Genomic DNA, 72,089 nt, shown 5'->3' on the forward strand with positions numbered 1-72,089 from the left:
AATTCAATAACCAGTATCAGTGTATCTTGTCTGAGATATTTCTGGTTAGCCTAAAAGGGAAAAGATTATTTTGCCTTGTCTGCATCCCGGCAAAAGTCCGAGGGACCGTGTTAGGCCTACCTTTGGCCTAAAAAATTTTTTTTCAAAAATCACTCGCCGCTACTGAAGCTTGGTCCAACATATCCGATGAACAAGATTTTTTTCCTCTGGCCTTAAAACATAATTTACATCATTCGTCATAATTATCATTCGTCATAATTCACGCCCATCATTTTAATATAGAAAAGAAGTTTCATGTAAATTACAAAGGACATTTTAGCACACGAAAGAATAAATTGTACAAAAATTATGTTTTTCTAGATAAAGTTTGTAGGAAATGGTTAGCTGTAAATACAGAATGCCACATTATTACGGTCTGAGCTCGACGTCTCTCTCTCTCTCTCTCAGTAACACAAATCTCAATACTGGCTAAAGTATAGGTCTTTACATGTGGAAGAAGGTGATCAGACTTAAGACATGCAAAGTTGCAAGTGTTCGACTTAATTTTCCTTGAGATGACGGAATATATGTAAAACTTTTTTCACAATATTTCATGCAAAGTGTAGGCTACATTATAATGTTTGTTCCCGAAATCAAGACTTTGTTCGCCCGAAAAAGTCATGTGCCGTATTGCTTTACGCTCGCGAACATACCAACCTTTCCCACTACAGATTGTTTAGCGTGTCGGTTAATCTTTTTGTCATCGCACTTTTAATTACATGACTTATCAAATTGGCCGGAAAAATTACTGTAAATTGCTGGTTGTCAAATGCCCACTAACGCCCCGCGAAGAGGTGTAAAAGCTGTTTCTATACCAGGACATGAGAGTGATAACTCGGCACACCTAAATGTCGGCCAATGCAGCGAATTACCCGTAATCAAATCCCAAGATCACGCTTAATTCTGAAAGACAGCAGGAAAAACGTTCTCAGCACCATTGTTCCATCCGATGATTTTTTTTTTCAGTTTTTCATGAGTTGTCAGAGTTCCATGATACACTGGCCTTTTTTCTTCCTACTATCCTAAAAGACATGTGGTGCCGCATCAAAACCCTAAAGCAGCCTGTAGAAAAAAATTCATAAAGTACGATTTATTCCCCCAAAATGGTTTAGATTTACTTTTGTTTGTTTCATTAACGTATATCCCTACCTTCGATTCACAAGAATATTTCAGGAGCCACCATACAAAATTTAGTCAGAGGAACAAATAACCAAATATTTAGCGGCACTCGAAATTCAAAATGGTCGCTATCTCCGTACGTGTTAACTCAAAGGGAAAAATTTAGGCCTAATTAATTTTCGATTTTATACAAAATTAGCCGATGAAAACTTTACTTCTTCATGAGCTTTAAAATGAGCCCCGACGAGATGTAGATCAAAACAGTATTGTAATAAATTCAGTGTCCGAATATCTGTCCCTGAGGGAGCTATGTTCGTCATACAGTAGACACAAACGTCATAACACATGTTTCGTCATCGACAAGGCTAATTTCGCTCACTCCTAGCCTCCCGGCATATCCTACTGACTAGCCGATAAACTAAACTGGCAATCAGCATTAGTGCCAGCCGAAAATCCAAGATAAAGAAGTGTTTTCTCTTTAGAACGATTATCTGCGTCTTAAAAAAAACAGGCTCATCGCATAAAAGTGATTTCAAAACGCTTACCTGAAGGACTGTGTCAGCACCAGAGTAATCACCGTAGTAACAGTCATTAGAATAAGAGTAGCACCAGCTCTGTTGGCACGTATTGATAAATAGACAGAAATAGGTCATGTAACATTTAGCTTCTCAAACTCTATATCTATCTTCAACACTCAATCGTTGTTCGCACTATCCATACTCAAAGAGATTTGTAATTCCAGTGTCTATTTTATCGGCAGTGGTTCACATGTAAAATCTGTCTACATTTATAATATTTAGCTTACAGTTTTGTCCGGCAGTATCTGTCAGTTATTAGTATGCCTTGGATTCTATAATATAGTGACATTGATTAGCTAACAAAATTTCTTATTTTTTCACAAACCTGCGGGGACGTTCAGGAATACGGTCTCGGTTATACTGTTTACGTTATCAGACTGGATAACTTCACATGTCAGCGAGACGTTACCACTGTAGCGACTATGGTCCACTTCACAGAGGGTACTGCTCGAAAATATTCCGTCGGCCGTTGCGATGGACCATGGCTCAGCAGAAGACACGTTCACTCCATTTATGTACCATGCCATACGAATCGCAGCAGGTTTACCACCGTGTGCATCGCATGAATATTCAGAACCATTTGATGCAATCTCAACAGAATGGAATGGAACTGAAAAATATATTGGGGCAAGAATTTGTTGCTCAGAGAAAGAAAGACACATCGCCGACAGTCTCGCAGAATTTGCCGCTTCAGTTATGTATGGTATGTCACACAGTACCAGAGATTTCCCATAATGCATCATGATTTGTACCCAGTCTACCATATCAAAAATATGTAGACAAATTCCTGGACTAGTTGTAAAATTCTGAAAACGTACTTTTAAAGGACACCTTTCTTCTCATTCCCCATTTTTAAGGATTAAGAAATTTTGCTTGATTGAGAGAGGAATATAGCATTTTCCACTGATTGTGTCCTCAGCCATACAGAATAAAGTGATGGAAAGTAGGGAGACTAGTTGCACCTGTTTTATGAAACAAAAGGATATTGATTTTTTCCAAATAGAAAAGACAAAAGAAATTTACATGCTAATCTTTTTCAGAGAATGACCCCTTCAGTTGGTCATAACTTGCTTCCCAAAACTGTGACATTTGTAGTACCTGCAGAATGTGACTTTTTAGTTAATTGACAGTTTCTTTGAAATTTATACTACAATATGTCAAGGTACTTTTAATAAATATAATTAATCAATTATCTTGAGACTTCACATAATTGCTTTTATGCACAACTGAAAAAGTTATAAGTAAACTAATGTCGTTGGTACAAATCAAACAGCATTGTGGGTAATTTATTGTACTGTGAACTGAGCATGGAGGAAGAACACGATGTGCTAACTCCAAGGTCAGAGCATTCCTACCTCAGTGCTGCCGCCTATCTAACACAGTAAAAGCTTCCGACTAAGTCGAACGAAATATTCATACGGAGAATAAGCACCACACAATCATTATCCACTGAAATCATGAGTTTTTCCTGTGACGACAGTTTTCTAAGTGCAAGGCTGAGCACACTCATTCATCAGTACATAGATAATCATGTATGGATTTATGGTGGGTTTAGAATGTCACAAGTCTGATAGAAACATAGGTTCCAACGCGAATGGAGCCTTAGAAAACGTTCTTCACCTGATAGCCAAGCCAATTAAGCAGTTGTATTCATATCATGCCTTTTAGGTTTAATGTTGCGTTTGCAAATGATGTCTCGCCATTGTTTTATGGAGTAACTCAGAAACTGATGTACTACTAATGGTCCAGATCTTTATCTTGAAAGTAGCCTGAGATAATACATTTCATCTTTTGATACATTTCCGAAACAATAACTAAAAACTTCTACAATGATCAGAAATGATACTCACTGATCACGTGGATATATGCCGTCTTACTGTGGGGGCTCGCAGCAATGTTTCTACATGTGAAAGTGGTGTTGTCGACCATAGAAGCATTCTTGATCTGAAGATTGAATTCTCCATCGTCTTTGCCCACAACAGCGTATTGTTGAGGATCAATAGTCCAATAGTTCTCTGAAACCTGCGTCTTACGCCCATTCCGAAACCAGTTCGTTTTTGCACCATTACTATTGCCTATTCGGCATCTGAGCATTATGGAACCCCCACTCAACACAGACGAGTTCTGCGGCGATGTTTTTCAGCTCCCTGTAGAAAGGGACAAAAGACACCCTACTTTTATTCTTCAGAAGCGAGCGGTCATTCCAGGGGCTGAGCTCAAAATGTACCATAGAATGACTTCAGTATTCGTGAACTTCTTTTCAATTGCTGTCATCTTTTTATGTGGATCTCCTGACGAGATTGGAACCTCGTGCCATTAAAATCAATTGTTCATGACAAAATCTGGGACTTTCTTGTCCCGAATTTTTACTCATGCATTGCTGTCATTTAGCAACAGTGGTGTGCATTATCATCAAAAACCAATGGTCATCCAGTTTGTGTCAGCAGCATTTTGAATCACACACACACACACACACACACACACACACACACACACACAAAATTACTTCAAGTACAAAATATAATATCTGTTACTTAAGTTTCATGCATCCTGCAATCATCAGACAGAACTAAAAGTATTCATAGCTCTACAATCTAATTCATATAGTTTGGACGTACCATTTTATTTCTAGGTGCTGTTAAAATTTGATAAATAATATTTGTTTTGGTTGCGACATTTTTAAACAATCTCAGAGCGCTTATATATATATATATATATATATATATATATATATATATATATATATATATATGTGTGTGTGTGTGTGTGTGTGTGTGTGTGTGTGTGTGTGTGTGTAAAGAAACACATTACTTCAAGTACATTGAAGCATTGAGCACTGTAATTTCCCACGAGGACATCTATCTATCTATCTATCTATCTATCTATCTATCTATCTATATATATATATATATATATATATATATCTATATATAATATATATATATATATATATATATATATATATATAAACAAGAGCTCTTAGTTGGTTATATATATGAATGTTTGTATGTACATCCCTTGCGCATATTCAAAATTCTAAAATAGCGGCTGTACCGAAACTGGTGACCACAGCCAACGAAGGGAGGCAACCAAAGTTTAGAAAGCTACAAAACTGGTGAACTATGTACATACATTCTGATTGCCAATGTCTCGAAAGAGGCGATGTTTATCGACAAGAAAGTCGAGCAGCCGAAGGCGAGACCACTCCATCCCTTTAACATTTTTCTTCTTATACAGCCTGCTTATTCCTGTAACTACATGGTTCTAAAGGATTTGATTTTACTTCACTACATGGTTCAATCATAGCAGTATGACTGCAGTGAGGAAGTATTTTGTTGCCATGTAAAGGTCATGGCTTTGCTTGGCGACTGAATACTGTCAACAATTGAAAATTCTACGAGAAGATTTTTCTTGCAAAACTTCGAAAACCTTCGCTAATGAGGACACAAAACAAAGAATTTACTTACTCTGGCATAAATCATCAAATGTTGCTTACCTTGACTACAAACCGCTGTGATGCTGGCAATGAACAACATCTTCAAAGCCCAGAAAATCTTTGATCTAAAATGGTAGCTCATGTCTCGATGTTCCGTTTTAGTTGCAGAGGGACCTGGTAAAGCGATATAATTGGAAGCATTTCAGTATTTCAACATCCCTAACAATTGCAATAAACGCGCCATTCCGCGTCCACATTAATATTTCGATGTACTTCGCCACCTGCCATGACAGGCTAGTCAAGATAGTACCACCACTTCAGTGATCGATGGACAAACTCCAAAACCCAGACATGGTCTCGCCTAAACCCTCTAAGTTAACGATTAAAAACGAACTCATTTTCGCCTCACGCAACAATCCCTTAATAACCCCTCATATCGTTAAAACATGGTAATGACGGGCGCATATTAAAAACATATACTACAGGCGAACTCTGAATTCCCCTACTCTGCTGTGTCATTCGTATGTCTAGCTACCGACCAGGAATGTCCGAAAAACGTTGCCCGATCGTATCAGCGTATCACGCTTGGCTTCGCACCTTGATTCATTTGTCAAGGACATCACATCATATACATCATAAGCCTACAGCGTTCGTATACTGCACTGTACCTGCCATGTCGCACCATTCATATACACACGGTGTGCAGTACATGCCTAACTTTTGAATCATCGTCAAAACGGTTGTGTTTCATAGAGTGTGTCTAACCGACACTCTGACGCAATATGCATAGATGGGTCCGCAAAAGGACACTCGAGTCCCAGAATAGTTCATTAGCCGCAAACTAGCTCTTGAATGTGACCGTAAAATACTGTTTTCGCTCTTTTGTAGAAAGTTCTCTTTACATGTACCAAATCACCATAGATCGATATTCCCTTGAAAATGTCCCCCAGAAGGAAAGTGTTTCTTTTGGAATAACAGATCATGGTTGGGTACCAACTCTCGATTGTCGTCGCTGTACCCGATCTGGCCAGCAAAACACTCAACAGGTGGTTTCGTGCAGTCTATACGTTTATCGAACGAGCGCGATTTTACAGGATAAGAAAGTTCCTTGCAATAAAGAGCTTCTAAATATCAAGTAATAGTACAAAATTTGTAAAGCGCGCAAGATATGAGTGCCGGGTAAAACCCGCCTTCACCTGGCTGTACCGATTTTGACGTTTGCAATTTCTCAGTCTTTTTCATTTTCTTTTCCGTCTTTTAACAGAGTGACCGAGACCCCAGAATACAATAACGAATACTGCGGATTTAACGACGTTGTTGCCAATTCATAAAAAAAAATTACACAGGATTTTTGAGATCAGTGAGATGAAAAATGTTACTAAATATTCCACAAGTACTGTTGACAAAACTACAGGACAAACAAACATACCAGGTTGATTGCGAGCGCAATTGATGGTTTCATTGGCGATATGATCGATAAACCGATGTCACTACTTAACCCCACTATCACGACATATCACATTCCACCTGCCATGACAGGCCACAGTCCCCTACCGTTATACTCCACATGCCATGACAGATCACAATCCCCATGCTGTTACACTCATGGCGTGACAGGCCATAGTCCCCCCGCCGTTACACTCCACATGCCGTGACAGGCCACAGGCCCACGCCGTTACACTCCACCTGCCATGACAGACCACAGAACAATGCCTACACTCCACATGCCCGTGACAGGCCAGACACCATATGCCATGACAGACTGTCGGTCATAGACAAAGAATCGCCACACATGGAAGGGTTTATTTTCACAGCTCATTGACGTCCTGGTAATAACTTAAGTCGCTTCGATCCCATAACACATACGGCCTTGTGGATTGATGTTCGAATTCAATGCACCATGGATCAGCCAGATCCTCTCTATCCAGTACACCACTGATCCTCAATGCAGGATTCACGTTTAAATTTACCTCCGTACCCACAGTCTTTGACTATATATCCTAACACGACGATCCTGAAAATGGGGCTTCTATTATCCTATAAAGAGTCTTGCTTCCTTCTCAGTCCTGGTGTGGCCACTGCCTGAACGAAATGATGTATGTGAGTGGAAAGTTCCGAGATCTTTTGAGTGGTCCAATGAAAATCGGGAGATGAATACTTGCTTCCAATATGGTTTTCACATTTCCGTATTGCCGTGTTTATTACCACATAAGGTGTCCCAGCTACACACGGCATTCCTGGGATGATTAAACAAAAAGCAAACTTCAGGGAACTAAAATTTATCAGAAATTGATAATTGGCAAGTGGATAAGTAGAACATTAACAATATTAGGTGGACCAAACCAAAAATGCCCCTTAAGTAATTAATCTGCAGCATGATTTTCATGAATTCAATGATATTTATAATAACCGGTCTTTTTTATTTCATCGTCGTTTGGTTTGAGCGTACCTGTAAAATAACTTTTCCTCAAGGCAGTTCAACTAATGATATAAGTGACGTTGGAAAGTGATATAATCGACTGCCAGTAAATTAGAAAAGTTGTGTAAGCAAACCGTCTGATTGGTTACTCAAAATCAAAATCAAATGAGCAGGGCAATATAGCCTAATCTGTATTAGTAAAATGCAAGGCCACCTTATTAATAAATTTCTGTAGCGTCTCCAATATAATACAATAATCCATAGAAGTCACTTTCCTTCGTGCAGGATCACATGTTGGACCGTGAACGCAACACAGCCAATAAAAAGACCGAGACCGGATGTGAAGCATGATAGAGTACCTGGCACATCAGGCCAGGACGATGCACATACACGTTAAACACTTGACTTTTTGAGTTCATCGTTTTATGAAACGCGTGCATGAATACACAAACAGTGGCTAAACGCATTTTGCGTACATGACACTGTTAGTTCACTAGACCTGCCCCAAGTCTGTGGAGGGACCGTGCTTGAAGGAACCTCAGCAAACTGTCAGGGCAGGCAAGCAACCAATTTCAAGAAATTTCAACAAAAGGTGTTTTCAGAAGTTTAGTATTTATAAAATTTGAGGCAACAAAATTTCGGGAAAAGTGAAAGCCGTTCGCAAGTACCCTCCCGCCACGATTTTAAAGGATTTCTTCCCACCAAATATTTCTTCTCCCCCCAACATGACTAAAACTTTCAGTGACCCTCTCCCCACCGCAAGAACTCCAAACTACCCTCCCCTCATAACAAAAGTTCCCATTGTCCCTCTCATCATTATCATTCCTAATAAGAGAACTATCTTTCACGTGGATACTTCGTAATCTTTTAATTTGGACCGAAAAATCTCATTCAAATTAAACTTTGACTGGCGACTGTCGCTCACTGAGAAATTAAAACAAAATTTGCAAACCTACTAACAGGAAGGCTTCCTCCTTCCCCGAACACTGACAAAAACAGATGCCCTCTTCCCTGCCCAATAATATATAAATATCTGCCCTCCGCCTACGAACCGCTTGCGAATACATCATTTCGCGAACAGCTGCATTAGCTACCCTTGAAACTGTCGCGGTGATGATGAGGTGATCGCAAATTGCATTGAGATTACACTTTGGCAGACTGTCGCGTACAAAGTACTGGGTTAGTCGTACGCACGAGAACTAACATGACATTGTCCTATCATGACCTTGCCATGGAATGGTAGCTTCGGTGATATCAGTCACCTCAGAATTTTTTGTCTGATGAGATCCTTATCTTGTATCCAATACTCATGTGTTGCTCGGATCAGTGAAGCTAGGGTATTGGGTCTTTAAGCAAACCAGTTGTTGGTATCAAAATAGACATATTTTATCGGAATGTCTGGTTCAATAGATCTTTCTGTAATCAAATATATTTATAAGGAATAATCATGATAAGAATGGACGTGGATCCGGCGCCTTGCAAGAAGTCATTAAGACCTGTGTTTGAACTCGTAATCCCCGATAACCTGAGACGCAGACGTGGTACACAGTCTATGTTTACCCTTTGTTGAATTTGTCTGTGAGTGGCAGAGTACGGTTGGCCAGCAAACACCGTATAAATATGACTTACCTGCCATAACAGGTAAGTCATAACAAAATACAAAGTCTTTGTGTATGAAGTGGGAAAGGTTATCTTAGGACAATGTCCTAGTTAAAATGCTCCCATTCATAGTTACAATCATTGACCCTTCAGCGAGAAATATTTGATACTTGCCCATTTTAAATGCTGCTTTTCACCTATCCGGAAAACGTTTATATTTACAGATTCGGAGTTTTATGAGTTTACATTTATTTATTACATTTATTGATGGTTTTTGAACCTCAGGTAGAGTTGCAGGAGACCCCATTGGAGCATGCGCAGAATGTATATGAATAAACAGCGTATGCAGTGTCAGCAACTTTTGACAATTTCCACATACTCCAGCTGTTTTGTGGCTTAGATTTACTGACATGGTATGTTCGGAATGAAATTTAACCTCTGAACTATAAAGACCGTTTGCGAAATCCTAATGCTATATTCACAAGTCAAAACATCTATATTCAATGATCCTCACAGATAAATTACCTTATAGCCAGCGTCATTGCGAGTGCTGTATTTGTGCGTTCCGTCATTCCATAAAAGTGACGAGGGGGCGTTATTTACAAAGGCAAAGGGTTTCGTAAAAATATTGCAGTACTTATACGCTATCAGCTGCGCAAGGCATTCGGTAACTACAGCGGAATGGAGCGTCTGACTTCCCGCATTCTCTACGAACTGTACATTTTGTAGTGAATTGGGCAAGTGAGATTTTAGGAAAAGGGACTTAGGGTTGTATTTTCACACGCCAAGGATGTCCATTATTATGACGTTTCATTCCGTTGCTGTTACCTAAGCCTTGCGCAATTGATAGCGTAAGTTAACAGTCTTATAAGATAAATTTCCACAGCGAGAAATATGAGTACAAGCGGATTCGTGGGTTTCTTCTTCCGCAATAATCATTCAGTAATTTGCAATTTTCTAATTGTTACAAAACTGCTTATCGATTGCATTATGCTGTTACTTACCCTTGTTAAATAATCAACAGTGGTATTGTGGACACAAAACAGTCTTGCTACGTTCAGACAGGTAAAAATTGAAACGCTTCTGCAACACTATTTGTGATTTGTAAACACAGGGGATTAATAGTTTGAGTCCGCTTGTGTCCATACTTACAAAAGTAAGCCATTGTTTTGGTGTTTAAGACGTCTTAATGCGCCCTCTCGAGTTCAAAAGGTGTGTATGACCAAGCATAGGGCATTGTAACAAGATGGCTGAAATGAAAGACGTCGTACTGATTGTCTTCTGTTTTTTCTACCTGCTGCATATGCGGTCCAGACCGAGTCATCGTCGCTTTAATGATCTGAACGCAGACCAAATGCAATCGTTAACCGATTTAGCCCTTGCGTTTGATATGTTCAGAACTGTAATAAAGGGAAAACGGCTTCACCTTTCACCTACACTATTTTTTCGTTCTCTGTGTTCATGTTTTATTTTGTGCGTTTGGCTATTGGTGTAGATATAAGCCATTGCGAGACGTAGCCGTAATCTGGCTGTCGAATGACAGCGTGATCCTTTGACGCAACATTTCGAATCCAGTGTGGTTTGTTCCTCAGTCGCTTTTTTGATATTTTCTCCCCTTGGATTTGTGTTTCACTGTTTGTGGCTTAATCATTGTCAGTGTTTTGTTCGTCCAGTTAGGAGGCTAGGATATTTATATTCAAGTCAGTTGATTGTGTTTCATTTTGTTCGGTCTTTTCTGTAAGATTGTGTACTTGTGCATTTATGAGCGTGTCGCCAATGTTGGATTTCTTTTGTAAGCGATGATCGGTTTCATCGTGAATAAATTATTTAGAGTTTGGTCTTTTACTATTTCTTCCTAGTTCTTCAGGAGTGCTTGTTTGATGTCTTTTGTTTTGATATGTGGACTATATGTGGTAGAAAATATCACTTTATTAGTGTGGTTGTTGTGTGTTTGTTTGTGATTTAAATGTGTTCTTCGTGTTGCGTAATTTGTTTCCGCATTGATGTTCGATATTTTTTGTTATGAATATCCTCGTTGTAGCAATTTTTCATTAAATGTTTTGCCTTTGTTTTTAAAGTCCTTTTCGTTGTTACATGTCCTCATGTACCTTAGTATTTCGCCTTTGATCAGGCCCTTGAAGGTTGATTTTGGATGACATGATTTTCTGTGTAAGAACTGGAATGTATCTGCTGGTTTTGTGTGAGTTCTAGTGTCCAGTATGTTTTCGTTGTTGTATCGTTGACCTTTGTAAATGACTAGGTCAAGATATGTTATTTCGTGTGTAGAACTTTAATATGAAAATTTTAAAGTAGGATGCATTTTTTTAATTACTGTCATAAATTTGTGGAGTTCGTGTTCTGTTCCAATGAAGATTAGGAAAATTTCGTCTCTGAATCTACACCATAGTGATATTTTTGTTGTGTGTTCACATATGATTACCAGTTCTAATTCGTGAAACGTGATGTCGATTGGCAATCTCGGGTGACGCTATCGATCCCATTGCGCACCAACATGTTTGTTTGTAGAATTCGTTGTTAAATTCGAATGTGCTGTCTGAGAATAATGTTTAGCATAGCTAACAGGTATTCTGTTGGCGTTTCTACTGGGATTGACAGATGGCCGATTACCGAGGATCTGAGACAGTTATTCGAAGAAAGGCATCGATATTCTGCCTCTGCCGCTCCGTCTGTTGGGGGACACCGCGACATTGCACTTTTATATGACATCCGATATTTACGGCTACTAGACTATACAATATCGAAGTTAGAGTGGCTTAGCTAGATCTATAAAGGGCTGATGATCTCCGATAAATATCGGATATTTAGCGCGATTTGACAGAATCTAGTATCGTCTAGTATAAAAGCAAGAGTCAGTCCTTGGAAGTCGGGTTTGATCAGAACTTTTAAGGTGGTGAAATCTCTGATATATATCGGATATTTACGCGCGATTTGACAGAATTTAGTATCGTCTAGTATCGTAGCTGGAGTCAGTCCTTGGAAGTCGGGTTTGACCAGAACTGCAAGGTGGTGAAATCTCCGATATATCGGATATTTACGCGCGATTAGAATGAATCCAGTATCGTCCAGTATCGCAGCTAGAGTCCGTACTTGGTAGTCGGGTTTGACAAGAACTGTAAGGTGGTGAAATCTCCGATATATATCGGATATTTACGCGCGATTTGACAGAATCTAGTATCGTCTAGTATCGAAGCTAGAGTCCGTCCTTGGTAGTCGGGTTTGACAAGAACTGTAAGGTGGTGAAATCTCCGATATATATCGAATATTTACGCGCAATTTGACAGAATCTAGTATCGCTACTATCGAAGCTAGAGTCAGTCCTTGTGAGTCGGGTTTGGCCAGCACTGTAAGGTGTGAAATCTCCGATATATATCGGATATTTACGCGCGATTTGACAGAATCTAGTATCGCTAGTATCGAAGCTAGAGTCAGTCCTTGGAAGTCGGGTTTGGTTAGAACTGTAAGGTGGTGAAATCTCCGATATATATCGGATATTTACGTGCGATTTGACAGAATCTAGTATCGCTAGTATCGAAGCTAGATTCAGTCCTTGTAAGTCGGGTTTGGCCAGAACTGTAAGACGGTGAGATCTCCGATATATATCGGATATTAAGCGCGATTTGAATGAATCTAGTATCGTCCATGGGGTTCTGTCATAGTATCGATAAATAGAGTCCGCAAATCGCCGGTAAATATCGGCAATTTCATAGACGCGGCTTCCCATGGAACCACAGTTCATTCTGGTATTGTCTGGTATCGATATTAGTCCCGAAATCGTCGATACGTCAAACTGGGATACTAGATTGTAAATATCCGATACTAAAAAATTGTGCAAAGTCGCGCCTTCTTGGTCTGTTGCTGTCGACAACTTCTTTGTATATTAGCTTCAGTGCCTTGAGCTTGCAGTGGCACTGATCTGCTGTCCGGTTTTACACCTCTCTGTAGAGCCTTTTCTGCAATTTTTTTGTACACGAGGCTGTCGCGACACTCTCTTTAGCATTCTTTGAATGCTTTCGTCTGCCCAGACTCAGATCAGCAAATCTAATTCGCCGTCTGACCAGCTATTTCCACGAGATGTAGAGCTGTGTTCGGCAGACATGACCAACGTGAATATTGTATGTTGTTGGTTGTTGTTTGTTTATGTTATCAATACCTGTCGCGTGAGGGCGTTTAAAACGCCTCTGAAGCGGCTCGGTCCGTCCACACAGCGATTTGCAGATAGAGCTAATCCCTACAACGGCTCAGGTCGGGCCGACTAAACCATCTCAAATCTGAAACGCTTCAGAACCACTTCAGACTGTCCACACATAACTTTCTGTGCCAGTATTGGCCCAGAACCGTTTCAGAGGCGTTTTAATGGCCTGTGTATGAACGGCACATCTGTGCTTATAACTCAATAAACCAAACATAGACAAGCTTCATCGGTCGAGTCAATCGGGCGACGGAATCGTTGAATAGTGTTTGCCTAGATCAGGCTTATGGTAGTACTGTTTTAGAAACTCGCCAATGGTCAGTTCGTCGACAATATGTGTTGCGAGAGATAGATACTCATCCATGAGGAAAACAAACATTCTTTGCTCGTTTGATACTCGTACGGTCAAGAAATTCATGACAGTACCAAACATGATGAACCTTCGTCACTATTTTTAACGGTTGCGATAAACGGAATATATTTTACCTTGACAGATTACTACGTCATAATGAGTAACCCGACAAAAGTGATGTGGACGAGCAATTGTTGAAACGTAGTATGTGCCCTAGGACACAGAAGGCATTACTGACTACGAATACGACATTACAACTACATTAATAAGGATTTACAATGGAAATGAAAGCCACAAGCAGCGTTGGCGGGGCCTTAGCAATAGTCATAGCTACAGTTTTTGAGAACTGCAATTTGTGGTTGTTTACAAATCCAATTTGGTCGCTGGGCCATGTTATCAGTCGAAATTTAAAGGATCAGGTGCACAAGTACTATAACATGACACTCTAAGCTGTGCATGCGTGTGAAGTTTGCGTCATGCCGTTTTGAGTTGACAAAAATGTTATAGAAGGAAGGAAGAAGAAGCAAAAGTAGAACTCGAGCAATACGGATAGAGGCCAAGCCCGGTCGGCTTGGACCCCTACTGTCAGGTGTAAGGCTTAACACGGCATCGAAAAGCGCTGACGATGGTCTTCATCTTTTATGATACACAAAGTATTATCACGATAAGTGTTATATACCTCTGGAGTGGTAGTAATACACTTTTGTACACCTAATCAGTAACCTGAAAAATTACTAAAATATTACAACTACTAAAGTAGTACACATTCGAGCAACATGGAACAAGACAAAGTGACTCTGTACTTATATCGAACAGCACGCATTCAACATTTTGCCCACTTCACGATATATTGTCAGGGGAACAAATTATTTTGTTCAATATTAACACTTTTGAGAAGGGTGGTCAAGCTTACAATATCTACGTGTTTTATAGGCTGCTTGTATAATGTTGAGCCGAACCAAGTGAACTGATTTGAGAATAAATTCGTGTATAACATAACGCTCGTACAGACTGTAAGGAAACGCTACGTCTCTGTTCGATGCACTTCGGATTCCCCTGGAAAGACTTGAATCGCTCGTAAAGGATTGACATTCCTGATTGTTCCAGGAATGTTGTTTCATTCTCGTTTTTGATCGGTTAGAGTGAAAGATAACTTGACCTTGATCTCTTAATTTGTGGTTTTCAATTAAGAATGAATATCAGTCAGGATGATACAGAATTTCTGAGAACCTTACATTGACTTATCGCAAACCAGCTATCAAGGTAAAAAATAGCGAGTATTGTTATTTGAATGTCTCTCGCAATAATTTCAAAAAGATCTTGCGGTACACAAAGATATGTTGAGGAGTAACTATGATACGAACCGACTGTGAGTCCAATGCCTTGCAACTCGAGTGTCATTGGCACGTTGGGAAATCCCAATTTGTCAGCACTTCGGCGTGTGGCATAGCCCAGATTTATACATTTATTCAATGAACAGAAATGGTCCGGATATTAAAATGATATTTGAACCTTATTGGAAACTCCACTGGAGCATGTGCAGAATGTATGCGCAAACACAGCCGCAAGGCACTTTCTACCTACTCAGGCAATTTATATACATAATTTATATATAGTATGGTTAGAGAGAAATTCATCTTCGAAACAGAAAGGCCGTTAATGTTCTCGTCACAATTTAAGAAAATACTTCATGGAATGTGATCAGCATTTTATCTGTGACGATACAAAATGTGATGCTATCAAAATGCTTGGAACAATTCGCATCAAAATAAAAAGAAACTTTAAATGTGGGTAGTGCGAATGCACGACTCCAGCTAACAAAACAAAATTGGCGCACGTTTCCATAATCTGATTTTAGTTGCACTGGTGGGTCAAGATGGTAAAGTTTAAAAGAAATTGCCATGTGAAATTGCCATGTTAGACCGGTATTATGCAAACAATGACAGTACAAAGGTAGCATAATTAGAAACGATTAAGGGTATAGGTCACATGCCACAGCAGGGCACCTATTCTGCCCCACCTATAAATGCTTGACTTATTTATTGATTCTTGCAATAAGTCATGTAGATGACTCTCTTCAGGCTTATAACGGGTCACTGTGTGCTTCATTGTACTGTTATATAAACCGAACGTTACAAAGTCCAATTCATTTCCCCCACATTACCGCTGAAACCGCAGGAAGAGTCGACTCTCTGTAAAGTTTGATGGTTGCTTGTTCCCTCGACCTTATCGTGACAGCCGTTCCTCAAGAGTCAGTATCTTTCTTCACATCTAGCCAGAGAAGTATCTACGCAAACTGTACAACAGACTGCTCATTCAAGACCAAGCGCAGACGAACTTGATGTGTTGACTGAACAAGGTAAGGACAGGTAAATGATGTAAGCTTCTCTTCAGGATTTACGAGCTATTTATATATTTGTAGGGTTGGTAAAATTGACGATAAATTTGGAGGATACTATATATTATCTAGTCTCCTAACAATGACACATTTTATTTGATTCATGGGCGAACCGTGTTCGAACGAAATTTCAATTCCGAAAAACGACTCTCATTCAACAGAGAGGGCGGGACATACCAAACAAATATTTCTCTGATATACTGAGATATGCGACTAACATATACTGACATACTAAAGAGACATATCATGTATTTGGGACGGGAAGAGTGTTGCCCTAATATTCTGCTGGCCGACGTTCACTGTACTCATCATGTTAGAAAATTTTGATTCATACTTTGTCATACTTATCGTAATAGTGCGATTAACCCCGCCGGTTGGGGCAAAGCATGGCTTATTTAACATTTACGTGTAACGCATATAGTTCCGTAAATCTTTTGTATACCTTACATGTACACTTCCCCAACTCTTGAAAGCTTTCAAGCGGAGGCTATCGAAAGTTACGCTCCAATATAGTTTCAACAGAACCAGCCTGTCTCTAGAATGGTGACGAGATATCGGTTGCGAATCGCTGTATTCGAAAATCATTTCATCTTCCTACAGAATACAGCCAAATGTAAACAAAGCAGTCGACCGAAATTGGTGGCTAGGATTAATAGCACTATTCCGGGAGGGATCCGTATAACTGTATTTCTTATCGTTTGAAAATAGTGTAGATCTTGCGCACATCATACACTTTTCTCCTCGTTACACACGAAACGAAATTAGAGAGATCGTAACATTTAACCAGGTTGCCATTTTACAATGATTATCATTGTTTACCTCAGGACAGGTTCAGCTTTACATCCAGCGTATCGGTTGCTTGGCAATAAATGACGTCGTAATGTCAAAGTTCTTATTTCCGCCGATTCTATTTCAGTTCAAAAAGTATCCGCATCTGTTATTGTTCGTAATAAGAGGCGAAAACGCGTATAAATCAGGCCCATGTTCACCGATGTCGCGGGGCGAATTTTGGCCAGCTAATTTTAAATGACCATATTTGCAAAACTGTGTCTCCAAATTCTTTAATTCTTTTAAGAATTTAAGTCGTTCATGACTTGGTTTACAGATTCACCTGTCTTTGGTTTATTCAATAGGTACGTGGGTGTGAATGACTTTTGCACCTGATAATTCCAAAGGGTTATACGTTTTTGTTCTGCTACTGTTCAGCAGTCTGTGTTGGTCAAGAGAGCGTTGGTGAATCATAGCTATACCATTCGGAGATCTATCGGAATGGAACGAAGATATTTCAAAGTTTTGGTCATTTTCTTGGGTAAGCAGTTACATAAAGTGTTAAGTAGTCTTGAACTTTTGTGAAACTAAATAATTTATGCATATCCAATCAAACAAACAAACAAACAATCAAATGATTCTCAATTGAACTTATAGGAGTCAGTGACATGCTACAGCAAATTATTTTCAAGCACTTTTATCATGGTGAATCACATTTCTGCATCTATTAGGTTCAACCTACCATACAAGAATTTCAAATAGCAAAATAAAACGAATTAAGAAGAACGCAATGAAGAACATTTAGAACAGCAGAATTGAAAATACTAGTTTTGGTATGGATTTGCCACATTACCTTATTAGGAGATTACATCGTTCTGTCATCATCATACGAACCTTCAACAGAGGCTTTGGGCCAACCACAAATAATGAAATTTCCAAGGTGAAACTGTCAGAATTATGTCTTATAGGACGATCCGTAAACGAGTGACTCGCTATGTCGCTATGTCAAATGGGAATCCTAATGATAAGTGCCACTGGGAATCGATCCGGTGTCAAAAAGAATTCAACAAATAACAATATTCTGTTTTGAAGTTTCGGTTTTAGATCTAGGCCTAAAAAAAAAATTGTGTGTTTCCGGTAACCCGACCTACCCTAGTTCAAACCCCCCGACCCTAAACTTTTTTTGGACGTTGAAAACAAATCCCGCGAGATTGGCTGGGAAAAGTTTTAAATCACGCGTGATTTCATGACGTCATTAAACAACAATAGCGACTGCTTGTGCAAGCGTGTTTTCCGTAACATGTGAGAAATGCGATCACGTTCAAGAAAAAATGTAAAAAGTGTGAGAGGCTCCCCACCTAACTATCCAAAATGTTTTTGTGTCGAGTTTGTGTTTAATTCGTTTCAAAAATGTGTTCCTATATTCTTATCCGATTTTTTTGTGTTAATGAAAATGTTTGTTTCACCTCGGATATTTGTAGGGAAGTTTGGATTAGGCCCCTAGTGTGTACGGTAATGTTTTGTTTGTGTGGGGAAAGCTTATGGCGATTGTAAAAAGTGTGAAAGAGGCTCCCACCTAACTATCCAAAATGTTTTTGTGTCGAGTTTGTGTTTGATTCGTTTCAAAAATGTGTTCCTACATTTTTATCCGATTTTTTGTGTTAATGAAAATGTTTGTTTCGCCTCGGATATTTGTAGGGAAGTTTGGATTAGTGTGTACGGTAATGTTTTGTTTGTGTGGGGAAAGCTTATGGCGAGACGCAGCCGGACCTATGGTGTTACAAAGTTGATGAGTGGCCCTTTGACGCTTGCGTTTCGAAACCCGAGTGTGGTTTCTCATCAGTCGCAATGTAGATTCTTTCGTTAGTTTGTGTTTGTTTTTAATGTATTTTAGTGGTCTTGCTCTTCGAATAGCGAGGCAAGAATATCAATGTTTGGGTCTCATTGTGAGTCCGTTTGGTGGTCTGGTTTGTTTGTTTTTTGTTTCTTTACTTCTGTAAATTTTGTTTGACTAGTGTGTCTTTTAGGTTTTGTTTCTCTTGTAAGCAATGATTGGTGATTCTGGGAATAGATTCCTTATAGTGTTGAGTCCTTCTCCAGTTCAGCCCAATGTTTCAAAAGACTTCCCTTAAGATCTTTTGTTTTTATGTAAGGGCTGTATGTTGTACTGAAGATGAGTTTGTTTGTTGCTTCTTTACGTGTACTTGTACAGTTTGTTAGTGTATTACGAATACTGTGGTTTATTTTTTCTGTTATATTCGTGATTTCATTGTTTTTGTATTCTCTGTCGAGTAGTTTGTTTCTAAAGAAAGCGACTTTTTTAGTAAAGTCGTCATTGTTGTTTCAAGTGCGAGCGTATCTAAGGATTTCACCTTTGATAAAGCCATTAAATATTGCTGTCGGGTGACACGATTCTCTATGTAGAAATTGGAATGTGTCTGTTGGTTTAATATGTGTTTTGATGTCGAGGATATTTTCTTTGTGGTATCTTGCACCTTTGAAAACTACTACATCTAGGAATGTAATTTCTTGTGTTGAGTTTTCGTATAAAAACTTAAACGTTGGGTGCATTGTGTGGATTTTTTGAGTGAAGTTAGTGAGTTCGGTTTGTGTTCCCAGAAAGATTGCAAAGACACCATCTCTGAATCTTTTCCAGAAGTGAATGTTGTTGTGGTTGTTTACGATTATTGTCTTTTCAAATTAATGAAAAGCAATGCCTGCTATCTCTGGCGAGGCATTCGATCCCATGCTGCAGCCCGGGTTTGGCGGAAATATTGCTTGTTAAATTCAAAACTGTTGTGTTTTAGAATTAGTGAAAGCATTCTATTAAGTCTTCCGTGGGTGGTTTTTTGATGCCGTAATTTGTTTGAAGCGAGGTTTGTGAGTTTAATGTTTCACGACTAGCCGAATCGCTTCGTCGTGAATTGTGTTTGTGTCCATCGACACCACGTCGAGTGTTACAAGAAATGCATGTTGGGGGAAATTTGTTTTTTCTATTTCTTGTATGAAGTTTGTTGTGTCTTTATATTTGACGGTTGTTGCTGGACCAGTGGTTTTATGAAATAATCCAGGAATTCTAAAATTTTGTTAGTGGGACCGGAGCAGCCACTAAATATTGGTCTCCCTGCAAACGTTGAGTTTTCAGGCGGCGATTTGTGAATTTTAGGCAATAAGTACCAATGCGGGGTACGGATTTTTATGTTTTGGGATCGAGATACTTATAAGTATCATGGTCGATTTGTTTGTTCTCGTACATTTTGTTTAATAGTTCGTGTACTTTGTTTACTGTTTGTTCTGTGTCGTCACTGTCTAGTTGTGTATAATACTGAGTGTTGCGTAATTGTCTTTTGCATTCGTGTATGTAATCTTTTGTGTTGACAATGACGATGCCTTGACCCTTGTCGAAGGGTATTAAAACTTTCACATTTTCTTTTTTGTAGAGAAAAAAAAATTACAAAAAAAAAATTTTTTCCTACCTACCTACCCTATTTCTGAAGAGCATGTTACAGGAAACACACAATTTTTTTTTTTTGGCCCTATGCCAAATGAACCAGTTCATTATGTTTCCTCAGAACATTAGGTAGAGGGTTCACTGCTCTACATTTTGTGCATTACTTTGCAGCACATTTTGTTCCAATAACCATCAGTTCTAAAGGAGATGAGCAAATCACACAAACACTTGTCGTCCCCGTCAAAGAGCATGAAGAAGTCGTACTCCGAGTTGAGGTCAAGTCTTCGTTCCCGTTTACAGATGAACACTACATCCACACCAGGGCATATGCAGGAAAGAATGACAATCTCAACATGCTTACGAACCCAAAGATATCCCTGAACACAAGTGAAATACTAGAAACAACCTTTGGTGGATACAGTATGACTTATAAGCAGGGAATCTATGAACATGCCATAACAGTTGTAATTAACACGGTATCGAAAAAACGCGACGAAGGCGACTGGCGCATTCACACCGTCATATTTAAGAAAGATAGCAAGAAGCTTTTAACAGAAAGCACGCACAGATTTGCATTGGCTGTCCAACGTAAAGGTATGTTATATCATGTCTTAAATAGTTTAATCCTTTCCTTACTTCGAAATATCATGGGCTATTTTTTCGGCATGTGATTGTCTATTCGTCTGGCTTTCCCATGTACAAGTTCACAATAATTTGTTGTTTCTCACCCAACTAACGATTGCTTTCCATGCCAGAAGTTGAATCCAACGAAACTGTTTATCTTGGGTTAACATATTAATGAAAATTGAATGAATCTTTGCAAAACAGTAATTTTTGAGCAAAAGATGCATTATGTGGAACGCCACCTTAAACTGCGCTTACATTAACGTTTTATACTTTAACAACCCTGTACTTTGACGACCGTCTTATTGCAGCTTGGAATTCTTGCTTATTAACAATCTTATGCTTTAATATGTCTTCTCTTCATGTAGATTCTGAGACAAAATGTAAAAGAAAAGGTAGGAAGAGATGTAAAGGAAGCGGAATATCAAAATCAAGGAAACAAAGGAAAGGATTATTACTAAGAATGCAAGAAAAGAAATAGTAACAGACTGGTGCTAGGCTGTTGGGGATCGAGCTAATTAGACGGAATTATCTACTAATTATCGACTGACATGATGTCCATCGGACAATAGCACATACTTTTTATGTGGCTTTTATGAGGCTAGTGGTTGACTGGTTGAATTGTCGTATTTTCCGTCCATGATGCTACGCGATAGCCAATCATCTCGACAAATCACCGTCCAAAGGAGGCTAGTGGTTGACGAGGATTGAGTTGTCGTATTTTCCGTCCTTGATGCTACGCGATAGCCGATCATCTTGACAGTACACCGTCCAAAGGAGGCTCGTGGTTGACGAGGATTGAGTTGTCGTATTTTCCGTCCATGACGCTACGCGATAGCCGATCATCTTGACAGTACACCGTCGTACGGAAGCTGGTGGTCGACGAGGATTGAGTTGTCGTATTTTCCGTCCATGATGCTACGCGATAGCCGATCATCTTGACAGTACACCGTCGTACGGAAGCTGTGGTCGACGAGGATTGAGTTGTCGTATTTTCCGTCCATGATGCTACGCGATAGCCGATCATCTCGACAGTACACCGTCCAAAGGAGGATAGTGGTTGACGAGGATTGAGTTGTCGTATTTTCCGTCCATGACGCTACGCGATAGCCGATCATCTCTACAGTACACCGCCCAAAGGAGGCTAGTGGTTGACGAGGATTGAGTTGTCGTATTTTCCGTCCATGATGCTACGCGACTGCCGATCATCTTGACAGTACACCGTCGTACGGAAGCTGGTGGTCGACGAGGATTGAGTTGTCGTATTTTCCGTCCATGATGCTACGCGATAGCTGATCATCTTGACAGTACATGTTTCAAAGCAGGCTAGTGGTTGATGAGGATTGAGTTGTCGTATTTTCCGTCCATGATGCTACGCGATAGCTGGTCATCTTGAGAGTACACCAAATGAGGCTGGTGGTTGACGAGGGTTGAATTTGTCCGTGCAGAAGTAATGGATTGATAAAGTGATAAACAAATTTAATGATGCTGTAAATGTGCAAATGATGATGGTAATTATGGTAAATGTACATATCCTTATAAGAAATATTTTTCACGATGTAGGACATGGCTTAGTCTGAAACTTGACAGTAGAACCAGAATATTGCATACATTTCTCAATATCACCGCTGCCTATAGTACATGTGAGTGAAATGATCTTTACATGAAAAATCTTCATGGAAGCAAATCATGAAGAATATGTCGAATAAAACGTTGCTTGATTATTTACAAGTTACCAGTTTGTGAGATCACCTGTTAGATCATTCATGCACATATCTGGTGTATTTACGTTGACATTCCCACCCACTTTGGAGTGGACAGAAAGTGACAAGTGAGCATCCGAAATAGTGAAATTTCTCGTTGCTTACAGAATGGATTCCCTGAATTATAATTAGTTTTGCCAGCGACGTTGATCGAAATACGATATTGGTATGTTAGGACATTTTGCAGTTTAGTGTCACATAATTTGCGAATTTAGGAAGTAAAAAGCCCCCCCCCCCCCCCACAAAAAAAAAAAATAAATAAATAAATTGTGGTGTTCCGATGACATGGTTTTCAAAAATAGGGTAGGTAGGTCGGCAGGATTTTTTTCCAAAATATTTTTATTTTTAAATATGCATTTTTCAGGGGTTTAGGTAGGTCAAATACTGGCCACAACATTTCCAGAAAAATGTATCATACGTATAAAAGTAAAAAACATAAAAGACATGCTCGTTCAAGCAAAAATTAAATGCCAAGTAATGAAAGCCTGATTTTACGGGATTTTCATCGTTTTATTTACTTCCTTGTTTTCGTAGCTTTAAAAAGTTTAGGGTCGGAAGGTAAAAATTAGGGTAGGTCGGGTTATCGGAACAGCACAACTTTTTTGTTCGGCCTAGGACTGTGGTTAAAATGAAATTGCACATTTATAAAACATGCATATACAAGACACAATCAAATATGTATATCACTAGTGCTAAAGGTAATTTTACAATGAGACAGCGTGGTTTCACTTAAAATGGCACACTTTTGTTATTTGTAGAGTGAAAAGTCCGCTAGTTTACTAATCAAATGCTTACTGTATCACTTTTCATGAATTACATTGATATGTTTTGTATATAATTTTTTTTAAAAGACATGTGCTTTCTATAAGTTATTCTTAGTACTAAGCCGCTGTTAGTCACAGCTGTGTCGTTGTACGATAGTAAATGGCCTCATACTTGTGTACACAATCATTCATCGATCAATTGTCTAAAACTTGCGCCGCGTGGTCTTCATTGCAATTGCGTCGATAAAACTTGCTTCGTCGCGTAGCTTGTGGCAATGAAGCTGAAGGTTCTGGCTCCTCTACGTTCGCGTAAATAACTTGTGACTGAAAAGTTGAATTGTTGAAAACAAGGTCACTTTGTTGTGTCTCTACCGACAAAGGACTGTTGTGTTACTTGTTATTTTCCGACCTTTTTTTTGTGAGTGGTATCTGTCAAATGGTAAACTCCTCAGTGTTCATTTGTCGAGTGTTAGACAGGGGCTTGAGCCGATATACGAGGTCAAAGGCCCCAACCTTAACCCACGAGCGCCCTGTAAGGGACTGAAGGATACCTGAGTGCCAATCGGAGCAAATAGCTCTAAATAGTTATCGCCCGGAGTTATTTTATTTATTACGAAGAGATTATATTTTCTTTGTTTCTGAATAATAGTGCGATCTTTGCACCGAATCTCCCTTACTCATACAATATTATATCAATCGTATTTCTTGTGGCAAAGTACAAGTAGGACAACTTTTTACGGACTCAATGTGACGATTGTGTCAATCATTTAGGCCACTATATGCTGTTATTTTGTTTGCTGTACATCGTGCAGCATGCAGCCGACATTAAAATGAATGCGGTTACTGTTGATGAAAGTTTTCAGCTGACGTCGACATTTCGCCTTTCCAAATCTGAAATAGCCTATAAATAGATAATAAACGGGGGTTACTCAATTTGTATCATGAAAGGCAACCAGAAAACGTGTATGTCTCGACACTTTATCACTCCTGGTCCTGCTTGCAGATGACCTGCATTGAACTCGATTATTGATGTGTAATAAAGCGAGGAAGGGTTAAACATAGACAGTAGAAGCAAATCTCGCTTTTACTGCCTATGGGTTAACATTTCCTGTAAACTGACTGTCACAACAGCAACGTGAAATTGTCTCAAATCATACTTCCACCACGCATCGCACATAGACCAACAACTTGTTTTAATAAACCTATACAAATAAAGATGCATGTACTCGGTACTGCTATTTACTCTCGCTGTAGCCCACACACAATAAGACGCCACAGCAAATGTACTCGAACAAGCCTTAAAGCTTCACATATTTCATTATTTGTATTCAATATTCCTCAAGCCTGCCCATAAACAATATCACGGCATTCTAATGGTACATGTCCCTAAAATTTTAATATTTTTGTTCAACATCAATAAAAATGAAATCCTGTGCAAAATCTAAGCTCTGTCATCTTTTTCCTTTCACTGGTATGGTATCGCTCGGTTCAGTTGCGATTTCCACTTTCTAGTCTGTTGTCTACATAGTTTTATACATATTTTTCAATCTATCGCCTCATTTCGTAAAAAATGTCACTCACTTCTTAAGATGTAATTAAAGAATTTGATTATCATTTGCCAATAAAACTAAATATGTGGAGTGAAATCTGTACAAGAGAGGCATGTAATGAAAACATTATAACCCAAACAAGGGACCAAGTACTCTCGGGCAAGAGATCATTTGCCCGACGTAAGGAGGGTATATAGTCCCATGTTTTGGCTACAATATATAAAAAATTGCCGGTTTGATATTGGAAAAAATTGTCATTGTTTTCTCATTGGCTTACTCTCATAGTGTGTCAACGTTTTTGGTGAAATTCCAAAGTCACATTTCTTGTATCCATATGAACTTGTAACCACACGATTCTTACCAATTATCAAACATCTATAAATGCACAGTTATTGCTAGTTTTATATTGAAAAATATAATCTTCCTAGTTTTTCTCATACTCTACCATGTATAGTGAACCAACATTTTTGATGGCATCCAAAATAATCAAATTTCTTGTACACACACGTTATGTACTTTTTACCTCCCACTTCAAGCAAGAGACATTTACATAAATGATCAAACAAATATAGATGTGCAGATATAGCTTATTTTGTAATTGAAAATTGTGGATAATTGCGATAGTTGCGCAAAAAGCAATGACCCCCAAACAAAGGCAAGCATGAAATTTCATGACCTTTCAAAATAGCAACCCAACCCCCAAAAATACGGCCCTACCCTCAAGTACTGTATACGTCACTTGTGTACGGTTTGAGCATTGTAGCTCAGCCGAGGTACGAGCAAAGATGCACGTCGACTATCGATTCAACTAAGGGAATCCCCGCGGCCAATGACGCACTTCACCTCGTGCTAGTCACATGCAATTTTCCATAATGCAAAACAGCGAGTATGTGATCATTACAAAAGCTGGTGTCAACCAGTCTTCCCACAGGGGCCAGTCCCCTGCGATGAGGAGTTTTGGGGGGTCTATGTGCAACTGTTTATTTCTTTTTACTGTGATATTACGTAGGAAAATAAGATTCCGCATTGGACAGCCGTGGTGTTGACTTAATCAATTAATTCGCTGATACGCACAGCCGATTAGGCAGTTGGCAATGTTTGCAGAGTAATTTAACCACAGTCCCTCTACAAGTGGTATGTACATGTATACGGGTTGGAAAGGTAATAGGAACTTGTAGCTGGGTAATAAAGAAAGCAGTCATACGGTTTGGAGTCGAAATCTTTATTTGAAATATCACAGTGAAAATTAATAAATAAAACGTTGCACAAAGAATCCCACCCCAGGGGGACTGACCCCTGTCCCCTGGTGGTAAGACCAGTCGGCGCCAGCTTTTGTAATGATCGCTTACTGGTACCATAGAAAAAGATGGATAGAGTCGCAACGGGTATTGTTTAAGGCGTGAAGCGGTTACGTAACTCATCCATGTTCGCCTCGCCTCAGGTTGCTCTCGCCTCTCTTTTCCGAAGAGTGCCGACCATGCATCCTTCGGTAATTTTCGGATTTTCGCCAATTGTTAAGCGAAAGTATGTTCGGCAAAGTTTGTGTTGTTGTTGTCGTGTAGTGCTAAGCAGCATTGACGTGCTGGCGACAACGGGAGTGTTTTGAGCTTCAGGAAAGTAAGTTTTACCGTTTTAAAAATTCCTCTCATATTTTTATGAATATATAATGAGTGTGTTTGAACCAAATTTGAAAGTCTTTTATCGATACTGTCTGGTTTTACTCAATGGTTTACGGTCAGTCATACCCTCTTTTACACGTGCGTCAAGGAAAGACATGTTTATGAAACTGCTGGCGTGTTATGTTTTGATTGGCGTGAAGCAGTGTTTCTGGCCTGAGAGCTCACAAAGTAACTATGGTTGCTACGCGACTGGCAGTACGATGCCATCTCGTCGTATTTTTCGCATAATCTCGTGTAATTATCAACCACAAACAAAGCCTCCAAAAAGTTTAACACCTTTGAAGCTCATTTTAATATGAAAAGCCAATAGTCTACCGAGACGACCATGGAACAAAAGGCATGCAAGTGTTGCCACTCTGTCTATGTTCCTCTGTGATGGTACTCACAGTTACGCATATGAACCAGCAAACGGAGGGACTGTGACCAGCATAACGTACACTGCGTCACGCATGTGACCAGCATGAGCTACACTGTCTGCGTAGGACGGGGATTCCCCAGCTGAATCAATACTGTAGTTGGCATACACCCAACAACTTCACTGTGCCGAAGGTCATGAATGCCTTCAAAGGTTTTATTGTCCAGCGAAGTGCCTGAGATGGCGAACGTAGGATAGACAAGCGATAGACATGCTCAAGGAAAATTTACAAATTTTATATGCGTCGAAATATTGCCTTCCAACTTTTATCTCCATGCTTCCACACAGCCGGTAGCAACATACGAGAAGCTAGCTAGGTGCGATGACCTTTGCGACGCACTTTGAGCAGTGTAACATGACACGAAAAGGGATTGTTGCAGTTGTAGTTCGATGACTTAAAAAACGAATATAAATCTCAACATGTAAAGGAAAGAAGGCGATGGACTTTTCCAGACAAATCGCGAAAAAGAACAACCAAAGCAAAGGAAATTGATATCGGTCGAATGCGGTTTATTTACGCTGTGATGTAAGTTGGCTTCAAGATCACAACTAGGACTGCATGATTTTGTACGAAAATGTCGAGGAGGCGTGGAACTATGTCATCTAGATTCATACCAATTGTGAAGTCTCAACAAAACGTGAAATATGTTTGTGCACTTCAGAAATGATGACCTGCATTGGCACGTACCCTTTCAAGTTCTTTTCATGTTGCTGGTTGGCTCTATTAAAGCAAAAAAACAACAAAACACCTTCTGTCTTAACACTACACTTGTTAGCTATCTACCAATGTGCTGCTGAACGAGAACCTCAAGATCAAACAACGAAAGCGTCGCAAATTTAAGCTCCAAGTATATTGGAAAAATGAATAGGCATATTTTATTAACCTGTGAACTTTATTCTATGACGTATTTCAAGCAAGATCTAGTTGGCACCGGTCAAGTTCTGGATTGCACAATGAAGCGATTGCAACACGGCATGTATAAATGCGTACACTGTTACGCCAGTCCATCGATTGCTCGAAACCTGTCAAGGCGAGGGAAAGTTCTCACGTAAATTGCAGACGAATCTCAGCTTAGTGAGTAAATCTGTTTTACCAGCAGTCACCCGTTTCCTAAAATTCCGCTCTGCGCCTCGGCGCCCAAAAGACGTGTGTATGTACGCCGCCTGTACACACGTCATGGGCCACGTAGGCGCAAAGCGAAATCATAGAACGCAGTTATAGCGTTGAATGCCTGCCAAAATTACGGTATGCCATTTATAATTATGACATACCTTTCGTAATTACGACATGACATGATGAGATGAGATGCAAAATGTGATCATTTGGACATGGAGACTTGACATTCGTAATTATGACGTAGCATAATTCAAAGCTTCGACTCCTCATCCTGCATCGCATAACCCTCATGATGTACGCATTCTGCACCGTATAATGGCATGTCAGCATGTTGTGTCGCGTGTCTTCATGGCGCATGATCAAACAGATGCGCTCTTATCGTGCAACCTCAAGCGACTTGCCGTCTATAAAGGTGCGACTGAATGTAACGAACGATGAAGACCGTCGAGAGAATAGCTCGATCGACCTTCATTTCTTGATCACGTGTTCACATACGTGAGATAATGTCGCAGTGATGCCTGTCTGTCATGTATTTGTCTGTCTGTCTACGTGCGCTATATCTCAAGAACGGCTTATCGGATCACAATCAAATTTGGTACATAGATTTCGTTTGAGAATGGCAAAAGCTGCTTAGTTTTAGGTGGGTATGGCTTTCATATTTCATGCTTATTTGCATAATTAATGGTTTAAAAAAATAGACATACTATGAGAACTGGTGCACAGATAGATTGCTATAAATGTTGATCACACAGGGATTTAACTGTCATGAAAGACATAAAGGTGTGACAAGAAAGCTAATTGCTAATTTGCATATTTGATGACTTTCCTAATTAGGGACATAACACGATTGGAACTAATTTGGGAAAATTGGATGATGAATTAAGGTCGTTTTAACATGCAAATGTAAGCTCATCTGCTTTGCTTTTTAAGTTACACACTTGTTTTTATGAGTAATTTGTAATATTACAGCATCCAGCTATATGGCATCTTACACTTTTGAGAAATTTGAAAAATATGTTAATCCAATTATCCCAAATTAGTTCCAATCGCATTATATATACCTTTATTGACTCAATCCAAATAAGATGAAACTTTGTATGTATATTGAAGATACTATGATTTAACGTTACTGAAAGCCATTCAGTATTTTTACTTCAGCCATTTCCAAATTTGCATTTTGAATGAACTTTCATGATTAGATTGCCTCAACCACAGTTGACGAAACTTGCGATGTACATTGAAGCTACTATGATACAACATTATTGAAACTCATTCAGCATTTTTACTACTGCCTATTCCTAATTTGATATTTAACGAACTCTCCTAATTGGGGTTATATATCTTGATTGACTTGACCAAAGTTGACAAAACTTGCTCTATACATTGAAGATACTATGATACAACATTCTAAAGTCATTAAACATTTTTACTTCAGACAATTCCTTATTTACATATTTAATGAACTTTCCTAATTAGGGATATATACTTGGATTAAATTGATCAAAGTTGGCGAAACATGCTATGTATATTGAAGGTACTTGGTTACAACAATATTGAAAGTCATCTAGCATTTTTACTTCAGCCAATGCCCAATTTGCATATTGAACGGACATTCAAAATTAGGAATGCATCTGGATTGGCATGATCTAAGGTGACGAAACTTGCTATGTATACTTGACATACACTAATATAACAACCATGGAAGTTGTTTTAGTAGTTTTAGATAAACTTATTACTAATCTGCATATTTAATGAACATTCCTTGTTCGGGATGTTTATCTGGATTGACTTGCCAAGGTTGATAAAACTTGCAATTTGCATATTTAAGTAACATTTTCAATTAGGGCTATAATACTGTAAAAGACCTGCAAAAAAAGTCTATGAAACTTGCTCTGTATATGGATGAGACAATTATGTTGTATAAGTGAAAGATAGTTTGCGTTTTATGTAAGCTAATTTATGATTTGTATATCTAATGACCTTTCACAGTATGGCATACATAGCTTGAATTGAAGGACTTGACCAAAGGCAATTACACTTGCTTTATAAGGTGGTAATACAATGACAGCAGTCAAAGAAATTTAGTTTTTTTATTTTAGCTCATGACATATTTATGTACTTAATGACCTTGGAATTAATCTGTGGTGAATATTGTTCATGGTCTCGATCATAAAACTTTAAATGAAGTTGCAAACGTGAGGCAAAAGTTTAAATTCAGAGACTACTGCAATATATACTGAAACACGTGAGCATTTTCAGTTCATAGCTGGTTTAATACGGCTGGGCAGATATGTGTTTAGATATACGTTAACTTTTTCTCGAGGCCAAGCAGAGTACAATGTAAAATGTGCATCGAACTTCAAAGATATGGACGTTGGGTGAGGTCAAGTGCAAGCAGTGGGAAAAATATTGACAGATTTCATGTGGAGTTACTGCACTCGTCCGACTCTTAGAAGGTACACGTAGGTCTAGTATAAGCTAACTGAGATAAGCTTGCAAATGACAGGCGCTATAGATGTGTTTGCCATAGTAAATAAACCATATTCCATTAACCGTGAAGCCTATCACTGCGTGCTTGCTTAATTTACCATACTGATTCGTAGACTGGTAACACACACGTATTTCTTTCTATTTTGTCGCAGTTTTTGTACGCATGCCTGGGTATCCCCGAAACATATTCGTTCATCAACCTGCCCTAAAGTTTCTCTGCATTCTCTGCTCAGAGGTGTTGAGGGATCCCACACAGACTGTTTGCGGACATCGATATTGCCGTAAATGCCTGCAGGACAGTGTTGAAAGGCAAGAAAATATTCTGCAATAATTTCCCTGACTATGCCCACAGTTGAAATAAACAACTCCACCAATTAAATTTTAAATTGCATTACCCGCTTAAAAATAAGGTAACAGTTTCTTCCAACACAAAATAATTCATGTGGTAGTTGCATCCAGCGAGATCAAAGCTGTAAACACAATCCTATTATCTCGCAAACATGTTTATTTTGGATATTGTCAAAATTCGTAATTCAGAAATTTGATCCCGATGATGTCAAGAATTATTGCATGCTTTATAGCCTCAGTAATCCTGATATGAAGACGTATTGTAGCTTTAAGAGAAACAGTGACATCATAGACAACTAGCTAGAATCTATGTTTAAATGGACTGAATCTGAAAGTCACAGAAGAAAGAAAACTTCGTGCTAAATTTTCATTGTCTCGCGCCAGGAAATTGAAAATGACGCATCATGTAAGGAGTCGACGACGACCAGGACACAAGAATCACTTAATTTCGAGACTCTTGCGGATTCGTTGTTGTTGTTGTTGTTGTTGTTGTTGTTGTTGTTGTTTGAGATGAGGTTGAATTAATGGTATTTTAAGTTACAACCTCAAAATTAATTGTACAATGGAACGGCTATATTATAATATCTTGCAGCGCTACCAAATTGAACATGCTGCACCACCAGTAGTCTTGAGTTCATTATTTTACATTTCCTGTCAGCGGACGGTTTCTATTTTTAGATGAACACCTCTGGTTGTAATCATGAGAAAAGTCGCTTAATCCCAAGAAATGTGTGGAACAAACCTATGATATAATCTAAGGTGATCGTGGGCTTACTGGCTTTGTAGTCACAAACATCAATTAATTTGTACAAAAAAAAAAATATAACAAAATGACTAATATCCATAATGGAAAAATATTTCAAATAAAAGGGAATTATAATTGTAACACTGAGAATGTTATATACTGTATCTACTGTGATAAATGCATGTGTCAATATGTTGGACAAACCAAGAATAAAATCAGATATAGAATGGCTGGACACAGGAGTATGATTAAATCTAATAAGTCTGACCCTAATAACCCTGCAATGTTCGTGAGCCAACATTTCAATTCATCTAACCACTCCGTCAAAAATATGAAAGTTGTAATTCTTGAAAAGGTACACAAAGATAACAAATTCTCCAGAGATTTCACAGAGTCCAAGTGGATATTTCAATTCAACACTATGTATCCTCAGGGTTTGAACAGAGAGACACCACAAAAATTCTAGATGTGTAAGCAGATTTTACAGCTCTTTCTTCATTTCATTTTGACGATTTTTAGTAGGCATCACCTCTTTCAGCAGTATTCTTTTTTAGTTTTCTTTGTAACTGTTCTAGTTTGATGTATTGTAGAATTTCAGTTGTTACATAAGTGTCCTTGGATGTACGCTATTGTCCACGGTTCATAATTTCACCTGTTTGAGCTGTATTTTTAGAGTCGGATATTTTTAGTACGTCATTTCTGTGTGGTTTGCACTGCCACCTTTCCTACACTTTAATATGCAAATGTCTTTCAAGTATAAATGAGCCTTGACGTTGTTTTGAAACAATACCCACACTTTGACCATTCGACTCCTGGGTTTGAAGGAAAGCGGAGCAGTTTTCTGCTCGGCTTTTTTGTAAGTTGGCGCCAATTTTTATTTTTAACTTTTACACGTTTTCCAGTCTCTGTATGATTCAATCTTTTTTAGCATGTGTATTTTACTTTAAGTTTGTCGTTGTTATTTTATTTCAGATTGTTTTAACCTTGATAAAGTGGGATTACTCCCACGAAACGTCGGTGTAATAAATTTATAAATGAAGAGCTTGGTGTCCTGAGTTGGTGCGTCTTGACCTGCTTTGTTTTACATTATATATATATATATATATATATATATATATATATATATATATATATATATGTATATATGTATATATGTATATATATATATATACACATACTGCTTTGAAAATGGCACAAGATCATGTCTGTCATGTTTACTGATTCACATTCACAAGCGTTATTATGTATCCGTTTTTATTTTCAACAAACAAGTTTCAGAAGAGAGTAACTTGGTAATTTATAGTAACATTTCTTTTGATTTTATCAATCGCTGGATTTCTTTTAATGTTATCATATAACATCAGATCCCCCTTCTCTTCAGTAGTGGGACGATCAAGTGTAAAGGGTGCGAAGTTGAAGATAACTATGAGTCGATTTTGACAATTGAAGATGTGAGTATCTGCTTCTGTGGAGTTTTATTTCAATGAAAACTTTGATCACACATTTTACACACAAAAAAAACGTTATTTCTGTCAATATAACAATCAAATAACGTCTTTGACTCCCCAACACAAATTTTGCTCGATATGTGAGGGACAGACAGACATCCAAACAGACAGACTGAGACTATAGGCATTATTGGACTACTGATTTAAAAAGACCGATTTATATCCTGCAGATAAACAGTGATAGGGCGATACTGAGAGAACTCAATGAGATCGAAGTACGTTGCCAAAATGATGGATGTTTATGGAAGGGGCTCTATAAGGAATATTGCGAGGTAAGATCTGTTTATACTTTTGCGAAGATACGATGCGCCTCAGAGACCGTCTTTCAGACGCAAATACTTTTCTGGTCTCTGTTTTGGAAGAACAATTAAAAAGTATGAGGACTATATGAAGTTTTTACCACCTTGTATTTGTCAAACTAAAACAAAATTGTGCAGTGAATTTTCATCTTTACTTTTGAGTATGGAAGATGTCCCCAAGCTAATCATGGAAAAATTATGAGCGCCTACTACCTTTAGACTTTATGCCAGAAGAAAGCGTAAAACACGTTCACTATACAATCAATGGGCGTCATTGGTATTGGTAACTTGCTGTTTCAGGGACATGAATCGCTTTGTCCATTTGCTACTGTCCGATGTATTCACGAAAGATGCAGGGCTCAAATGCGAAGGAAGGACCTCACAGAACACCTGGAGAGAAACTGTATCAGGAGACCAGTCACGTGCCAGTTCTGCAATGATGAAGTGACGTATGAAGAATCTAAGGTGAGAACAGATTTTAAATTAAGCTTGGTCTTGCCTAGCGATATTTTTTGTCCGACACATAAAGACGATATTTAATTTTCTTAAACGAGTTCGATGATTATATGTATTAGACGAAAACAATGTGATAGACATACACTCAGGAACAGAAAGAGGCCTTTACACAGACAGTAGAGATTGAATGATTGAGTGACCTAGTACTACACAACTGTGAGTCCAGTGAATTGCTGTTTTAGGAGACGTGACATATTGCAAACATTACTAATTTGATTTCCACCAACAATGCTATAACCATCTTCATATCTTACAGAGTCACCAGAAGCAGTGTCCAAAATACCCGGTTATCTGTCAATATTGCGGAAGGAAGGATATTCTTCGTGAAAAAGTAAGGATACTTATTGATGACAGACAATGGGAAAAATCATCCATTTTCATGCTGCCTTTACGCCATATTACACAGACCAAATAAGAGTTTGTAAATAGAGTCTCAGTGTACAGATAGTAATTACTATTAAGACGAGGCATGAGTGTGTTTTGTATTTTTATAAACCTTTGTTGAAACTGGGAACAGGGTACATCCATTTCAATAAAATGATTTTGCATAGCTGAAAGTCATAAATTGTGGTTCATGTAGGTCACACAGGATAGCTCTGCATGATAGGACAGCCTTTTTGCCAATAAAGAGTTCTTCAATGTGTCTTCCATATACAGATTGCAATTCATCAGGACCTTGTAAAAGGAGACTGTAAAAAGAAACCGATTCCTTGTCATTTCAAAGATGTTGGCTGTGACGAGATGGTAAGCATAAGACGTTTATGTAGAAGTGTAACCTGACATTGTAATCAGATATTGTGTCAGAATAATGATTTTAAATTAAGAATTATCATGTTAAAACAAGGAAAATCAAAAAATCAACAGAAAAGAAAAGGCAGATATTGAACAATTTAAAACATTGTCAAAAAGGCTCTGTTGTGTCTACTACTTTGTGAACGAAAATGCCAAGTACGTGATAATATGATTGTTTCAAGATATCCATTCGTGCACACGTTGATCTCTTGTGTCACTTTGATTTAGACATTAAAACTTGTGAAGTATAGTAATATCATTCCTTCCCATGTACCTTAGGTTGACAAAAACAGGATTCAAGACCATAACACAGAGTTCATTGGAAAACACATATTGATGGTCCTCAATGTGGTTACAACATTATTAGCACAAGTGAAAGTCATGAAGGATGACAGTATAGTTGAAAGATTGAAGAGAACAATCAATGAGCAACAGAAAAGAATCGAATCATTGGCATCTGATACCCAGAAGCTGGAAACTAAAGTGACACAAGTATTGGATGCAAAGAGTGGTCAGTCCAAATTAGATAATGGTTTATCGGTACCCCAGATTAAAACGATGCTTGACAAATTAGACAGTTCCCTTAAAGAATTAAAAGACAAACAAACAGTACTTCACACTAAGGCTAATACTTTTGACGGTGTTGTGGCAGTTCTTAACAATCAAGTAGAACACGATGAGAACATGATGCAGACTTTAAAAAGTGAAAGAATCAGGGACAGAGAGCTAATTGAGGGTTTAGAACGTAAGATTAAAGCGCAGGATAAAATTATCGCCGTGAAAGATGTAGCTTTGGCAGAGCAGGATCTGAGGATACAGTCATTAGAAATGGCGTCATACGATGGCGTACTTCTGTGGAAAATTTCAGATTTTGAAAGGAAACGGCATGATGCCATATCGGGCAGAACTACGTCAATATATTCTCCCTGTTTTTACACCAGTCGTCATGGTTACAAAATGTGTGCCCGAATTTATCTGAACGGGGATGGGATGGGTAAGGGTAATCACGTGTCTGTATTCTTCACGATAATGAAAGGACTCTTTGATGCCCTCTTGAGATGGCCGTTCCGTCAAAAAGTCACGTTAATGTGGTTAGATCAAAATTATAGGGAACACGTGATCGACGCTTTCCGACCCGATCCAACATCATCTTCTTTCAAACGACCAACCCAGGATATGAATATTGCAAGTGGCTGTCCTTTATTTATGCCCCTATCACAACTTGATAGTCCAAGACATGCATACGTCAGAGATGACGTAGCATTTCTGAAAGTGATTGTTGACACCAGTGATTTGATTTAAAACAGCATCAGATCTTCATTGATAATGTATCTCTTGACGGAAGTGGCTCAATTCAAAGTTGATGAAGTAGGGGATTGGCCGATTGTACTGCGATATGATGTCAGACTTTTACTCGATACCTTTTGATCCGAAATCGAAAACTGACTTGCTTGATCACTGAATTCGTTACTACAGAACGATGCACTTTACATAAGCATTTAGGAGTCTATGAACAGTCCGTTTTGAAAATATTTAAGTTATTCAACGTTCTCACAATCCGAAGTGATGTATTCATGGAGTTTGCTATTGGTAGTTTTGTTTATGTGACAGAAAGGTCTATTTACAGCAATTCATAATAGCTTATACATGTGTATTTGTTTTGGAAACATTCAGGTCTTTCTACTGCAGTCCTCAGAAAACAAGGTATACTGTCAATGTAAATGTCATTTTTATGGTTGAATTTTTGTGCATCCATATCTGAAACAACTCAATTTAGGATGACGACAAAATAACCGTGAATTCATGTATGATGATATTTACATTATCGAAAACCTATTTCAACTATTCGGCGTGCAGTATGTTCTAATATTTGTAATAGAGTTTTTTACACTGTTATGTTATATAATTGTGATGTTGAGTAAAAGATATAGACTTAATAGCTTTCAAAGATTTTAAACTCGTATATTGCTTCATAGTCATCTTTTTAACAATATAGATCGCGATTGTCATGTTTGTTGATGAATGACTATCATTTTTTTATGAAAATTATATATATTTATTTCTATCAATTGATGTTCGTTTGTACAATATCAACTTGATCAACGATTATTATATAAGCTAAAGTAAGAGAGTTGAAAATATTTAGAAATGATTGCATGTACATACTGGGTGAAAGAATTCTATACATTTACATTTATTACAATAACTTGCAAATGGTTTTGAATCTATAAGAATACCATTTTTGTAACATAATAACATATGACAAAAACATTAACGTTTGCCATCTCGTACAGAAGTAGTCTCAGACATGTAAAAATGCGCTTTGACGATTACAACATCAGAAAAGCGTGTGAGGGCCTAGTATATTTTCCGTGACTTATTTCACTTATTGTATTTACAAGTCTTGCATTTATGCTGCTTATTTCATAAAACTAAGTTTACAGACTTTTGTTATTGCAAAAACAAATAGAGAACTTACTCAGAGGGTATGATAGGCTGTCTACAAAATGATAGTTCATCGACGATTACATATCCTGTGTCGACGTCAATGAAGCAACATTTACAAATTACAACTCAGGTGTCTTGCTCTCTTATGTTATGTATTTTATGTATTGTATTATTTATTTGGGTTTTTTTTTGGTTTTTTGGGTTTTTTATTTGTTTGGGGGAGGGGGATAAAAATTGCTTTAACATTAATCAAAATTTCGACGAGGACATTTCCCGTACAATATGAGTTACAAGGTAATGAGATGAAAATCATCATCGAAACATCACTAGTAAAGAGACTTGACTGGAAATCGTTTTTCGTTTTCGTCGAAAAGATGGGCATATTCTCGCTATATATATATATATATATATATATATTATAATATATATATTATATATCTATCTCTCTATTCTCTATTATATATATATACACCAACGTATACAAATGTCTTCGTATTTATTACGTATTTTATTTATTGTCTGTTTTTATATTTAGTTTGTACATTTGTATGAGCTTGATCTCGAAATACAAGTTATTTTATTATTATTATTATTATTATTATTATTATTATTATTATTATTATTACGTGCAACTTATATATTTTGTATACAAGTAGACAAGAGTGGATATTGTGTGTCGTGGTATTTTTGACTGGTTCATAAATAAATTACTAACCTTAATACATGTTTTCAGTCATATATGTCGAAATTAAGATGATTGAGCTCCACACGAAAATTTGCCTTGGCGGTACTCACTTTCAAGCCCAGCAACCAGTATGATTTCAATGGCGGCCACGCCTCGTCAGTTGATAATAATACATTTTGACTATGGATTCTCTTCTACAATAAAAAACCCAACATAAGTCATAATCTTACTGTAATCAGCGAGCTACTGACTTAACACTCTTCGCTTGACGAACTCACTGCATTGTTCCAGAATATTGACTAACAAACAACCACCAATAGAAAGAAGAATTACATATGCTGGACACCATTTTAACATTAACTGATAGGCAATTATGATTATTGCGATTGGCATTTTCGATTGATATGTATATAGAAACACGCTGCAGTAAAATTATCATGACTCCAGAACTTAGCAACTAACCATAGCTGTGCGAGTTCACTAAAAACAGTAGCAGCTAAAATATCAATTTCCGTAATTGCAGTCTCGGTACAATTTGACCATCGACATATGGATTAGATAGCATTATCAGATTTTGAATAGTAGTAGTAGTAGTAGTAGTAGTTTTTAGTTTTTCAATGGAACTTTTATTCCATAATAAAAGTCGTGTACAAAAATACAAAATTGCACTCAGCTGTACACGTCAATCTGGTGCAATCAATAAAATCAAAAGAAATCAAAAAGGTTCAAACTGAGAAACACAAGCAGGGTTCACAGAAAAACACACAGAAGCACTGAGGTTGATACTCCATTGGGTCTTGACGTGGTGACCAAAACGTCGATAACATCACTAGATAACTGGTAGTATAAATTGACATCAGCGATGAGATGACTACCAAAGCGTACGTGCATCCAGCCTAAGGTGAAAACCACTATATAGATCACATCAGGTGACAGGTGTTAAAAAGTAGCATCACGTGAGATTGGTCGGACCAATGTTGACAGCTGGACGTCAAGATAATAGGCAGCAATAACGCTAACACAAGCACAGTGGTTAGCCTGAAACAAAGCAAAGTGTATGTCCCTCCGACAACTGTCCGAACCATGAAAATGATTCCCGTGAGGAGTACGGTGCCCAGGGCATAGACTCGAAGCTACTCGAGCCTCAGTTATCAGAAGTGTAGCCTAATGCTGTAGAGTGTATGCAGTGTATTAATACACAGACCAACAAGCTTACCTCACGAGAGAATATCAGCAATTTTCAGTTTTTCCTTCACTAACAGAAGCTAAAACATTGTTCACACACCAAAATCTATCAAAATTCGTGTTCTCGCGGGAGAAACCATGGTAAGCGTATTCATTTAGTATACGCGAACGTAGACGAGATTTAAAGGCGGTAATAAGGTCACCAGACAGGTGCGGATCATTTTCAGTGATGGCTTTACGACGAGTCATGTGAATAACAAGTTTTGCAGTGTTGAAAATATAGTTTAAAAGGGCATGGATATTTTTATCCATAATAGTTTTAATAAAAGGTGGGCCCATTACAAACCACCAGTACAAAATCCTACAGTTGGGTCCAAGTAGTTGACGAGATAATTTACGCAGTAATTTGAACAAAGAGGTTAGTCGATGACATTCCAGAAAAATATGAACAAGGTCATCTCTGTTACCACAGAAAACACAATTTGGGGTCTGACTGAAATTACATTGAAACAGGTAGTTACCAGTTGCATAGGCACCGTGCAAAATGCGCCATTGAAGATCACCTTCAGTTTTAGGTATAGGACTAGTATAACAGAAACTAAAATTAACCTTCGTGTCTTTTGACAGACCAAGTAATTCCCTCCAAATAGTGTCAGGACGATCACTATGCTTCTTGTGGAAGTCAGACATGATGAGGAATTTATAAATTGCGCCCTTTTCAATTTTATAGAGGGGGCAGTTAAGGACAATGTTATTTGTTTCATCGGTATAAATGATGTCAAGTGAAAACGGGTATTGATGGGGGAGGTTGGAACGTTAAGATTGACATCTTCGGAGAACGAATGTTGTAATTTATCTCTCCATTGTTCAGGAATGGAATTACGTAATGACGTCACGACATTGCTCAAAATCCTACGCGAGTAAATGGGCATTATGTTTGCTATATTATCATGAGATAACCAGTTTCTCGAAAAAGGATCGACAAGGTCACTTATTTTTGTTATCCCAGCATCAATGAGATGATTCGAAAGGGTTTGCTGATCATCAAATACTGAATGCTTGATTTGATCATTAAAAAAGAGAGGTTCTTGGAGAATATTATCCGTTGAGGTGGGATCACCCTTACGAACAGCCTTGGAAGACTGCCAAGTTTGTAACAGGTCAAGATAAAATGGAGGCATGGTAACAGGAATACTGGAATTTTAATAGCAAGAAGTTGTCTACTATAATCAAGTTTGTGGACACGCCTAAGTAATAATCAGTGAATGAGAATGAAGGGTGATCTAAACCTGAATACAAATATCTTTGTATATATTGTAAGCGGAATGCCTTTGCACGTGCAGGGAGATTAATAAGACCATGGCCTCCCTTTTCGAGAGGAGTGTATAACACAGTAGCAGGCACCCAGTGACGACCTTGCCAGAAGAAATCAAGAAGCGCACGTTGAATTTCATTGAGTACATCAGGTGGCGGAAATAGAGAAAAAATGCGATGTAAGATTTTGCTGGCCACGAGCTGGTTAATAACAATTACTCGACCACGGTACGACATTGCAGGGGCAAATCTTGACCACCAACTAAGTTTGTGTTGACTTTTGATATGCAGTCATCCCAATTCTGAATGAAATAGTCAGCATTATTGCCTATGAAAGTAGCAAGGATCTTTAAACCGTCACTATTCCATTGAATTTGTAAGGGGGTGTCTCTTCTGTTACGCCAAGCACCCACCCACAGCCCTTTGGATTTTCTATAATTAACCCGAGCATTACTAGCATCTTCATAAGTACGCAACCATTTTTTCGAGAATACTGAATTCTGAATTATGTGTGATAAAAAGACTGACATCGTCAGCATAGGCAGAAAGCTTACATTTTCGCCATTAGATTTTGGAATCATGATTCCTTGAATATTTCGATCTTCACGAATTTTGTGAAGCAATGGCTCAATAATAATGGCGTAAAGTTGACCAGATAGAGAACACCCTTGTCTAATTCCACGTTCAAAGTGGATTGGAGCAGTAAGAGAGCTGTTGATTCGAACAAGACTTTCCGTTTGAGTGTAAAGCAATTTAATGTGTTTTTATGAAATTATCACCAAAGCCAAATGAATGCAAAGTTCTGAAAAGGAAATCATGATGGACCCGATCAAAGGCTTTTTCTTGATCCAGTGACACAATACCTAGTGGAAGAGTGAATTCGTTATGGTAACTTATGCAGTCTCTGATTAAGTTGATATTATCGAAAATTTGACGACCCGGAACTGTATAACTTTGATCGATGTGTATGATGTCAGGTAACACGCCTTTCAAACGAATAGATAAAGCTTTAGCAAAGATTTTATAGTCTGCACAAAGCAAACTAACCGGCCTCCAGTTACGTAGCAAAGTATTGTCACCTGACTTGGGAAGTAAAGTCAGAACAGCACGACGACAAGAAGTGGGTAAAATACCATCTGTGAGAGAGGCTTGGAAAACATCATGCAAATCATGACCAATAGTGGACCAAAACGTTTTAAAAAATTCCACTGGTATACCGTCAATTCCAGGTGTTTTACCAGTGGTAACCTGCTTTAAGGCTGAGGACATTTCTTCAAAAGTGATCGGTTCGTCGCACTGTTCAGCTTTATCCGGGTTTAATGTTTGTAAATTATCGAGAAGAGAATCTTAGGCTGCAGTTTAAATGGGTTCTGATGGTACAAATTTTGATAAAAGGTACGAGTAAGTGAACGGATTTCATGTTGATTTTCAGTGATGGTCTGATCATGACGACGCAGCTGATTAAGAGATTTGTGCTGACCTTTATGTTTCTCAAGGGAATAGAAAAAGTTTGTACCGGCATCGGAATGATTAAATTATTGATAACGTGCTTGAACAGCTGCGCCTTGAGTTTCAATCTTATTTAAGTTATCCAGGATATCTTTCTGTTGCTGATATGTTTTATGAAGTGAAGGGCGTTCAGCAAGCAGGCATTGCAGATTTTGGACGTGATCGTTTAATTCTTTTTTCATATGCTTATAATGGTAGATGTATTGATAGCTGTATTGTTTGCTAATTTCTTTAATTTTTTGTTTGCCAATGTCCCACCAAGATTGAAGTGAAGTGAATCTCTGTTTTTCATTGCGCCATTTCTGCCAAAAAGTCCTGATCAAATTACAGTAGTCTTCATTACTTAAGAAACTAGTGTTGAGACACCAAACAGGATTTTTATTTTTAGTGAAGTTGGCACAAATATGAAGGGAAACTGGACTGTGATCAGATAAATTGTGACATGAACCAATCGAGACAGATTTGATTTTTGAAGTGAGGGCTTTTGTAATGAAGAAGGTGTCAATCCGTGATTTATTATTATTTTTTTGCCAAGTATAATTACGTGAGGAGGTGTGAACATGACGCCATGCATCTGCAAGTTTTGTGCGATGAACAATATCAGAAAGAAACTTAGAAGAATTCATGTGTGGCTCAGTCTCGGACCCCTGTCTAAGTTAGGAATGAGCGTACAATTAAAATCTCCCCCCATAATAACCGGATCATCATTAATACTGTTTAAAAACTTTTTAAGCTGAGCGAAGAAACGTAAACGTTCCTCTCCAGAGTACGGGGCATAAACATTCACTAAGTGAAATGGCTGTTCATCTACAGTCACGTGGAGATGTAATAAGCGACCTCTAACAACACTACTTTGAGAAATAACATTCACTTGTTTTCTCTTGGGAAAGAGAATAGCGACACCTGCCGAGTTACTAGTTCCGTGAGAAAAATATATTGGTGAACGCCAATAATTTGCCATTGGGCTTGACTATCAATTGTTGAGTGAGTTTCCTGGAGGAAACAAAAATCGTAATGGTGATCTACATTCAAGTAAGATAAAATTTGATAACGCCTGAGAGAATCGTGACCTCCATTAATATTCCACGTTAAAGTTGAAATACTTGCCATTAAAAGACAAGACAAAAGAATTAAGGCATTAGTGACCATTATTTTAGAGAATAATGTTTACTCTTGGTATACGCATACAGTTTAACTGTCAGCCTATATATTCTTACATTTTGGCTGGCTGTAACACGATCAGATTTGCGCAACTTATGCAATGCTTTAATTAGAAGTCTTAAATCTGGACAATATTCATAACATCTCTGGACTGGCTTTTTTGAACCTTTAATCTGCGTTAAAAACTCTAAAAGGCTGCTAAAGCTTAGATCGTTGCGATCTGTCAGTTCAGAAGTATCAGAAACTTCAGATGTCATAGAAATACTATCAGTGTCATCAACCTCTTCGTCTCCGTCAATATCAGAATCTTGGCTGAGAACATCGAATCTATTACCAGTTTTGACCGGAGTTGTCTGGGATAATGGAAAATCAGAGTCTGTATGCATCCCTCCAGTATTAACACCAGAGAAAGGCGTCTCTGGAAAATCAAGGGATTGAGAAAAACCAACTGAGGAAGAAGAAGAAGGGGAAGGAGCAAAAGGAAGAGAGGGAGAGGAAGGGAAAGGGGAAGGGGGAGAAGAAGCAGGGGTTCGTACCCTGTCTTCAACAGCAACACCAACATCTGCGGACTCTGTGTCATCAACATTTGAGTTCTTACTATTCGCCCTTCCTTCACTTGTTTCATCGTTAACACCTTCATTGCTATTGTCATTAGTATTGATTATCTCCTCATTGATTACATCATTTGCATCGCCTATTTCCATATCATTAGTATTTTGAACTTTAACCTGCTCATCAACACCTTGCTCCTCAACAATTACCTCATCGATGATATTATCAGTAGCAGCTGAAGAAATTTCTGCATTATCAACATTGTTATTGCGACTCTTTGTTCTGACTGTTGCTATTTTCGTTTCTTTGATGAGCCTGAGTTTCATGAGCTGAATTTGTAGAAACATTTCCTGATTGATTTTCAACAACGTGCAAAACACCGGGCTGACCTGGACAATTTCTACGAATGTGGCCTTTCATACCACAAGCGAAGCATCTCATTTCATCAACAGAAATGTAAATTGGATACAAATGATCTTGATATTTGACCTGTATTAGCCCGTTGATGTTGTCATTATGTAATAAAATGTGAATTTGCCGTCTGAATGACTTGACATGTTTCAAGGCAGGATCTTTACAACCATAGGGAATGACTCGCATATGTCCAACTACTCTTCCTAGTTCCCACAATTCTTCCTCTAGTTTTTCATCAGGGATAAATGGGGGCACATTAGATAAAATAACTTTGGAGGCAGGTTTGAGCATGTGTTCAACCTGGACGAATTCATTGTCAAGCACTAGTTGGCGTTCAACGACAGACTCTACGTGTTCTAATTTAGCAAGATACACAACCACTGAACGATTCATTCGTGAAGCTGCAATAATATTTTCAGCCCAACAATCTTTGAAATTTCAGATACATAGTTTTCTACTGGCACACCTTCGACATTGTTGCACCTCACAGCATGTTTACAGGTGAGGTGCCTGAATGGATTGTCGACCTGGGTAGCCATATTGCGTACCCACAGTGGCCGGGAAGGGGAAAGATAAAATCCACCCCAATCCAGCCAATCGAGCTTTAAAAACCTCAAAAACTACGTAAAACTGAAAGTAACAATTACTCACGAAGTAAATATACCAGTAGAGTTGATCAATAACGCTGAGTGATGAGAATACAACACAAAATTCAGGAGCCCATCTACCACACGTCCGCACGGAGTAGTAGTAGTAGTAGTAGTAGTAGTAGTAGTAGTAGTAGTAGTAGTAGTAGTAGTAGTAGTAGTAGTAGTAGTAGTAGTAGATTTGTTCATCAAAGTGACACGTGACATCATTTAATATTTACATTTAAATAATAATACAACATCAACGGCGATTGGTCACCAAGCGCATTATTATATTAATATTATTGGGATTATAAGTTCCTATTATATTGAAGGTTTAGAAGGGTAGCTCGATAAAATAAAAGTGAACTGATAGTATGCTAATGTAATATACATACAGTAATTATTGTTAATGACATAAAGTGTTACATCTTCTCTGAAGTAAATTTGTTCTATGGCTATACTATTTTTTCCATTAAACATGTTGATTCTTTTTCGTCGTCATAATAAACAAACTCCCGGTTCGACTCATTTACTAAACCAAATACATGATCACTAAAATCGTTATACAAGGTACAATGAGACATAAAAGGTAATTCGTCTTGTATTTCATTTACATACAAAGTATACACACTCGTCAATGAGCAAGCCTTTAATCGAGCGGTCCCATGTAGCTCTAGTCAGACTTGAGAAAGAAACTGTTAAAGTTATGGTTTGGTTTTTGTAAAATCTGATGGATACGACATGCTGGCCATGAACGTATTTGTATATTTTATGAAAGACTGCTATTTCGTTAAAATATTTTAATTGCCCTCACTTAAATGAATTCGTAGTAATAGTAAGGGGTCATCGACCATGGTAATTTTGCATAGGCGAAAGGTTTGTTGAGTATGCCAATTTTATTAAGTAATTGTATTACAAACATTAATTATATAGCCTTTAGCACTGTAGTGACAACTGACAAAGTATCATCTTGAAAACTTTCACACTGCGTCGTAAGACAATCTTGTATACAATCGATCCTACATAACTGTTTAAAAGATTTCGGAACGAGTATCGGTTCCTCTGAATAATGAATTCTTTGCAAATAACGGAGGCCGTGATCCTATTAGAATATGTATTTTCCTAAAGCATCGACATTTGTAAATACTGTGGTTTTTATTTCGTAATCATTATTTATATAAGGATTACATGACTGTCAATATGAATAACTTCTGAACGAATCGGTTTTTACCTATCTCTGTACAAAAGGTGCCGTGTTACCAATAATCAATAATCAACAGCATTATTAACTCGATGAGAGTGCCTGAGAGTATTGCCTTTTAACTGTCTTTCAGACTTTCAGGGAGAACATTTGAAATGCGGTTACGACCTCGATTATTTGCAGAGAATCCACCGTTTTGAGGGCCAATACTTGTCCGAGAGACCTTACTAACCGTTGTTCTGGAAACTATGAATGGGATACCAAATAAACCCCTTTGAAATTTTTAAGATTGCACAAACTCATGTTATCCAAGCTACTGCTTGATAGTTTTCTGAAACCTCAGATATTTCATTGCCGTACTGAAACCTCAATATCGTCTACGTTACGATCATCAAACCATTTACAAGTGGATATTTGATACATTAAGGAAATTAAGCCTGCTCACTTTTTTTTTCAGGCCAGTCTTAAATATATACACGATATTGTTAACTTTTTACACATTAGATCGTTCAGGCACTGGGATTTCATTCTGACCTATATTTTCTTAGGGAGGCAATAATAAGCTTATTAAAATATATTTTTATCAATATATATATTTTCGTACTGCTTCAATCGACATATATATGTAGTTATTTGTATAAACTGTTATATTACCTATCATATGTATCTTGGCTTATTTACAAAGGTTATTGTATTTTAAGATGTTTAGTAAAGTGGATGCTGATTAAAGTTTGTTGTCTGTTACAGACTATTGAGGAATTGTAACAAATGAAACCTAGCTTAATGTTGCAATGCTTCATCACAAATACCATTCACATCGCTGATATCAGTCATGGTCAAATATAGTTAGCGACTGATTGAATTAATATCAAAGATTTATTTTCAAGTGAGCAAAATTGCGGACAACTAGAAATAAATTGACAAAAACATTATCAATGACAGCTACATGTATTACAAAGTGTAATAGTGTCTCCCCAGATTTCCAAACAGTACATTGTATGCGGTAAAATGAACGCATTATATTGTTTGATGAGAACGGATCATCTCTTTATAAAGAATGAGTCATCTCTTCAAAAAATTCTGAATAATAGAAAAGCTATCAATATTTCAATATCTGCAAAAGCTCTCTCAAAAATCTCTCCAAATTCTTTACACATCTTTAATGATACCTACTGCCAATAGGGACAGGATCGCAGCCCGGGAGAATTTGTTCCAGAAGTCTTGGGCTAGTTTGTTAGTTTGTTCCTGTTTCCTACAACGAACACGAACAAAGTGAGCGCAATTTGCTTGTAACTCGGCTTACAAATGTGATTATACTTCTTCAACGTCACCAAAGACTAACTGTCATCTGAAACCCAGATTTTTGCTATTTAGCCATATTTAAATTCAAAACGTTTCTTGTTTTGAAGGTCTACTGCATTACAAAGAAACACTGCGGATTAGTAATGCACTGACAGTTAATGACGGATGCGACCGGCCTTATTCTTATGCAAGTCCTACTTTATTAAAATATCATATCATTTAGTCAAGAAAACATACAGAGTAGGGTAGTATGCCTTTCAAAATTGAAAAACATTTCGCTCAAACTTTCCGCAAGGAAACTTATAACATAATGTCCCTTTTAAAATCAAGAATAAAAATTCGAGGCTCCCATGCGAAAATTTGGAATTAGAGAAACATGAAATCCAATATAATTTCCTTTCACTTGAAATTCAAAATGTCCACTATCCCTGTAGTAACTCAAAGAAGAAAAAATAACTTTTCGATTTTCACAAAAAGACGATGGAAACTCTACTTATATATAAGCTTCAAATTGAACACACAAGTAGTAGACCAAAGGAGTTATGTACGAGTTTGAGAGTCCAAATATCTGTCCTCGACGTGCATTCTACCTCAAATTTACAATCGAGAATAGAGGACTAACTATATATGTCAAAATTCATTATTATTTTGATTAGTGGATTGAACTAGCAATTGTAATAATAATGGCTGGGTCCACAGAGAAAAATTATCCAAAATCTGAATTTGGCTAAAATGACATAGACTATAAGTAAGGTTAAGTAAGGCAATGTATTCAGGACAACTGAAAGAGTATGATGTTGATAATTTATAGAGCTTGATATGTATGATTATATTGAGAGCCGAAGAGGTCGTCAATCGGGCTCATTCGTGATATACGAATTATAGGTTGGAATATGTGTCGGTATGTACGTAACGTTCATGTACAGATGACTACGATCTTAGCATGAACGTATCGGGCGTGAAGGCGACAGTCTTCAAAGTTTGAAGGGCTATAAAATTGTTCTGAGGTTTGAGTATTTGTGTGATATGACTTCATCAAACATTTACTTCAAATTCACAGTTTTAGTGTCTTTACCTCCTGTCATGCATTTACACAATAATCAGGTGTATAAACAAATACGACCTATAGGTCGGAACATGTGTCGGTATGGACGTAATTATATATATATATATATATATATATATATATATATATATATATATATATATATATATATATATATATATATATATATATATATATATATATATATATATATATATGAGTGCGCACACATGCGCACTCATTATATTTGATCATATTGAAAACTTTATTCGTATATTACACCCCTTCTGCTGTCCATAGACATTGTCCGACCTCGGCGCGGGGAGCCAGGATGCAGAGAGGTCATATATCACTGGTGTCTATGGTTAGACGTAAAAATGCAGTGTCATCTTTGACATAAGCGTGTTTTCCATCGTCTAACATTGACAATGGCATAAATAAAGGACACCCACTGGCGATGTTCATGTCACCTGTCGGTCGCTTGAAAGATGAGGAGTTTGGATCTGGTCGGAACGCGTCAATCATGTGTTCCCTGTTGTTCTGATCGATCCACATGAAGGTGACTTTCTGCTGGAACGGCCATCTTAAAATGGCGTCATTCTCTCCTTTCATGACGACGAAGAACAGTGACACGTGATTTCCTTTCCCCATGCCATCACCATTCAGGTAGATGCGTGCGCACATCTTGTATCCAAACTGACTTGAGAAGAAGTATGGTGAGTATAAGGACAGAGTTCGACCGGAAAGTGCGTCGCGCCTCTTTCTCCCAAATTCTGAAATCTTCCAAGTCAGGATCCCATCATAGCTTGCCATCTCCAATGACTGAATACGTAAATCCTGCTCTGCTAACGTAACATCCTTCAGGGCGATAATGCGATCTTGGGCTTTTGTCTTTTTCTCAATGGCTCCCAGATTGTCCCTCAGTTTCTTCTCATCACTTTTCACTTTCTGAACCATGTCTGCATTTCGTTCTACTTCCCCGTTGAGGACTGCGATAATCGCTTCGTAAGTTGATACTTTTGTTTCAAGAACACCGTTCTTACTTTCAATCTCGATGGTAGTTTTGCCGAGCCTATCGATCATCTGTGTCAAGGATTGTATGTCTCCTCCTGTGACCTGTAACCTTGCACGATCAGGAAGATCTTTCAGGTCATCCTCCATGCGGGCTAAATGTAGTTGTAGGGTGTTTAATTTCCCACCGTGTTCTTCAACCGTGACAATAAGTCGACGATGTTCTTCTTCGCTTTCCTCCAAGGTTTCTCTGAATTGCTTCAATTCATTCACTTCCTGAAGCAGCAATCGCATGTGATCATGGACGGCGAGGGCGCTGTGTTCGGTTTCCTTTCCCATTTCGATCTTGGGGAGAGATATTACAAGAAACTTGTGATGTATTTCAAAAGTAGGAAGCTGATAAAAAATTTTGAAGATATAGAGCTGCGTGTAATACTGATAAATGGCATTGTTGCCATTCCGCTAAGATTTACGACTCTTCTATGCTAAGAGTTATATTTCTAGAGAGGAAACATTGAACGCTATCCCTTCCTATGGCATCCCGTATAGATGAGGAGATATTTCAAGAGTGTTGAGACGTACTGAAAGAGGAAACTTAAATCTAAATCAATATTGCACTGCGTTTTATAACAACATTTCAATTGAAAATATTGTTTTATTAAAGTTTATGGGTCAATCGGACCTTTGATAATATCTATGAAACAAGACTATGACCTTTGGCCGTTTCTATTTAAAAGTGTCCACAAACTACAGCCAAAGTAGGCAGAACTTGAAACATTTGTATTCAGATTTTTGTCTGGTAAGGTACACCCTAAAAAGAACCAAAATCGTTTAATCGCTGCTAAGCTGTGTACCAATATTTAAACCACACAAATTCTGAATGTACGCCATTTTACAACAAAAGTATGCGTAAATGTTATTTCTTGATAATTAGAATCAAGAGTAGAGACAAATAGTTCCCTGTAAGCGTAGTATTATGCCTCACTATGCAGTTTGACTTACCGGAGTCTTGCATCCAATATCGTAGAATTTACACGGCTGCATTTTCTTTGGGCAGTCACCATTCAGCAAATCAGTATGATCTTGCATCTGGAGGAGCAATGAACAGTAATAAAACATGATAACGATCAACTGCTCTCTAAACTGAAGTGTATACAGTATTACTACTTACTGCCATATTGAAGTTGCCGAGTTAAATATATATGGTCCTGATCTAATTTTTCGCTCAATTACTAGCAAATAGTAATTTAATACACACAATCGCAGAAATTCAATACATTGAAGTTTAAACATATGTTTGCACGCTAATTATCAGTAGAAAACTTCTAAATTTACAATATTCCCTGGATCTACATAGTTACACCACATAGTTACACTCCTTTTATAGTTGGTAAGAAGATGCTAACGATACCATCCTATGACTTCTCACAAAAGTTTCAGCTTGTCACAGGTTACCCCTGCGTATACAATCCAACCCCCCAAAAACAACAAACAAAATGCCAAGAATCTCTGTGATTGCACTAAAAGATTAAAAATAAAATGACCTTTCACCTTTTCACGGATGACTTTACTTCCACAGTAAGTGCATTCAATTTCTTCCTGCTTGCAGCTTTCATGGTGAGCCTTAAGGAAACGAAAATGATAACATGTCAGCTGACACAGCCCTGTATGCAGTGGGACTATACCGTAGGTCGAGCATTTTTAAAGAGACCAAATTTTGGCTTGATCTGACTTGTTATGTTTTTAATAAATTAATTAGTTATCAAATGGCTCGGTGATGCCACTAGATACGAAACAATGACAACAAAATGGCTGATGTGCAACCGTTTGAGATCACATCTTGACCAAAATAAAACAGCATTTCAATGATGGTGGTTATACAACATCTTTAACCAAACCGCTACGAATTAGTGATATTAACGTTAATAAAATGGCCAAAGAAAACAAAGATTGCAAGAGAAGAGACGCATATTGTAACAAAATGTCCGCCTGGAGGCCATATTAGAATATAGATTGAACAAAACAAAATCATGTACACCTTCATTACAAAGGTCTATATCCTTGTATCTGTTTTCAACCGAACCAGTCAAGGCATGTTTTAGTTAAAACTGCTCTAGAAATCTGAATATAGAAATATATCCTGGCCTGGTGGCTATATTAGACAAAAGCGTGAAAAAGTGACTCTCGTATGGTCGAAAAAGACCTTGTCCTGACTTCGAAAGAAATTGATACAGGTATTTCAGAGAAAGACCTATGATCTGACGCACAGGGTGCAGGTCCGGATATAACCAAAACCGTAGGTTTCCCAGACTTCATCCGCTCGGATCGATTAAATGATGGGTGAATCACAATTTTTTTTTGGACTGTGCGAAAACAAGATACAGATTGAACAATAAAGTTCATCAGTGCGCAGAACATCAAATAAATGCGAACGGAATTATCTCCTGTGGTTAACAATGGAAGGCTTGAGGGGCCTATTTAGTTTAAAACCTATGACAGGGCAACCTGCAGCCAGATTAACTTCACAATGATTTCAATTGAATACACCGATGAAAATGACATATGCCCTTTGTTACTCAAAAGATTGTACAGAATACGCATGATGCTTACTTCTTAAATTAGTTTGTATCACATAAAATCAAGTGGGGAGCCAAATGGAACAGCAGTTCCAATAATATTTTGACGAAAATATATTTTTAAAAACTGTTGCAATTGCAAGGTAGCTGCTTTAGACTTAGGTGACTCGGAAGTCATACACTGTACCAGTTGGCAATTGCAATGGTCGTTTGACAATAATCTTATGGCTGACGAATTGTTTTAGTATATGCTCATATTTGCAAGCCCCTACATGTACACACCGGAGGATGTTGGACAAGTTGTTATACATTCGTTTCTACTACGCGAACATCACTGTTTATTCAATTAATCATGCCGATGTTATGGCTAATTCTTGAATTGAGAGTGGGAGGACCTTCACATGACCGATACTTCAGTCTACTTTACACCAAGTGTTAGTGGAATTCGATATCAACAAAATTAATTTTATTCGTGCTATCAGGAAAGGTGACCTGAGGAACGGAACGCATGTGTAGACGTAGAGTTAAAAACCAATTTCACCTGTCAAACCATGCAGTAATATAAGCGATGTGTGCAAAGGACATATTCACCTCATATTGCCGAAATACTCCTTGCCACTTGCATCCAAGGTTCGTGCATCTTGTCCTTAAGTCTTTCATCTCTCGAAAAATTGCTCTGTCATAAAAGAACTAAAACGAACAAGGAAAGGTGTTTGATCAGAAACTAATGAATTAAATGATAATTGCATGTTTAACAACTTCTGTCAGAACATTTGGTATAGTTGATGAGAATGGCATTCCAAGCTTTGCTATGTCTTTATGATACCGGTGTATGCTTTGTAAGTATTGTTTTTAATGGAAATATTTTGTGTGTATTGACTACTTTCTGCACATTGAAAGAAATCACTCCGTATTGCCTTAATTGTAGAAACTTTTACCGTACCGTATCGACGCTAAACATGCAGCTTTCAGAAGAGTCTTCTCTAGAACATGCGGGACACTGATATTGATCGTTTATTCTTTCAACAGAGAGAGAAAGAGAGAGAGAGAGAGAGAGAGAGAGAGAGAGAGAGAGAGAGAGAGAGAGAGAGAAAGAGAGAGAGAGAGAGAGGTTAGTTTGTTAGTTAATTATAATGTTATCAATTATACCAACATATTTGAAATTCAAGGTTAAAAACGATTATCAACCAAATGGGCTTGTACTAGAAACACTGGTATACTTTCTATCATCCTGAGAAACAAACATGTCATGGCCTAAGCGTTTTATGCCGGCTTTGAAAGAAAATCAAACGGTTATTTGCTCACAATCACGTTTTTGCAAAGATTCTTTCAAAATTGATTAAATTTTTAATCCAAGATTAGAATGTAGATGGATGGCAACTAGTCGTAAGTTGGAAGAGAATTAAGTCCTACTTTATGCAAATGGATGCGAATCATCCGATTTTCTTGCTTCTTTTTTCTCCCGTTTTCATCATTTCATAACAAGTCCACTCTCGCTAGATCTTTGGGAAATTTTCACATACTTTTTAAATACTATATAAAAATCGGTAATTTTTTATATTTATAAAGTTCTTACATTTGAAGAAGAATCATTTCAATCTGTATTTCAACCCTTGCCATTTAAGAATGATAATATAAAATGCCAAACAAATTTGTCTTTCTTTTCCACTTAAACTCTAATTGCAAATGAGATATGTTAAGTTTCGTCAGGTTGTTTCATGTTATTGGCTCAAATTTTAATCATAAATACCAACATGAGGTTTTCTACCCCTTCTTCATTCTTCGAGAAAACTATTGCTACCTTACTAAAGAGTTAGATTCTCTGCTTTTTGAAAACATATAGTATGAGGGGATTTCAATTCTTGTATGTGATGGTTCGAATCCCGTTTGGGTTATAGTAAAAAAAATATTTTGATAATAATTATTGCTTTGAAGAAATTAATTAGATATGGTTAAACGCTACCTATATGCAGTTCTGTGCCTTTAGACAAGTGATCGGTGACATAATGATTCTGCGCCAGTGTACATAGTACATGTGATTAAATAGTAACCCATGCTGGCAATCACAATTTGTTACCTGCCCGAGGGATGGTGCTCGTGGCAGATAACACATTTTCATTTTGCCTTTTTAGTCGTGTCCGGGGGGACTTATAGGTTTGGTCATGTCCGTGCGCGCGTGCGTGCGTGCGTGCGTCCGTCCGTCCGTCCGTTCACGCAGATATCTCAGAGATGCCTGGAGTAATTTCATTCAAATTTGGTACAACGATTACTTCATATGTCATACATATGCACGTCAATTTGTTTGTTTTTATTCAAAGTTAGTACAAGGACATTGACCTATGTCATGCATATCCAAATTGATTTGTTTTGTGATACGATCCAATATGGCCGCATGGCGGCCATTTTGTTACGATTTTTTCATGTATGGAGCCACAACTCAGGCACATCTCAACCAACTTTATTCAAAGTTGGTACAAGGACATTGACCTATATCATATATATGCACGTCAATTTGTTTAACGATATGATCCAATATGGCCGCATGGCGGCCATTTTGTTACAAATTTTTCATGTCCTTAGCCGTATCTCAGACATGTATTATCGGATTTTATTCAAAGTTGGTACAAGGACATTGACCTATGTCATAAATATGCATGCCAATTGGTTTCACAATCCGATGCAATATGGCTGCCTTGAGGCCATTTTGTTATGATTTTGTCATGTCCTGAGCCATAATTTGTATATGTATCAACTGATTTTTTTCAAAGTTGGTACAAGGACATTGATCTATCATGTCATAAATATGCATGCCTATTGGTTTCACAGTCCAATGCAATATAATGGCTGCCTGGTGGTCATTTTGAACGATGCGCACTGAACTGATTTGCGTGAGTAAAATCACCTCACCAGGTTGTCAAAAATCTCCTAAAGCACGTTTATCACTGTCTTCCAACATGTCACGTGACTAAGTTGAAATCAATCACGTTAATCGAATGATACTCAAGGTGTAATAATGTCTTACAACAGCTGTACAAGACTTACCTTATTTTCAACAATCGCATGGTGATTGCTCGGATTGGAAACGCAAGACAGAAGAGACCATAGGTGTTTAGTTCTTAACAAAACACTCGAAAAGTAGAAATAATCACAAGGAGAAATGAACACCAACCTTGGAAGCCTATGTACACAGCTAAGACAAAATCGATGGCCGCAAAAGCTCTGTTGTGGATCTTTCATGACCATCGAGCAGGAGGAGCACAAGAATTTTTCAGCTCTGTCCTCTTCATCTAAGATTGCAATACTGTACCCAGGCATAATGCGCAACGGAATCCAAGTAGGAATCAGACCTGGATTAGATGAATGATAGAACATTTTCAAAATAGAAATATAAACTTCTGTATCAGCGTTGAGTCTGCCTGTATCAGCTTGCTTAGTTGGTGTGTATCAATGCATTCAACAAGATATTTGCAGCGAAAATCCGACTAAAATGTATAATAATACATACGGCTAGTTTTTCAATCGGGTTCGAACCCACAACAGACGGCATCAGTCGCCTAGCAGAGAGGACACAGAGAGAACCGCTCGGCTAAATCTCCACTCCCAAAAAAGAGTGGTTCAATAGCCGGCTAAGTTGTTACATTTTTCTAACTGAGACCGCTCCACACGTTGTAGAGTTTGTGAAGCACTCACGCACGCATGCTCACTATCACACATCGCACATACAAACTATAACTATAATTATAACTTTAAGTCAACAAATACATAGCTGGTCACGAACATTAGTGAGTCAGAAATGGCATTGCAAGGAAGTGACTAGCCGTCGTTAGGCGGCAAAATCTTCTTGTTCCTCTGTGAAAATAAGTGAATACCCTACTTAAAAAATTTGTACACCTGAGAAGAGGATTAAAATTTAGTGAAATCTCCGCATGCCTTACAAAGAGCAAGTTTTAACGTCTTATGTTTCGATAAGTTTGCTCTGTTTTTTTACAAAAAGTAACTAGGACTGTTACGATTTTTTCCGTATCATTTTTTTATGTACCAGCTACCATTTCTTGATCTACTTCCAAAAGATTTTTAAATGCCCTGTATTTGGTACTTGCTACGTTAAACACATGAACAATGCAACATATACATTCTACAGTCAATGTCGACAAGTTAATGTCGACAAGTACTGGGTATAACAACAGCAGTGAAGAAAACTTTGAAATCTAGAATGCATGTAATGGACACATGTATAACAACCCCCTCCCTCCTTTCCTCTCTCCTCTCCCTCTCTCCTGGAAATAGACAGTGCTCGATGCACTCCCGCAGAGCTACTTAAATCTCAGTTGGGCAAAAATTGTCCTAAAAACACAAATATTGAAATTTCACCACATTTTTTGCAAACAGCTTCTCAGCTTGTCAAAAGATGATCTGCAACATTTCGAGAAATCTATCAGCAATATAACTCACTGGGCCATATGTATGTTGTAGTTACTGCACGCAATCTTATTTGCGCTAGTGATATGGATGTACATTGTATCCTCAGACAGCGTCGAACTAAAAAAATTATAAATCTGAAAATTTACTCAGTAAAAAAAATTAGCACAGCTTTTCTCATTTGGAAATTTTTTTTTTAGAAATTTACAATTGTAAAAAATGTTCACAATTTCATTGTGACCACCCCTCCCAAGATCTAATGGTCCTTCCCTTAGTTTGAGCAGGTCTGTTAATATGTAACAGTTCATAAACAATGACAGGAAATGACTACAGGTCAGTGGAGTATCCTGTTTCAGCCATTGGCATGCTACCACTCCTGAACATTTGCCGAATGTCTCTTTTTCTTACCTCATTTGCACATGTTTGACACTGACGTGTTCATTTGAAGAACGTCACATCTCATTTGAAGAACGTCACATGCATCTACCTGTACACCAAATACTGAGATGGTAGCTTAGGCGGTATGGGAGATTTTGCGTGTGACGGACGTACATCCGTACATGCATACCCACAAACATACAGACATACAGACGCCACCGACTCACCATATAAGCTCTGTTTGGTATTTATATAAACACCAAATATGAGCTAAAACATACTGATTTCGTGTTAAACAACGGCCTATACAAGAATGACACAAATTTGCCATGCCAAAAAACGTTTCTTGTATTTTGTATCCTTCGGCGACGAAAATGTAGGTCAGGGTGTAACCCCACATATCCTGCGTAGAACCTACTGCTAAAACGTTAAATGAGTAACATACGCTTTGTATACCCAGCGCGCACAGCATCACGGTAAATGAACTATGGCGCCCATTCTAATGTTTACTATCCCTTGTGTCCAGAAGAGCATTTTCAGTTCAATTGTAAATTTTGCGGACAAATGATAAAACAATGTTCTAACTTGGTCAAAGCTACCCAATCCACAGTTTGACGGGACTCCAACTGAACTTTAGACATGTGAATTTACAAAAAATCTATTATGACACGTATAAAAAGAATGTGAAAACGCCGAGATAAAGAGCCAGAACACTTGAATTCAACACTCGAAGTGTTCCGAAGATGACATCAAAACTTAGTGTCCATTTATCTTTTTTTCGGTTGTGCTGATTGTAAGCTAACACAGGCTACAAAAGTGGTCAGGGTAAATGAGATTTCACACTGTGTTACAGGCCCATTCTCGTGGACTCGTTCAGCCTGCGTTGTGACGTTGTTTAGAGTGACTGGTAGTAACTATAGCTTTGTTGCCGTGCTATTAAGCGGCGGTGTTATGCACTTTGGTTCGAATGTCTGGCAGTTACGGTCAACTAGTCAGAATGCCTTGCCTCACTGTACGGGTCTCACATATATCATGTTAAAATCTTTCAGACTGGAGCAGTGCTCATACAAACACAAATTTATCAGAAGCCTACTTATGAAGTTTGATAACAGACTACTACTTGCAAGACTCTATCAACTGCGCAATGAGCTAATGGCGGCTTGTACTCTGAACGATATGGTCATGCGCGCTTCACTAGATCATGCATGAATACACATTCGTCACCCTTTATCAGCGCATAGTAGGTATTCTCGTCGAGTTTTGTTACATTCGAAACAAGTACTTGACCTTTAAGCTTACCATATTACCCGTGCAAGGGATGTACTTCAGCCAATGAGCTTCAAGGCCGTGTACAGTCATCTGAACATACACTTTACATAGATATGTATATCAGCCAATGAGTGTGGGGGCAGGGTACACTCTGCTAATAATGTTAATACACCACGTGACAGTGTAGTGCATGTTAAATTTTGATTTGAAACAAATCTTAAGTACAGTGCGATGATATATTGAGTGCACACACTTATTAAATACCAATCGGCACTCCCAATATGCTATCCTTTCATATTCGAGTCATTTTGTATGTACGGCATGTGTATCATGTTTCACTAAAAAGGTATGCAATTGCCAGTCGCAGTACTTTACTGCCCCATCACAAGAAGTTGTGTATTGAATTTTGGGAAATTTTGATTTTATTTGAAATAAAGGCTAAGTAATATTTTTTAAAATTTTTATTACATTAAAAGCAGAAAATACAAAAGAGAGAAGGACAAAAAACCATTCACAAAAGATGAGGAAAATAAACACAAGAATTAGTTGTTTTCAATATAAACATAACAATGAACCAAAAGGAGCCCTTTTGCTTTAAATTTCTTTTCGGTGACAAATGCTTGTTCCACCAATATTAATGTTTAACTTGTTGGACAAAGAAATTCATATTTACTCAACATTGGTGTATCGGATAGCGTAGAGTCGACATCATTTCGCTATTAAAATAAGATGATTCAAGAGAATTGTTTCATGGTTATCACAAACGCCAAAAATTACTGTATAACGCTTCAGTAAAATCTTGTTCCTACTTAGTTTTTTTATTACAGAAAGCTTCAAAGCCTTCAAACTTGAAAGGCAGCGCATTTTTACAATACCAGAAAAGGTGTTTAAGTGTCTCGTGTTGACCACAGTATTTGCAATTGCTATCTAGTATTTAAAATTGCTATATCAAAATAAAAATGCATTTATTGGGACGATTCGGTTAAAAATTTTAAAATGGAAGATGGAAGTTCCCATATTTGTTTCCAATTTATCTCAGGGTGGTCATTGCCACGTAAATTTAAACAGAAATGATACCCAAGTAGCACACATAAATCTATTTTTACTAAAAGCCTGCAAAAGTCTCTTGTATCACGTTTTCCTTTATCAATTATATTTCTTTCAAGGTACTCTACATTCACCATATTTCTCACGCATGATGCGTTTCGATGAATTCGGTATTGAATTTATGCGACCGTAGTATTTTAAAAAATCGGTGATTATATGGTATTTATTCGTAAATCGTTCATAGGGAACAAATTCATCCTTATCATTTAATAAATCTTCAATGTGTTTGACTCTGTTGTTGAGCCAGTCATTATAACAAACAGTTTTATCGCATATCAAAATGTTGAAATAACTTCTTGAAAATTAGTTGGTAGAGTATAACTGTATAATTCTTTCCAAAATTTTCAAGTTAAGGTATTTTTCTACAAGGAATTATAATATTCACTTAATTAATGATATTGTTACAACTGAGCAAAAAATTTTGAACCCCCAATCTACTGTTATAACATTTGAATAATAAATCCCCAAGGTAAGTTTGTTTTGATAATTCATTCTGCCCAAGCTAACTTGAAGCTTTATTCTGAAGCTCCAGATCTATCATTCTCAAATCACCTTTATCAAGGTCGCATATCAGAGTGCTGCTTTTAATGGAACGTTTTCCCCCTTCCACAAAAAGGAGAATAAATATGTTCTCTTCCTTTTAAAAGAGTCACCCGGAATAGAAATGGAATCCATAATGTACAGTAGATCGAGGCTCCAAAAGCCCTTGTCAGTGTCACCTCCCTGCTAATAGTCAAGTCAAGTGATCTCCAAATGTCTAGTTCGTCACACATTTTAATCCCTCTTTCTAATTTGAACCATCCTGTTGAATAACGCTTGTTTACAACACAACTTTCAATAACAACACTGCAATACATTTTTAACAAAAGTTTTAAGTTATAAAAGTTATAACGCAACACAAAAGTTATGTCAATCTTTGGTTGGAATAAAGAAAATTATGAAAATTATCAAAGGTTCTGATAATATCAACAAAATAATAATAATAATAATTAATATAAGTATTATATATAATAATATAAGTATTATATAGAAATAATAACGCGAATAATAATAGGTTCAATTTCCATGAAAATTTCACCATTAGGGTATTTTTGGTCGAAAAGACCAAATATGATATCGATTTCACTGCCCCATGTTTCCATGGTAACCGTTTTAGGGGTTGAAAATTTCAATTTTTCTAATATCCCATGAAAAGTTACTTTGATTGATATGAAAATTGTCTAGTGGGGTAGTTCGGGTCACAGAACACAAAAACCAGACTTATTTTAATGTTTCAAGTTGCCATGGAAACTATTTTGGCATCGAAAATGTTACTTTTTCCCTAATTCCTATTAAAAATGTACTCGGACATAAATCCCGGTATTTTGGGAATAATCTCATTATTATACACATTTTTTAATTCAATTTTACCTCGAAAAAATCAAAATTAAAGCTTTTTTGGGGATGCCCGTCCCGCACTGCACTGAGCGATTGCGAGCAAATTGAGAACGCGTTAAGAGCGTCCGCTAAGCGCACAAAACGAAATTTCAAACCCGCGCAGCGCAGTGTAAGCTTACGTGTTAGAAATTGTAGGTCGGCAGCATAATTTCACCCGAATTCACAGGCTTTTGATTCACCACTACTAACTTTGTGAGTACCGAATGTTTAGAAGTATTTCCCCGCATTGACGTAATGATGTTTTGAGGTCAAAGGTCAAATACCGTCCAATAACACCAAAAGTTATTGTACTCCGCGTCAAAGTTATTGGACTCTGCGTCCTCTGATACCGAAATTTACTGTACGAAGAAAACTCCATAGATTGCAGACGCAGGTGTATAATAAAGATAATGTATATTGGGGCCATTCCGGTCAAAATTATGTTTTCCGTTGATTTTAGTGTGTTAGAATTAATTTTATATGGACCAGAAATAATTTTTCAAGCATTTTTAATTTTGTTTCATGCAGTCATCTCAAATAAGTGTTATATAGTATATTTCTAACTTATTATGCATTCATCGAATCAAGTTTATGCCTTCAAATTAATTTTGTGATAAAATTAATTCTACTAGTATCTCAAATTAATTTTATGAACCCAATTCCCCTTAGCACCCAATATACCATTATTTATCACAAGCAGTAACAGTAGCGCACAGTTTTTTTTATTTAACACATGATTCACTGGTAATTATTTATTTTATGGATTTACAATTAATGATTTCTTTGCCTCATTCCAGGAAGAATAATGAAGACAAATTATTTCTTATTGTTAAACTATAGTAAAATTATGACCATGTAGTAGTGCATTATTTTAGTGTGACCTGGCGTGACCCCATAAACTCTATGATTAGCTAGATCCCTTTCCATGGTAGCAACGGCTAAATTTGAACATGATGCCTGTATACCTTTACACTTTTTTTAAATCCAGCAAGCCAAGCAACAAGATAAATGTTTCACGTTTAATACTGCCCTACTTGACATAGTATAGGGCCCTCACTTGTGCGAACGTCGTAGGAAACACTTATTGCAACAATTTACCCTAAATATAAAGAATCGGCTGTCAATTAAACTGCGGTTGCTAACCAACCGGAGGTAAACAGTGAGACTAAACGTGCCCAGAAATACGAACGCAATAGACTAATCGTTTTGGCGTGTGCCAACTCACAATTATAGAAAACCGCAAAGATTAGTCGTTTTGGCGTGTGCCGGCTAATCGGCTAACAAAAAACAGGAAACCGCAAAACCGCAAAAAGTGATAAAGAAATGTAAATAGCTATGGAATAGTTTCTATAAAAATCTCTACATATGTAACGTCAACCTGGGGAATAAGATTTTGACCTGTAGCACAATGCTCAATGGAATAGCCAGTATTATTGTAAAAGGCGATAGTCATATCAAACTATTGACATGCGACAAAAATAATTAATCTGTCCACCTTTCAGCTTGGTGAAAAACGCATTTATTGATTCGCCAAAGGCCTGTGGATTCGGTTAATTTTGCACAAGTGCTACATGGACATAGGAAAAAGTTCGACTCACCCTCTGGATTGTTGAGAATATAACTGACTGTTTCAGTCATCCGCCATGATGAGAGTTCTCGAATCCAAAACTGAAGCTAGCTGTGCTCGAATACAAATGTCTGCTCATTAAATTACGTCATTTTATACAAGAGTTAGCATTCCAAAGTCTGTCACCCTGTTTTTTTTCGAAGTTTGGAGAAGGGCGGCATTTCCATCTGAATGATTGAACGACGTGAAACACAAACTTCCATCGCATAAGCTTATATTCCGGCAATATGTAGGGCCTACAGTATAAATACGCTGCAGTTACGTAAGCTTACAAGCTTATACTCCACACAATGGCCCAGGCGGCTTGAACTTTCTGAAAGAATTTCCTAAATGTCCTACTTGGTACCTTAACACTCACATGTGATATCCTGAAAAGTATTCTCTGCAGTAATTCCAGTTTCTGTCAACATTCAACTGTTCAACGACACGATAGCACGAGCATTACTGACACGCGCACATAGGCTCAATAGACGATGTTCCGCTGATTGCGAGATCTCGCGAGACTTTAATACATGCCCGTAGAAACAGGTTTCCAGCTTAGTAATACAAGTCAAACTTTGTATGGAACTAGAAAAAGTGCAGAACTGAGCAAAGATTGCAACTTCATATATTTTATGCAGTGAATTTAACGTAATTAGCGACTTGTCCTGTTTTACGCAGTTTGTCCTGTGTTGCGAGAACACGTCCACTGCGAACCACATATTCTCGCGATATCTCGGAATGTCTCGCGCGGTTCGGAACATGGTCTATTGCGCATGCTCTCTGAAGGGCGTGCGCGTGAATTGCGCGTGTTCCAACAGTGAAGAACGCAAATCGCATGCTCTGCCAGATTACTCTGGCAGGGCGGAACATGCGAGATGCAAAAAAATGTTTATTTTGCAATGCCAATATGACGCTTACGAGGTTCGGTGGTCGCAGAAAAGAAATTTCACTGCACACAGAGAGAGAGATAGAGAGAGAGATTGTTAATTTATGTTCGAAATCTTTTTTATAGTCGTGAGTTTTGATGGAAGAAAACTAAAAACAAAATTAAATTGAACTGATTGAACGTGTATCCATGAAGTTCGCACAAAAGTAAAAAAGTCTAGGCCTGCTGGTATCGCTTAAACTGCTTAATGTCACTTTTCCGACAAGCATTACCCCTTTGGTTAATGATATCCCCCTCTCTCCGAACAGTATGATGCATAATTCTGCGCTGCACGTACGACAATTGGAAGTCACCCCATTGACAAAATAAAATTAAAATAAACGTTAAACAACACCTCTTTTTCAGAATTCCAACACAGCTTCAGTGAACTGTTATTAGATTTCTATATAATACTTATAGCCCCTAAACTTGTAATAATAATTAATATAAGTATTATATAGAAATAATAACGCGAATAATAATAGGTTCAATTTCCGTGAAAATTTCACCATAAGGGTATTTTGGGTCGAAAAGACCAAATATGATATCGATTTCACTGCCCCATGTTTCCATGGTAACCATTTTAGGGGTTGAAAATTTCAGTTTTTCTAATATCCCATGAAAATTTACTTTGATTGATATGAAAATTACCTAGTGGGGGAGTTAGGGTCAGAGAACACAAAAACCACACTTATCTTAATGTTTCGAGTTGCCATGGTAACTATTTTGGGATTGAAAATGTTGCTTTTTCCCTAATTCATATTAAAGACTATTGATTGATGTAAAAATATTGATAATAAGAGTTTTCCTTGTAAGCACACCAAAAAATCACACTCATTTTAATGTGAGATGTTTCCATGGTAACCATTCAGAAGTAAAAATGACCAGTTTTTCAAAGATTTCACCTGAAATCCAGTAACCAACAGAATATGTTATATCAAAGGGATATTTTGGGTTAGAAAGACCAAATATCCAGTGTAAAAATCCAGTAATCAACAGAAATATTATACTAAAGGGATATTTTGGGTTAGAAAGACAAAACATGATATCCATTTTTACTGCCCTGTGTTTCCATAGTAACCTATTTGCATTTTAAAATTTCAAAGTTTTTTTCAAATTCCATTAAGGATGTACGATCGGAAAAGTAAAAGTAATGTCAATTTTTTCAAATGGGGATTTTTGAATACCTACATATGTAAATAGTCCAAAACTGGGAAAAAAACATGGGGTCACCGCGCTTGTTTTTTTACAAAATGACATTAAAAATTCACGGTTTTTCACAAAATCACTAAAAATCAATAAAACAGGTCATCATTTTCATATATATTTCATGATTGCATTTTTCACGTTTACACTGTAAAAGAATAAAGAAATTATAAACCTAAGCTACTTTGAAGATTTTACTTACATTAAAATTGAGTTAAAAAGTCATCTTATTTATTTTTTAACCAAAATTGCAACAAATATGCCCCAAATTTTAGGAAAAGAGAGGGTAATTTATTAATTATTGATAGTTTCTACTAATGTCAATGTTCTCAAACTTTGCCAAATAATAGCGCTTTTTGAGAATTTTTCAAAACCATATTTGTTTAGTAGGTCACCGCGCTCGATTTTTCACAATTTTGCAAAAACTAACTGGGATTTACAGGTTCTGGCAATAAACCATGCTCTCCCGGGTTCGTCGTACGAGGGCGCTCTTTAAATGCCGCTGACCTGCCGTGGCTATCTTAGTCAGGTGGCTTAGCAACAAAAAACAGCAAGATCGTTACACGGATGACAAAAGTGCCAAATTTGGTACAGAGGTTCACATATGTGTGTAGATCAAAATTAGCTATTGCTCCAAAAATTTGGGTCACCGGAAAGGCTTGATGACGTCATAAATTCAAAATGGCCGCCATTATATTGCTTAAAAATGGTAAAATACGGTTATTCGGCCAATTTTCAATATTTTTTTGAATAAACTGACACAAACATTATAAAACATTAAATTGACACAAATCAATTATTATGATGACGTCATAATCCAAAATGGCTGACCAAATTCAAATGTCCGCCGTAAGATTGTCTAAAATGTTAATAAAGCACTGTTAATTAAGCCTGTTTCAGCATTTTAATCGCCTGAACAGAAATTAACACCCCAAATTACAGACAAAACATATAATTGATGCAAATTAATTATTGTGATGACGTCATAAAACCAAAATGGCAACCAAAAGTTATAAAATGGCCGATTATGAAGTTAACTATGCTTGGTACAATAGCCCATTTACGTGACAAAATGATAGTTTCAAGGTAATGTACAATTTGTATTAATATTCCATAAACTCAAAATAAAAGATAAAAGTACCAAAACTTAGCCGATAAGTTCAACACAAGTAACATACTCTCTTATGACATTATATGTATTATTAAACAATGATCTGTGTTCGAAAAATCGAAATGAAGGCAACTTCAACCTTGTTTATGATACGGTATAGTGAATAAATCAATGTGGTTTCGTGATAAGGGAAAATGGTGAGAAACCAGTGAATCGATAGTGCTTTGACCCTCGTAATGTGACCTTGGTCTCAGAGAAAAGGTTTTATGATGGTGATTCCTCCTAGCGGCGTTTCGGGCCAAAGTGGGGTCCCTTCTTCGGTCACTTGAATGGTCTTGTATTCCAACATGCTTAGTTTGATGGTAGCCATCAAGTAGAGATGCTAAGATCATTATGTTGTGGTCTGATTGTTGCGTGAATTGTTGCTCAGACCGTTCATTTGTACTCTCCTTGTGTTTGAATTTTGCTTTAAGGAGGATATCCTGTATGTTTTTCTTCCTTTTATACGTTATTACAGGTTTTCTGGAAAACCATGGCCAGCGTTTAATCGCCCTTCATTATTTTCCAGTTTCTTATCACATTGTTTGATTAGGCTGGTTTTGATGAGGTTGTGCTGACAAGTTTTTTGTTGCATCATTACTCTTATTTTTGTTGTTGAAGAATGGCTTACTTTTCGCTACTGTACCATTAACTTCTTTTCGACACAAACTATGTCTTTCTTTTTCTAATCTCGTTGTTGAAGTTTTTGCGTTGAGAAATTGACCTTTTTTATGAAGTCCATATTGTTGCTGTATGTACGAACATATCTGAGTAAATCATTTGAAGATTGGTGGCAGATAATATCGTCAGATGGTTTGGTGTGGGTTCTGCAGTCTAGCAATCTCTCTCAATTGCGTCTCTGGCATTTGAAGATCACAAGGTCACAAGGTCAGGGTATGAATGTTCAATTATGAAATCCCAAGTTGAACGTAGGGTACATGGTGTTGCACTCCTCGACAAATGTTCTGAATGTTATAGGTTTATGTTCTGTTCCTGAGTAAATCATGAAAATGTCGGCTTTTAAACGTTTCCATACGATTATTTGTCCGGATCGGGATTTAATATAACTTTCTCCCCGTTTCATGGTATGTGATATCAGATATTTCTGGTGAGCCCATGCTGCATCCATAGATATGTTTGTAATTTTCTCTGTTGAATTAAAATATGTTGCGTTTTCAGAATAATCGGCAGTAAGGCTTTCATGTACGTTGTTAGTTGGTTTTTGTATCGCATCAGTTGGCTGGTACTGTTTCAGAGTCCAACGCTATGATCGCTGCATTTATGGCTGCATTTTGACATGTTTTTCTACTTCGATACAACGTCTAATGTTACCAGAATAGAGTTTGCTTGTATTTTATTGATTCTAACTAGTTAAAGAAGTTTTTGTGTCCCTGACATATATAAGACGTCTTTGCGTGATTGGTTTTATGACAAAGTCTAGAAATTTCGAGATTTGGTTTATGGGCTCGACCAGCCATTTCTATTGAGACTTTGGATGATGATTGTTCCTTCTGCTTGGGTTCTGTGTATGTTTGGTAGGAAATACTATCGTGGTGTACAAATTATTTTACTTATGGGAATGGGGAAACTGTAAATCACCTCGTCAAGGATCTTCGTGTCGCAGATAAATGATTTCATATACAATATCCAACGTATAGTTAATGTCGCCAAGTGTTGCCTAACTTTCTTTAATGTCATTTGTCGTATTCACAATTGCTATGCCTCTTCCTTTATTGATGGGTTTTATTGCGACTTGTTTGTTTTCAGTCAGATTGTTCAGAGCAGTCTTTTCTATTAGAGTTATGTTCTTTCTGATGTGGGTTGCGAACAGAATTTCCTCTATCGATCTAAGTTGCTTTGATATAGTTTTACAATTTTTGGTTTTCCGCTGTTAGAAGTGTCGACATTGGACTTATCTTAGAACAGATGTCTGATTGATTGATTGATCGTTTGTTTCTCATGATATTGCACAATCTTATGATGCGAATAAATTTGTTAATGTCTGATTGGACAATTTTTCTGTATAGGCACTTTGGAATGGAAATAAATGTCAAGCCTTTGCTTAATGCTTTGATTTCAAAATTTGGTAAGGTGTGATTTGCAAGATTTTTGATGAATCTGTGAATCTTTCTGAGTTCTTGTTTTTGTTTAATCTTCGAATTTCTGTTTATGTTCTTCCTGGCGTTTTTTATGTATTTGATTTCCAAACAGCAAAACGATGCCAAACACGAAAGGCAAAGACGCTTTTCATAAAATTCACGAAAGCTGCAAAAAAAGCAAGGTAAACTAACTTCAAAAGGCAAAAAAGTATTCTCTTTGTTCATATAACTCTGACGAAACGGTCTTTTTAGGCCAGCACATCCTCCGAAAAGAGAAATACTGTAGTACAAAATTATGTGTCTGTCACCACACATCGAGATATAAATAACAGAAAATTCAACAAACGAAAACGGCTTCTCAAACACAGGAAGCAAAAGACCCAAATCACAAACATAAAACCTTTTTTCGGGGACCAAGGTCACATGACCAAGGTCAAGGAATGATTTATTCACCGGTTTCTCGCCATATTTTTTGTTATCATGAAATCACACTACTATGATTGATCTACTCACTATATCGTAACACTTTCAAAGGTAGAACCGATGCGTAAAGTTGCCCTCATTTCCTTTACGTTGATTCAGTTTTTCAGACAGAGGCCATTGTTAAATAATCAATAATTTCACAATAGTTTTGTAACTTGTGTTGAGGTTATTGGCTGAGTTTTGGGCTGAGTTTTGGTACATTTATCATTTATTTTGAGTTGATGGATCATCAAGACAAATTGTACATTACCTTTGAACTATCGTTTTGTCACATAAATGGGTCATTGTACTAAGCATAGTGAACGTCATAATAGGCCATTTTGTAATTTTCAGTTGCCATTTTGTTTTTATGACGTCATCACAATAATTAATTTTCATCAACTTATAGGTGTTGTCCGTAATTTGAGGTGTTAATTTCAGCTCAGGCACTAAAATGCTGGACACAGACTTAATTAAGAGTATTGAACATTATTACACGATATTATGGGGGATATTTTGAATTTGGTCGGCCATTTTAGCTTTATGACGTCATAAAAATAATTGATTTGCATCAATGTTATGCTGTATTTGTAATTTGGGATGTTTGTGTCAGTTTATTCAAAAAAATATTGAAAACTGCCTGAATTAGCCGTATTTTATCATTTCAAGCAATATAACGGCGGCCATTTTGAATTTTTGACGTCATCGAGCCTTTCCGCCGGCCCAAATTTTTGGAGCAATAGCTAATTTTGATCTACACATATATGCGAACCTCTGTAGCAAATTTGGCACTTTTGTCATCCGTGTAACGATATTTTTGTTAAGCCACCTGACTATCTGCAGTGGCCCGTCCAGGCATGGTCATGATTTAAGCCTACCATTAAACTTTAATGAGAGGGAAATGACAGAACAAAGCAAAGACTTAGGTTCTTCTACTTTTAGAGTCTATATATTAATACAGCATACAAAAAATCACGTAATATTTATTGCCGTAACGCTTATCGGTGGGGTTTATTAGGTTTACTTCGCTGCAGGCTAAGTAAGTTGTCACACACCGTGGCCTACGTGGAGCCAGGAGCCGAGGCCGTGAACTTGGCGTTTCTCCAATACACGATGACAATCGTAAACGGTAAAGGCAAGCCCGCAACTGACACAAGTGTCAAGATTTTCGGCTAGTTCACTCAAATCGACTATGCGACGGCCATTCTTCCACTCTCCGGTAGGTCTACTAGCGACACTATCATTGGAATTATAACCACGAATAGCAAATCAGACGTCACACTTCTGATTTACGCTGTACAGGCTACGGTCATGTTGCATTTTTTTTATCTCTTTGCTGAATTCTCGTACCTTCCAGCGTGTTTTGAGGGCACGCTGAACATTTTCTCGGCGCGATTTTCCTTTACCTGCAGACGACATTTTGTACAACGCAAAAATGTTCGGAACGTCACTATGCGCGCGTGGTTACTATGGGTACATTTCTGCGCGGAAATCGGCGCAGTACGCTTATATTTTTCCAATCGTACATCCTTAAAAGTAATCAAAGTTACTACGCAAATGCTCTCCTAAGTGTATTTATCACAGCATGAACTCCATGTTCATTTTGTTTCATGTTGCCATGGTAACCATTTAGGTAACCACAGTTTTTTTATTTAAAACCATGCATATTTTAGATCAGGGGTATCTTTTTTCTATAACCAGACAAGAAAAGGCTATTTTTTGAGATTCTGCCCATGAAGTGAATTTTCTAGTCATTTGATGTCTATACTTGCACACCTTTAATACCCAAGGAAACAGGTATAATGGACGACAGTGGACGACTTTGTGACCTATTAACAACCTGTTTCACTCGCAGAGTTGTATGCAAACTTTAAAAGTTGCCATGACAACCTGACAACAACATGGCCTTTTCAGCACTGAGACATACTGTAGCAGGGCTAAAAATTGGCAATGGCCCTTCTGCCGGGAGGAGGCATAATTTCTGTGTCATTGTGATTGATACATTATTATCAAAATACAACAAGAATGCGTTTTTATTGGCCATCGTTTCCTGTGCCTGTCATTCAAGTACGTCAGTTCAGATATTGAAACTTTGTTGCAAAGTTCCACCGCACGGCCGGTCGTCTTCGTAATTTCCAGAACAAAGTCACATTATGTGCCCAGCTGGGTTTGACTGCATTTATCTAGCTCGTCCCAAAGTGACGGACGGAATGGTGAAAAACGCATTTATTGATTCGTCAAACGCCTGTGGATTCGCTTATTTTTGCACAAGTGCTACACGGACATAGGAAAAAGTTCGACTCACCCTAGCCCTCTCGTTTGTTTAATACAACCACGGTCCATGATAAGAGTTCTCGAATCAAAAACTGTAGCCGTGCTCGAATACAAATGTCTTCTCATTAAATTACGTCATTCTTGATATACAAGAGTTAGCATTCCAAATCTGTCACCCTGTTTTTTTTTCAAAGTTTGGAGAAGGGCGGCATTTCCATCTGAATGATTGAACGACGTGAAACGCAAAATTCCATCGCATATTATCCGGCAATATGTACACTGTACAGTAGAAATACTGTATACGCTCCAGGTACGTATAACTGTAAGCTTATACTCCACAAAATGGCCACAGGCGGCGTGAACTTTCTGAAAGGATTTCCTAAACGTCCTACTTGTTACCTTAGAGACTCACATGTGATGTCCTGAAAAGTATTCTCTGCAGTAATTCCAGTTTATGTCAATATGCAAAGCTGAACGACATGATTATATCACGAGACGTAGTGTACAGACTACACATTCACGCGCACGTTCACTCAATTGCGCCTGCTCATATTGGCAGACTACACTGGCAAAAGAGTGCGCATGCGTACAGTTATATTTGTAGCACAGATCTCGTGGAAACTTATGCCTTTGCTCTATTTCCATCCCAAGACTTCCTTGATTGCTTACATTTAATGCACATGAACAAAATAAAACCAACAACGTCAGCATGGGGAGAGGGTTTATGCTTTTCGCCACAACTACAAATGCCATGCTGAAGATACGTTTACAAGGCCAATTACACTGGCATAGACTCTCCACAGTCGCTGTGCCTTGTTTTGTGCACGCCCACGACTGCCACGATGGGCCTGCCTTTTTAAGCTACGCTGTGCAGCTCAGCAGCTGTGAGCATGCGCTGTCAGACACAGCGACTGTCAGTTTTTGCAAGTATATGAATATTCATAACGGTAGTGATGTCAAAAGGAACACCTAACTGGGCGCAGAGAATATACGTACGACACTAGTTCTTTTACCGGTTCCATGATGCAGTGCTCGCCAGGGTGTACAAAGCGTACGTTACGCATAGAACTTTTTAGCCGTAGGGTACACGCAGGGTACGTTACTCATAGAACTCTATAGCAGATTACACCCTGACCTGTATTTTCGTCGCTGATGGTTAGATTATACACGGGGCACTATTTGGTATTGCAAATTTGTGTCATTCTTCTATAACAATCCGTTGTACAAAACAAATCAGCATGATTTCGCTGTTTTGAGCTTATATACGGTGTTTGATAACATCACAGCAATGCATTGTGGGACAACCGGGAAAAGGTCTATTAGAAGTCACCCCTGTTGACAAAATTAAAATAAACAACACCTCTTTTTCAGAATTCCCACAGCTTCAATGAACTGTTATTATATTTTTTATAATACTTATAGCCCCTAAACTTGTAATAATAATAATAATAATAATAATAATAATAATAATAATAATAATAATATCATTTATTAAACTCTATAAACTGTTGAGCCTTGGATTTTCTCACACAGTGTTGAGCAAAACAAAATTTACACTATGTGTATATATATATATATATATATATATATATATATATATATATATATATATATATATATTAAAAAAATACAAGAAGGAAACTGAAAACAGACAAATTAGAAAAATTTAAAGTTACTGATATGAAAACATCTAAAATAATAAAAAACCATATAAAAAGCAAATTTTTTATAACAAATTGGATTCTTTGCCCTGGAATATACAAA

The 72,089-nt window shown here is 37.6% G+C and overlaps 2 protein-coding genes, 2 long non-coding RNA genes and 1 pseudogene across 5 annotated transcripts; 2 read left to right on the top strand and 3 right to left on the bottom strand.

Moving 5' to 3' along the window:
- Positions 1-1,999: 1,999 nt before the first annotated feature.
- Positions 2,000-7,397, bottom strand: LOC139114859 (uncharacterized). Its single transcript, XR_011547981.1, has 4 exons — positions 7,143-7,397; positions 5,233-5,346; positions 3,587-3,883; positions 2,000-2,346 (listed from the first exon to the last, which is right to left on the bottom strand). It is a non-coding gene; the product is annotated as an uncharacterized lncRNA (long non-coding RNA).
- A 9,764-nt stretch (positions 7,398-17,161) lies between these two features.
- Positions 17,162-21,487, top strand: LOC139114860 (uncharacterized). The gene is made up of 3 exons (XM_070676798.1): positions 17,162-17,459; positions 20,541-20,963; positions 21,362-21,487. The coding sequence occupies exons 1-3, from the start codon at positions 17,420-17,422 to the stop codon at positions 21,472-21,474; spliced, it is 576 nt and encodes a 191-aa protein (XP_070532899.1). The 5' UTR covers positions 17,162-17,419; the 3' UTR covers positions 21,475-21,487.
- A 7,301-nt stretch (positions 21,488-28,788) lies between these two features.
- LOC139152536 (TNF receptor-associated factor 2-like) lies at positions 28,789-37,619 on the top strand. Of its 2 annotated transcripts, XM_070725738.1 has the most exons (8): positions 28,789-28,921; positions 30,924-31,080; positions 33,246-33,315; positions 33,543-33,644; positions 33,972-34,136; positions 34,444-34,518; positions 34,845-34,931; positions 35,259-37,619. In XM_070725738.1, the coding sequence occupies exons 2-8, from the start codon at positions 30,935-30,937 to the stop codon at positions 36,279-36,281; spliced, it is 1,668 nt and encodes a 555-aa protein (XP_070581839.1). In that variant the 5' UTR covers positions 28,789-28,921; positions 30,924-30,934; the 3' UTR covers positions 36,282-37,619. The 2 variants fall into 2 exon arrangements, with proteins under 2 accessions (XP_070581839.1, XP_070581838.1); XM_070725737.1 differs by lacking the exon at positions 28,789-28,921 and having other exon boundaries at positions 30,812-31,080.
- An 11,147-nt stretch (positions 37,620-48,766) lies between these two features.
- LOC139114905 (TNF receptor-associated factor 2 pseudogene) lies at positions 48,767-49,774 on the bottom strand (annotated as a pseudogene).
- Positions 49,775-50,437: 663 nt separating this feature from the next.
- LOC139114861 (uncharacterized) lies at positions 50,438-55,326 on the bottom strand. Its single transcript, XR_011547982.1, has 5 exons — positions 55,181-55,326; positions 52,955-53,030; positions 52,603-52,701; positions 50,987-51,058; positions 50,438-50,524 (listed from the first exon to the last, which is right to left on the bottom strand). It is a non-coding gene; the product is annotated as an uncharacterized lncRNA (long non-coding RNA).
- Positions 55,327-72,089: the final 16,763 nt, after the last annotated feature.

The sequence above is a fragment of the Ptychodera flava genome, chromosome 16 (genome assembly GCF_041260155.1).
Source record: "Ptychodera flava strain L36383 chromosome 16, AS_Pfla_20210202, whole genome shotgun sequence".
NCBI lineage: Eukaryota > Metazoa > Hemichordata > Enteropneusta > Ptychoderidae > Ptychodera > Ptychodera flava.

Coding starts and splice junctions, on each gene's coding strand:
- LOC139114860 (XM_070676798.1), top strand. CDS start 17,420: ATGGAACGAAGATATTTCAAAGTTTTGGTCATTTTCTTGG. Junction 17,460..20,540: donor AGTTTTGGTCATTTTCTTGG/GTAAGCAGTTAC, acceptor ATTACTTTGCAG/CACATTTTGTTCCAATAACC. Junction 20,964..21,361: donor ATTGGCTGTCCAACGTAAAG/GTATGTTATATC, acceptor CTCTTCATGTAG/ATTCTGAGACAAAATGTAAA.
- LOC139152536 (XM_070725738.1), top strand. CDS start 30,935: ATGCCTGGGTATCCCCGAAACATATTCGTTCATCAACCTGCCCTAAAG. Junction 31,081..33,245: donor CTGCAGGACAGTGTTGAAAG/GCAAGAAAATAT, acceptor CCTTCTCTTCAG/TAGTGGGACGATCAAGTGTA. Junction 33,316..33,542: donor CGATTTTGACAATTGAAGAT/GTGAGTATCTGC, acceptor TATATCCTGCAG/ATAAACAGTGATAGGGCGAT.